The sequence below is a fragment of the Centroberyx gerrardi genome, chromosome 16 (assembly GCF_048128805.1).
Source record: "Centroberyx gerrardi isolate f3 chromosome 16, fCenGer3.hap1.cur.20231027, whole genome shotgun sequence".
Taxonomy (NCBI): Eukaryota; Metazoa; Chordata; class Actinopteri; order Beryciformes; family Berycidae; genus Centroberyx; species Centroberyx gerrardi.
This window is the reverse complement of record NC_136012.1, coordinates 3,418,087-3,480,120: the sequence shown is the minus strand read 5'-3', so window position 1 is coordinate 3,480,120 and position 62,034 is coordinate 3,418,087. Positions and strand designations below refer to the sequence as shown.

General features: G+C 40.8%; 1 protein-coding gene and 1 non-coding gene across 2 annotated transcripts; both read right to left on the bottom strand.

The window, feature by feature from the left end:
• Positions 1-11,364: 11,364 nt before the first annotated feature.
• Positions 11,365-23,385, bottom strand: hspa9 (heat shock protein 9). The gene is made up of 16 exons (XM_071913603.2): positions 23,068-23,385; positions 21,841-21,899; positions 21,093-21,180; positions 19,747-19,928; positions 19,450-19,574; positions 19,241-19,314; positions 18,678-18,784; positions 17,924-18,086; positions 17,731-17,823; positions 16,147-16,356; positions 15,367-15,594; positions 14,906-15,128; positions 14,006-14,100; positions 13,766-13,858; positions 13,271-13,411; positions 11,365-13,145 (listed from the first exon to the last, which is right to left on the bottom strand). Exons 1-16 carry the CDS (start codon positions 23,146-23,148, stop codon positions 13,065-13,067), a joined length of 2,043 nt encoding a protein of 680 aa, XP_071769704.1. The 5' UTR covers positions 23,149-23,385; the 3' UTR covers positions 11,365-13,064.
• On the bottom strand, positions 16,875-17,076 carry LOC139922959 (small nucleolar RNA SNORA74). The gene has a single exon (XR_011785169.1). It is a non-coding gene; the product is annotated as a small nucleolar RNA SNORA74 (small nucleolar RNA).
• Positions 23,386-62,034: the final 38,649 nt, after the last annotated feature.

Below are 62,034 nucleotides of genomic sequence, written 5' to 3'. Positions count from 1 at the left end.
GACCAAGCACAAGTTCATATTGATATTTGATATGATATTTTTCAAATAAAAGGAACAAAATTGACTATTTTCATCACATAGGTAATTTTGTGATGCCATGGCAAGACACAACTACTGATTTTTGGCTTGTGGTTGACATCGCAATGTTTGGTTTGCTGTGAAACATGAACTCACATGTATCACTAAGTCTGTGTGTGTTACCATAAAAAAACAAATAATAACTGGGTCCTTTATTTCCCTCACAAAAAATAGCAATTAGGCCTTTACTGTTGACAGGCTGTTATTCCATTTTCAGGTCCACAGTACGTCATTCTGTAAAGAATTGTGCTGCTCAAGTTCACACAATTGCCTTTTTATGACCTGAAAATATTACTGGTGTAGGCAACTGATATGAGATACATTTTGTCATGTGTATCACAAAAACATGTTGACTCTTCCATTCAATAGCATTGAAACGTGAAGTTCTTTTGCAATATTATGACGTTATTGGTCAGAACACCTGATAGGAGCAGCTCAAAGCAGTCACTAACCTCATTTAGTCTCAAGACATGGTGATGATCAGAAAAATAGAAGAGAAGAAGATCGAGCGAGAAACTTAAGGAGAAAATGCAAGAGGCTGAGGAGCAGAGTGAAGAGGTAGGACAGGACATGGTGGCTCAGGGGAAGTTTGACCTGCTGAACATCATACTGCAGCGGAGGATCGCAAGCTTTCGACGAGCGGCTTGTGGTGATTGAGGAGCTCCAGGGACAGTATGAGCAGGATAAAAGAGAGCCTCAGGAGGCAAGAGTCACCAACTGTAAGTATAAACTGGCAGTGGACAACATATGTGCCCAAGTCAAGGTTGAACAGGCAATAGTGGAGCAGAAAGAGAAGGAAGTCTTGAAATTGATGAAGGATAACAAGCTTAAGGCAGTTCAGCTGGGTGAGCATGCTGCTGTGTTAGAAAGGGCTGAGGAAAAGCTATCAAAGGCTCTTGACGAAGACAAGAGGGCAAAGCTTACATGGATTGAATAAGCTAAGAAAGATGATACAGCTTTAGCTGAGAGTGAAAGGAAGAGAAGCCATCTGCAGGACACCATTGATGAGCTCCAAGCTGGGAGAGCCAGAATGGAGCAGGAGAAGGAGGAGGCTGAACCATCTTCGGACAGCTGAGCTCCACATGGCCCTCGCTGCGAGTGAGGCGAAGAGAGTCCTTCTACATGAAGCCACTGAGGAACTCCAGGCTGGTAGAGTTAGGATGGAGAAGAACAGAGAGATGGAGACAGAGAGGAAGAGTGGAACCACCACTGCAAAGGTCTGGAGGTGGAGCTGGATACCCTCAAGATTCAGCTGGATGAAACTCAACATCAGCAGGTGCTCCATCAGCAAGCTGCTGAACTCTGCCAGATACAAGTCACAGACCTTCAGGCTGAGTTGATGTCCAGCCTCAAGGAGTGGCAGAGAGATACCGACTCCCTGCGTTCAAAGGCCATGGGGGCCATTGCCTGTCAGAGGAAGGCAGAGCAGCGCCTAGAGTTCATTATCACCTGAGTGACTCTGAGACGAAACAAGGTGCTCTCCTCTGTGAGAAACAAGAGACCCTGACTGCCTTGGAGAAGATGGAAAATGAGGGCAAGAATACCAAGAAGCAGCCAGAGATGGCCCTATCCAACCTGGAATCCTCCAAACAGGCTGCTGAGGTGAGTCAGGCCTCCATTCTGGACCTAGAGAGCCAACTGCAATCTGGCCCTCAATCTCTGAGCCACTGTCTCAGAGATTGAGGGCACTTGTCCAGAAAAATTCAATGGAGCCCATCTTCAACACCTTTAAAAGTGCAGTAAGTTCTCTCTATCTCAAGAGGAACAATGTTCTTGAGCCCCAAGCTCTGGTGAGCACAGAGTTGGCCAAAGTGCTAGCCACGCTTCAGGATCTTGAGAGGAGCAGAAAGGAGGCTAAAGATCAGCTGGCATCGCTCCATTTCCAGTGGGATGAAGAGCAAGCCAGTCTCCTCTCACACCTGCCTAAAAGAGGACAGAAAATGACCTGAGGAAAGCCCTGGAACTTGTAAAGGGCCTCCAGCACATCATCCTGGGGGCAGAGGTCTGAGAGGAAGAGCTCCGCAAGGAAAACCTGGCAGAATGGGACAGCTTGGAGAAAAATATAATCGAGACCATTCATCTCCGGTGGAACCATGCCAACCGGCTGAAGATGGATAAGATGGAGGCAGAGCGGAAGAAGCAGGAGGAAGAACTGAGCAAAAAGATCCTGCTGCTGGAGGAGGAGAAAAGAGCAGCAGCACCGCTTCAGGTACAGACAATCAGGATATCCTTTTAAAGATTATTGCACAAGACATTGACATCGTTTTCCTCAAGAAATATGCATAATTTTGTCATTTAGCCTTGGTGTTTTCATTGTTATACGTGCAAGTGAAACAAAATAACAAAGATAATGGCTGGGGCCTTTATTTACCTCAACAGAAGCAGGCACCAGTCTATTACATTGCCATTACTTCTTTTGGCAGGTTCAGAGTTTAACTTCTCCATAAGGAATCTGATATGAAATTGTATCACGGAGTATATTCAAATTAAAGTGATGATGGTTTCATTTCCATAAGCTGAAAACAATTTAATATTCTTTGTGAGCTGCTAAAGATGAATTTAAAAGATTCTGTTGCAGCAAATTGTATTTATGCAGGTTATTGTTTAGAAGTGGCAATTCTAAAATGACTGCTCTGGTGAGTTTAGGCAATTAATTATTCTTAAGAAAATATTTTGTATTTGACATAATCAACAGCGATTTTCTCTGGATTGAATGCAGCCAGCAGCGGTGCGAGTTGTACATTTCCCTCCCTATTAGACCTTGCCAATGCAAATTTAGTTGATTTAGATGACAATATACATCATGTTTCACTGGTTCTTTTAATATCCCCCATCCAGATTTTGTGGGTCCACCATCAGCCTTCTCATCACAAACTCACTCCTCTATGATTTTGACATTTACATGTGACATTTTGAGTTGCAGTGTGTTATTTTTCAGCCCCAGGCTCTTGTCACATTGTGATGGAAATATGTTTGCACTGGCCCTTCGGTTAACTGAAAGACAATTCAATGGGTCTCATTCATGAAAGGTACGAACAAATTTGTGCGTAAAATGTTAGTGGAGGGAAATATATGCACATTTGGGTATTCATCAAACTTTTAGTAACGAATATGTAAACTCCACAGTTCGTATTTTATGTCAAGTCTTTCACATTTGATGAATGTGGCGTAACCTTTTAGTTCATATTATTTTACATGGAAATGTACACACAAATTTACAAACATATTGATAAATGAGACCCCAGTAATAAAAAGCTGTTTTTATGCTGCCTTCATGTGCTCCTTCCAAAGTCATGGTTTCTAAATGCAACATTTGTTGGTGCATTCAAGTGCTTTTGGTTGGAAATAATAATACAATGGAATCTGTAAAAGCTCATCAAGAGCATGTATTTGTTTTTATTAACTTTCCATCCAAAAGTTGTCATATACATCACTTTTACCAACAGTTATTGACGGGGCTTCCATGCTCTCCGCCCCGTCTCATCTCTCATCTCGCAACTCAGGAATCGTAGAAAATTCCCACTTTCCCAGTCGTATTTACCCCCTTTTGGGTCGTCCACGTGCGCTCGGCTCATTACTATCACAATGCCCAACAACACTCGAAGGCAGCATCGTGATAGCTGTAAGAAAAATGTGAAATGTTTTCCATAATGGTGCTTGGCAAGAAAATACGACGGAGCAAAATTCAAAATGTCAAGGTCTGCCTTGAACTGGGTTCTCAGACTACATGAGCTCAATTAGCATAGAGCAGCAAACTTTATGAAGAATTCAGGTTACAAAGTGAGCAGTTTATTTTCATTTTATCCCACTTCCACTTTTAAATAATGCATGATGGGCGGGATCAATAATGCATTGTTTTAACCTGGCTGTCCTCAGGCTCTCGCTGTGTGTGTGTGTGTGTGTATATGTGTGTGTGTGTTTGCATGTGTGTGTGTCCACTGAAGCTGCTGACAAAAGCAAAACAACACTCACTGCATCTGAGGGAAAAGGTTGACAACGTTGCCCTTTGCGTGTCTATGCGTGAGAAAGACTGTGTGTGTGTGTGTGAGAGAGAGAGAGAGAGAGAGAGAGATGGAGAGAGAGACAGAGTTAGTGTGTGTGTGTTGTTTGTGAGTGTTTGTCAGTGTGTCTAGGTGTGAAAAAAAGTGCTAGCCTCTGTATCCATGTGTGTTTGCATGTGTGTGTGTGTGTGTGTGTGTGCTGGTCCTTGGGGACTGCAGTGACTTTGTTTGGGTGACAATACTTTGTTCCAACTCACAGCATAAATAAACACAATACGCTTTGGTTAATTAATGTAACAGTCAGATGTTTAATAAGGCAGGGAAACTTTTTATTCTGAGTGTGGGAGGTTAAGGGATTACATGTAATGGCATGACAGTAATCTATTACAGTTAAAAGAAATAGGTGATAACATGTTGAATAACTCAGGCACTTGGACTGTGAGAAAAACATGATGTCCTCCACCAGAAAACTGTCGGCCATTTAAAAAAAAAAAAAACATTTCTCCTGATTTTACAATAGATTTGCATAATTCTGAAGCAGCAAAAACAACTCACTGTCCTGCCGTTTCAGTGATAACAACAACCCAGTTATTATGTGAAAATTAGATGTGGGGAGCTACTGGGTACAGAGCGGTTTGAACCCTGTTTGCATTACAGAAAAACAATCAGATAATCCCCACAGCTTTCCACACAAACAATTACAGAGAGATGCTTTCTGCAATATTCTGTGACCTTTAGAAACAAGGTAAAATATATATTATCATGAAATACAAAGCAAACATTTTGAGTTATGTTAAATTACATCTTTCTTTTGATGGATCAATAAATCTATCAACAGAAATAAACTATCTTTACATATACTGGTTGCCTAAGAAGAAGAAGATCGAGAAGAAGAAGAATAAACAACCATAGGAAGGTAGCTTTTAAAAATGAAAGTATAGAATAGGCGTATAAGCTGTTATAAGTAAAAAAAAAAAAAGAATTTGTTTTTGTACCTTTAATGTACTCAGTTGATGAAGTTACATGTTTACATGTACAAGTACAATTTTGAGGTACTGGCACTTTACTTGAGTATTTCCATTCTGTGAGACTTTCTACTTTTCCTCCACTACATTTATCTGCCGGCTGGAGTTACTAGTTACTTTTGCAGAATAAGGTTTTACATGCAAAACATACGATAAGCTCATAAAATATGTTGTATTGTTACAGTTTAAACTCCCCAACAGTATATGAAGCAGTTAGACCGACAACATTAAAATACTTCTTACAGGTTAATGCAGCAATAATTTAACACTCTGAAAGAATGAGGATTTTTACTTTTGATACTTTTTACTGCTAATACTTCTATACTTATACTTAAGTAAACTTTTGAATGCAGGACTTTTACAATTAATGAAGTATCTTTCCATTATGCTATTGCTACTTTTACTTAAGTAAAGGATTTGAGTACTTTTTCTACCACTGACTATGTACATGTGTATGCAATGCAACTACCTGTTGCATTGTATCACGTTTAAGCTCAGTACATATAGGGTTAAATGTTCTCGCTCATAGGCACTTCAGCAGTATTGAGCACTGTCAGTACTTGAAACATGCCAACCTGTTGCCCTTTCCACTTGTATATTTTGTATTCATTACTACAGAGCAGGTCTGATCAGTTGGGTGGAAAAGATAATGGCTTTGCAGTTTACGAACCTGATTTCATCTTCCTGTTTCCATCTCAAACAATCATTTTGTCCTCGGTACTTTGCATGAAATACAGCTTTGAATACATCTCCATCAAATAAGCTATTTTATGTACCACAGTCAGATTCTCACAGTTGGCGTACTGCCTGCAAATGATGATGTTTGGCTATGCAAGTCAAGGAAGAGAGAGAGAGAGCGAGAAAGAGAATGAGGCAGGGAAAATTATACAGAGAGAATGAGACAGGAGGAATGAGAGCAGTTGAAGCCACACAAAAAAAAAATCTCATGACTGAAACTATTTGTTGGGTAAAGTTAAAGCTACAATATACAACTTTTCCCCTTTAGGCAGGAAGTGTATTGTAAGTACCGCCCCTCCTGCCCCGCAGTTGGTCAAGTTCCCACCCCAACATTTTAAGACTGAATTAATCTGGGAATATACCGTATTTCCTCTAATAGTGGCCGGTAGCCAATTAAAAGCCGGGTCTCCGATAATGGCCGGGGCCGTCGTCGATACGAACAAATAAAGGCCGGCCTCAAATACCGGCCAGGGAAAAAAACAAAGGAAACAAGACTAGGTCAAAACCTAGTATATGGCTGGACCGTGTCCGTCTCCTCTCTCCGCCGCTGCCTCTCCACCGCGCCCACGACCCGCATTGATCCTCCCGATCCAAGCCCCGGACCCCCGCCGAAATCTCGGCCGGATCACCGGGAACACATCGGCGCCCAGCTATCGGCACTGGCCAGAACTGTGCCCCCGGGAAACACCGGAAAGCATCGGCAGTAAGCCCTCGGCGCGCCGAAACCTCCATGCTTGTCTGTGTCTCTCTCTCCGCCGACAGAACAGAGGGCTGTCAGGTGGACTGAGCTCGCACATATGCATCGAAATAAACGGCGATATGATATAACTGTATAGATTCTACTCTTAGCTTCAGTTAGCTTCAGCTTACATGCAAGCAACGGTGGATACCGGTAAACTCCTGGTGCCTGTTTGTAACTGTAGTTTGTAGTAACGTACAAGTGCCACAAGATGGCTCGGCCGGCGGAAGTCTCTGGAGCATGCCGTCGTCGATTACCGTAATTATCATAATGCATTGCAGTAACAAAAAAACGGCTACCTAACGTACCCCAACAGAAGCAGATCAGAAAACAACTAGGCTTCGTACTAAAATATGAGCAAATATACTTATCAAACAGAGGGAATTAGAAATAAAGGCCTGTCTCTAATATAAGCCTGCTTCCAATAAAGGCCTGGTACCCTCTGCAGCTGAGGTAAATAAAGGCCCGGGCCAATATTAGAGGAATTACGGTACAGTATGTTGTGGAAGGCTAGACATGTCCATCATTAGGGTTGTTGGAGATAAATAAAAATCAGAAAAAAGCTTGTCCAATGAGTAAAAAGTGTGACAACATGCCCCGGTCTCCCCTACTAATAAAGATACTGAATGGATCTACATCCAAGGACATGTCCAGCCTGTTGTTGAAGGCTAGACATGTCCATCATTAGGTTTGTTGGAGATGATGAAAAATCAGAAAAGCTCATCCAATGAGTAAAAAGTGTGACAACATGCCCCGGTCTCCCCTACTAATACAGTTACTGAATGGATCTACAGCCACACTATAAATATATTTTTCAGCTACCTCTCTTTTTCTTGTCCAGTTGTTATATAGTATATTGTTATATATGTTGTATATGTTATAATAGATGTCATATATTATTTGTGCACAGACAATTCTCCACTGGAACACTGGTTGATACATTTGGGATACAATTGCAAAGCCTTTACTGAGTGTATCTAAATCCACTCAGTTCATGAAGGGCAGATGGAGATGAAAGGGATGATACAGGTCCAAGAGGGAATTTTAAGCCTTGAGGAAATTGAGAATTGTAAGACAAGTGGATTGTTGTAAAAAAGGTGGTGCAAGTCAGTATGAGGAAGATGATCCTAATGATTTGGATACTCTGGATGTCTGTCTGCTTATCATTCTCTTTCTCCGTTTGCCTTCCTGCACTTCTGTCTTCCCCTTTGCCAGCTATTACCACTGTCACTCCACCTGTTTGCTTTCTACCCTGCTACGTTCCCGCCTGTCAATCTCTCTATCGTCTCGCCTGACGGCGGAAAAAATAAAGGCAACAACGCGCTGGGGGGGTAAACGCTCATAGACTCCCGTCCACATATTTTTAGATTATCAGATCATCAAACCGAATCTAAACATCACTGTTGGCTGCCAGGATGTCAGCTATAGCAAGTTTGACACTTTTGCCCGTCTCCACTGTCAAATTGACTGGAAAATTATACAAATTTTAAGAGCTAATAACTTTGTGATTTCTTACTAAAATGATAACCTATCCCAATAACAAGCCCTGGGTGTCTAGGTGTTAGTGGGTGAAATGGATGCTGTACTTCAGGAAGGTGATATGGCTGCTAGGAGGCAAACTAGAAATGAGGTAAAGTCAGATTTTAAACAGTCAAAAAAAGGATTTAAAGGGAAGATAGAGGCTCAACTTTGCAGTAACAATGAGGTTCTGCATGGAGAGGGATGGGAGCTATTGGAGGAAAATAAAAGTGAGGGTAAACTATGATTTCCAGCGATCATCAAAAGACAAACAACCTCCAACAGAAACAAAAAAATCTGCCATGTTTTTCCGTAAAACGTAAAATTATGGGGGTTCTTCTGCCTTAAAAGACAGATTTGATATACTTACTATGATGTATACTGTAAATTTAAGTCATGAAGATTTAGGTAAAGTGAGTTCAGGTGGGTTTACATGACTAGAGAAACAGCAGGCTGATAAGCCTGGATTGTTTAAAACTCACACAACGGCTCAATGAGCTGAACAGTCACTTGTTCATTAATGAGATGCGTACTCAAAGGACAGCTGGTCCTGAAATAGACTTCATTGGGCAGGGAGTTACTGAGCAGACAAAAGTTCTGAAGAGTCCAGGTCCAGATAGAGTCTGAGGGGAAGACACTTCTGACCTTTGCTGCCTCTAACTTTCCTTGAAAACTTTGGAGAAACTGAGTCTGAACTGATTTTGTTCTTTACACACTCTTGTAAAAATTTTTACACTGACTAATGAGTTGTTTATCATGTTTGCGGATGATTCTCTCCTTCTCCAGACTGTTGTAGGAAGGGGAAAACAGTCATAGCCATGTTGTTTACTTTGCGCTACGGTGCAATGAATTCTCCCTCGACTTGAATATTGTCAGAACTAGGGACACGGCAGTAGATTTCAGAAGGATACAACCCGTTCCGAAACCCCGCTGTAATAAAAGGCGAGGAAATTGAATTGTTGGACAGCTGCAGATATCTGGGAGCTGCTGTGGACCGCAGACTCTGCTTTGAGATAAGTACAAATGCAACCGGTAAGAAGGTACAGTGGCGTCTGTTTTTTTTTTAGGATGGAAAATAAACTCTTGCGGAAAATCGTGATCTTGTTTTTATCAGAGATTTGTTGAATCCGTTTCAAGCCTGGTCTGGCAGCTTAAGCAATAAACAGACTGAGGAACTCGGTGAAGATAGCAGCAGTGGTGTGATCCAGGCACAACTACTGTATGTTTTTCATTATCTTAAAGCCATTTTGATCTAAAGGCTTATGCTTAATGTGTTCCTTAGACAAATATAAATAGTGAAGTTGATGCCTATGTATGAATTTCTTTCCAAAGCCTTTGCCTTTCCATCAAGGCAAAGGGCGGCTACTTTAAAGAATCTAAAATATAAGATAGATAGATAGTTGAACACTTTTTTGGTCACTGCATAATTCCATTTGTGTTATTTCATAGTTTTGATGTCTTTACTATTACTCTAAAATGCAGAAAATAGGAAAAATAAAGAAAAATATGGTGTGTCCAAACTTTTGACTGGTAGTGTACATGGAGCCGTTTACTCTGGCCGGTCTTATCAGCTGATTTTTGTCAATTGTTAACCTGTCTGCAAGCTGCATTTCCCTAACAGGATAATGAAGTTTGAAGAGAAGTGGAGTGAAGTGAGTTTGTTGCCTGTCTGTCTGTCTGTCTGTGTCTGTGTGTGTGTGTGTGTGTGTGTGTGTGTGTGTGTGTGTGACTGACTGCAGTGAAAGGTGACAGGTCATGCCAGTGGCTACACAGGCAGATTTCATGCTGCAATGCTTTTAAAATGTCATTTCACTCAACATTTGCATTTCCGTCATTGACAGATGTAGCATCCTGTATCTTTATCATTCCAAGCCAAATGAATGAAAGAGCTAAAAGAGCAGTGCACAGAGAGAAGAAGAAAAAAATAGTTTTGTGGAGATTTAGCAGTGGGTAATTGCAATCAATCCTTGAAAACAAATGAGGAATTCCCTTTAAGCCTGATGAATTGAACCGCTGTTTTCTTCTACCTCTCTGTCTTTCTTTCTCCATATATCAATTCAACTCAATTCCGTAAGCTTTATTGGTACGAAGCGCAACTCGCTATATATTGCCAAGGCAGTGCTGGTGATCACTTCTAGATAAATCTCTTTCTTTCTCTCTCCAACTCTCGCTCTCTTTTTCTCTGTCGCTTTCTATCGTTATTGAAGTAAAGACTGCAGAAAACAAAGAAAGAGAGACGGAGAGAGAAAGTTAGCAGAAAATACAATCCACGAAGAACTAATCAGTGCGCATAATGATGTTCAAAATGAGTAATGGTCAAAATTGACCCAATCACAGACAATGGGATGCTAGACATGTATCAGTATGGTGGACTTCAGTATGTAACATGATGCTCATCTACTGTAGTTTACTGTTCATGTGTGCTTACAGTGGGTAGAAACAGTTGGTATCATTAGTACCTACTGCTAGGATTGTATATGCACCGAACATCTCTGCAGTTTTAAAGAGGGACTGCATAGAAAATTTTAAATGTAGATCGCTGTTGCCCTCTGCTGGATGTTTGGCGAACTGCATCAGAGAGGAGACGAGGTGGCGAGGGACCAGATTCCCTTTGATAGCCGGGGCTTTGCAGTTTGGGGCCCCAATTATCCTCATTGAGCTTGAAACAAAGTGTCTTGTTGAAGCTCATTTGATTTGAGGAGATTAATGTAAAGTGGCAGTGAAGGCTATTGGATCGCCTCTTTTTATATTTCTACCGTTTTTCTAGACTCACATGAATCCAAAAACAGAAATGAAAGTCTTAGAGCTCTTAATTAGAACTTCACCTAGTCCTCAGTTTACTCTGTGGTTTAATTAAGGCACTGAATATCAATAAACTGGAAAACATCATGTTAGTATTCTTAGTGTATTTTGGTTGATGCCGTTCCGATTCGGCCCGCTGGTGTACACTCTCTCCTAAGTTGAAACACCGCCCCACTTAAATTTCAAGCAGTGGATTAGTTAAGACGGTATTTATCTCATTCACAGAGTGCTCAGGGTGTCTGTGTGTTTCATCATGTTAGATCAAAGACTTTATATGGCCCTTTTAATACCAGCAAGGAACAGTTTCGATCCTGAATTGAAGGAGAAAATGAGAGAAACTGTAGTCCAACTGAATGCTACAGTACCAACATGTTTTGTTTTTTTTGAGTATCTGAGGTACAAATGTAAAAACCTTTCCACCTCAGTCTGTTAAAATTAAGAGATCCAAAAAAATGTCAACAACTTTCGAATTTCATTTTTTATTAGAAAAGACAGCAACAGTAATTGAGACCCTCAAATTTCACTCCAGTAATATAATCATACCCCTCCTCCCAGAAAACAAACGTTACTTCCCTCCCTCTTTCAATTTGCCAATAAGCTGCTTTCTGCCCGCCTCTCTTCCCACTTCCAAAGCAGAGCGCACCGGCTCGCTATCTGGCAGGCGCACAGCAGCGCTCGCAGCATACAGAACAGTTTATGGCAGCGACGGAGCTTCCTCCTGGGGGGGAATGACACGGCCGGACTCACGTTTCTGAGTCCTTTATTGGTTCCTTGCATCCTAACTCGTCCTCTCATTGCCTCCTGTAAGATCGGGAGGTTTTCTAAGGCCTCGTCCTCTGTTGTGTGGATTTTTTGTGTTAACGTTCCACTGGCTCAATCCCAACGTCCAGACTCTAGATTTGCCTGACGCGTTTCTTCAGCCAAACCTACAGAGGTGGAGTGTACGGAGCTCGACTTCACAAGCAAGGGGAGGTCAAGGGGGATGTTATTTGGGAGGGATAACAGTACATTTTTAACCAATCTGAACCCTGTTTGTTTTTTGGAAGAGTGCCACGAGAGAGGATGCAACAAACTGAAAGGAGGGATTTCTCAAACATCAAAGCCTTACATTCTTATCCACCAAACTCAAAGAGAAAGTTGAACTAAAGCTCATTCTCGTCCTCTTACATACATCCAAACATTATATATAGTCCACCTTTCCAACTATAATATCAGATATACTTCAATCTGTGTATCTATGACATCCACTCTAGCCTGAACCCCCGCTGGACTGACACACCTGTATAAAAGGTTAGAAGTCGAGAGGGGGAAATCACGATTGGATCGCCAGGCAGTGAATGAAGCAGAAGCATTTTTCAAGATTTCAAAAGACTAGGAGATGATGAAACGAAAGCCGCCTGGTTGCTGCAGTGTCACGGTACTTTATGCGTGCTTTAGAGTGCATTCAGGGAGACTGGGAAAGTGGGAACTTTCTGATCCGAGAGTGGAAAGACATTTCAAACATCCCAGTTCAGACGATGGTCCTTTCCCGGCTTGGAGGAAAGCGACTTCCCACCTCCGCGCACTATTCAAAAACACCACAGCTATGGCTGACATGGAGCACTGTACAATATTACAATATGTAGACCATCTACAGTAAAAGCAGGTCCTCTGTACCCGAAGCTCAAACGGCGTTAAAAGGTTTTGTCTGACTGAACTGAACGCGGCCCAAGCGGTGCGGAAACTGAACAGAATTTGAGTGAAAGCTATAAACAAGCCGAGCTTCTTCGATCCATCGGTTATGTGACCAGACTGACAGAAACGGAGCCAAAAAAAGAATCCTAAATGTTTTACTACCTCAGAATGCAAATGAACAGCTTTGTAAAGCCAAAACAAAAAAAAACGAACAAGACAGGATATCGCTCATGGACAATTAAATTATAAACAGACAGGATATCGTAGGGCTTGGAGGAACATACATTGACATTATTTATCTTTTCACTATAGTATTTTACTGCCAAAACACAGTATAATATTATATATTATGGTGAGAATGACTAAGATGCAGCTCATCGCTCAGGACCGCCGCCCCCCGCCCCCCGCCCCCCCCCTCCCACTTCACCCCCGAGCCCACCAGTCCTCCGTTGCCATGGCAACCAAGTGCAAAGGTCAGAGGGTGTGTTTCTACTGCTGGCCTTCCTTCTTCTCTCCCTCCGAGGAGCTCGAGCTGCTGCCGCCGCTGCTGCCTTCCCGCTCCGACGCCATCTACAGGACGGGGGGAGGTGGTTGATTTGTTATACATATATGGCATGAATCGTATAATCTTAGGAGTGTAAGGCATCCTCTTGACAAACCTATGACATTGTAACAGTGTGGATCTATGCTCCTACCTTCTTGTAGGCCATCTCGAAGAGTTTGAGTGACGCCTGCTGCAGGTTGGTGGCGGCCTGCTTGATGTTCTCTCCCGTTTCTGAGTCCTTGTTGGCCAGGAGATCCCGGACCTTGGTGATCTCCTCCTTCAGCTTGGTGCACTGGGAGGGATGGGGGGGGAAGAGACTCAATGAATGGGTTATGTGTGACAGCGTTAATATAAACGGTACAAAGTGAGAGCATCTTCAGTATTACACACCTATAATTACAGAAAATAACATCCTCTTGGGTATTACGGCCTTTATACATTGCATTGGCACTGAAAGATTTTCTTCCAAGTAGTACAAATACATAACAGACTGTCCGAAAAGTCTAGAATCATAAGGAAACCGCCATAAAGCAAGGTACAACTAGAACACCCATTTAACCACTTTACTTGGCCAAAATTACAGTTTTTATGATTTACAAACTCCCAAATTTTATCTCAGGGAACTGAAAGGAGTTGGCAGCTCTACCTCATCTGCAGGAAGCTGGTCCTTGAACTCCTCCATCTTGGACTCTGTGTCGTGGACGATGCCCTCGGCCATGTTGACAGCCTCCACACGGTCCTACACACAAGAAAACATGGGTTAGAGAGAGGAAAAAGCATGGGATTGAACTAAACACAGACTTCATATGTTGGGCTAATCCAAAACCTAAAAACGTATTGACTGACTATTTCCAGGTCGATCCAGTTCACCGTTTCCAACACCCACCTTTCTCCGCCTGTCCTCCTCTGCATACTTCTCGGCGTTCTTGATCATGTTCTCGATGTCATCTTTGCTGAGACCGCCTGAAGACTGGATGACAACTGAGAAAAGAGTGGGAGAGACATCAGACAGATTTAGACACACGTTCCAACGAGCAGCGGTTAATTGTGCGAGGTTTTCAGACCATCGCCTCGGAGTGCGAACGTCATCCAATTCAAGACGCCGCATGTTTTGACATTGTAGGTTTTCATGTGCTAAATTATACAAAGCTCAATTTCCATGAAACAGACAAAAGGAGAAGGGAGAGAACAGACCGAGTTGAGACACGGCAGTGAAAAAAAGAATAACCTCAAACTGCACCCATTTCATCATTCAGCCTTCCAATTAAATTCAATGATTCCATTGTTATTTACTGGAACCAAAGCATGTTAACAAAATACATGTGGAGAAAAATTATTTAAACTTTAAACTGAAATTTGTGGATGTCTCTTCCCTTAAGTGGATGAACATGTACAGAAAGAATATTATGTATTCCAACCAAAGAAAGTAGAGTTAAACAATGACATGTATATTAGTCACTAATATTCTCCTACTGCACAGATGAACAAAGGTTTTCATACTGAACAAAAATTGCATTGGGAATGGGCAAGTCCATTCTGTTTGAAGTCATTACATGAGGCATTTTTATTCTGACTAAACTATTAGTCTGATTCTTAATGGAATATTAAGAGTGATTTCAGTGATTCAACTCTTTCTAGTTATGGCTACTTGGAGGCTAAATCACCATAGCTACAACAAGAAATGATCAAAGTGAAAGAAGTCAGTACTTCTGACTAAGACCATTTAAACATGTTCTAAAATTGTCCAGAGATACATAGCCTTTACGTACTGATGGCTGACACTTACTCTGCTGCTCACGGCCCGTGCCCTTGTCCTTGGCGGAGACGTGGACGATGCCATTGGCGTCGATGTCGAAGGTGACCTCGATCTGAGGCACGCCGCGGGGGGCGGGGGGGACTCCCACCAGGGTGAACTGACCCAGCACCTTGTTGTCAGCCGCCATCTCTCTCTCACCCTGGCAAACCTTGATCTCCACCTGGGTCTGTCCATCCGCTGCTGTGGAGAAGACCTGGAGAGAGAGACAGACATTTCTAAGTCATCACCAACTGAATACAGAGTGTGACATATTGATGGAAACCTGCTTGATGGACCTGCTTTTTCATATTATCAGCACAAAATGCAGTTGAATCAGTAATTCTTCCTACTAAAAAAGTGTAACAGTATGAGTATGAAGTGTAACAGTATGAATGTAACACCATCTTAAACCAACTAATTCTCAACCCTGGAGTGTTGGTTTAACCAGGTACCTGGCTCTTCTTGGTGGGAATCGTGGTGTTCCTGTTGATGAGTTTGGTGAAGACTCCGCCCAGAGTCTCGATGCCCAGCGACAGCGGCGTCACGTCCAGTAGCAGCACGTCAGTCACATCGCCGGCCAACACCCCACCCTGGATGGCTGCTCCTATGGCAACAGCCTCATCGGGGTTGACAGACTTGCTGGGAGCACGGCCAAACAGGTCCTGGACTGTTTGTTGAACCTTTAGAAAGATACACAGAAAGTGTTTTAACTGGGAGCACATTACAGCATGTGTGAATGTAGGACTGGTGGAGCAATGTGCATGAGTGCTTGTGGGCAGATGAAGGCAACCAGCAAATGTACAGAAAAGAGAAGTACAAAAGTCATGTTGCTGAAGGAAATTATTTGGGTGTTTATCTTACTTGCCAACAGAGCTAAATACCAACATTTAAATAAGGTGTGCTGATATTATGCTGTTTTAACGTTTTTGCAATTCTCCCATAAAAAGAATATACTCCTCATTGCTCGCAATGGCGCTTTTGGCCAGCAGATGTCGCAGTTGGACGCCATATTCAACATTGCTTTGGCCTCACTGAAAAACAACATATGACTAATGTTTTTTTAATCTTTTTTCCAGGATTTTCCAAGGTGGTGGTGGTCTGTTAAAGCAGCCTGCCTTGACTATAAAGCGCTGCTGGAAACCCTGTAACCCTGTCTCTACATTGGGACTATGGGAAAACACCAAACCACCTCCAGAGTCAGGGGTCATAGCGTGTGCGTACGCATCTCTTACCTTGGGCATGCGGGACATGCCTCCGACCAGCAGCACCTCTCCGATATCTCCCTTGGACACCTCGCCGTCCTGCATGGCCTTCTGACAGGGAGCGACGGTGCGGCGGATCAGGTCGGCCACGATGCTCTCGAACTGGGAGCGCGTCAGCTTCATGTTGAGATGTTTGGGGCCGGAGGCGTCCATGGTCAGGTAGGGGAGGTTGATATCCGTCTGGGAAAGAGCATTCATAGCGTTGTAATCATGTTCGGTCACAGCTTTTAATACACAACTAATCTTTTAATTTACCACTACGGATGAAATGTTTATTTGACTTTATCAACAGTGACAGCAATAAACAAATTATCGAGTATCATTTCTCGCGGTCGATTCCGTGAGATACTCAAGCCTACATCCCCTTTCACTTAAAATCTAAAATCTAAATAAATCTTTCTGGTGTGTAAGATGGCAGAGCCTCTCCACAATGACTGTAAATCTGTTACGTTAGCACAGTGTTAGCAGAGCTTAGAACATGAGACTGCAGAGGCAGCAGAAGAGTTTTAGTCCCATGGTCTAAATGCCGTTTCAGAGGATTCAGAGGACCCTGACAAGAATAAAATTCTGGGATAAACACTGGAAATTTTTGGTATGAAAATGGTCAAATTTTAGCTATCAGCAGCTTCAATCCAAAAATATCAGTATCTGCCTTGAAAAACCTAGTACAAACCACTGAAAAAGTTAAAAAGAGTATGTGTGTGCGGCCCTACACTAGGCCTGCCCTGCTGTTTGTATCAGGACAGGCCACTCTCGTTGGGCCGAGTCCTGCAGCAGCTCAGCAGCAGCCGACTCTAAAACAGAGCCTGCTGCAGTGACGCAAAACACAGGACCTTCCTCTACCAGCACTGTAACACTGAACCAGACACACACCGCCTGGACAGCTGACTGAGAGCTGGACAGCGTATATTGGAGTGTGTTTCGGGGAAAAGATGATCTTAAAATGGGTGACCGTAAAGGACCGTGAAGACTCTTTGCCAATACGCTCTCCACAGTAAAGCAGGACAGGCAACAATCTCTTTAAGAGGCTCCGTGTCTTTGTTAAGAGTGATGGTACTCTACCAGTCACTGCTTATACGGCCCTGGTAATAGAGCTGCCGAGTTCAAGTCGGTAATTGCATGAAACACTGCAGATGTTGATCCGGATGGAATTCAAATTACCCCAGGACGTCAGACTCAAAATCATTTCAGCGGGAGAGTCTGATGGGATAAGATGCCTGTGGTCCTGAGGTAATAATTACCATGACTAGACCTCCCCTGGTAATACTAATGCTGTCCAGAAAGGGCTGTGGAGTCTTAATTATCCAGCTGGGGTCAAGTTAGCAAATTTTCCACTGACTTCAAAGGGGAAAAAACTCACTCTAAAAACACACATTGCTGCTGTCAGAGGAAAACACAACTGCAATATTGCTTTTCATTTTTCTTTCTTATTTAAACTGAAAGTCTACGTGGTAATAAATGTGTTGTTGATGTGACCCTTGACACCTCTTCAATCCCCATTGTGTAACTGCACAAATACATGGACATCAGTGAGAAAAGAAGCGTTGTGTGTACCTGCAGTGAAGAGGACAGCTCACACTTGGCCTTCTCAGCAGCCTCTCTGACTCTCTGCAGAGCCATGTTGTCTTTGGTCAGATCCACACCAGACTGGAAAGACAAAGACATAACAGCAACACGTGAAAACCTCACAGCCCAACTAAGCTACAGATCAGAAGCTTAGCTACAGCTATAGACTTGTATCGTCTACCTCTCTCTTAAACTCCTTGACGATGTGTTGGAGGAGGTGCTGGTCGAAGTCCTCTCCTCCCAGGAAGGTGTCTCCGTTGGTCGACTTCACCTCGAAAACGCCCTTCTGGATCTCCAGGACGGAGATATCAAACGTACCTCCACCCAGATCATACACTGCGATACTGGAAACAGACACAGAGGGGTGTTTCATTTATGATGGACTGAATAAGATATCAAACATATCCAGTGTTTCCCTATATGAAAGTAACTATTATTTCTACCTGAAATAGAAATAAATGGGGCTGATGTTCAGAATCAGTCCAGTTTTTGCACTTTAACCACTTCCACCCGCCACTGTTAATGCGCTTACTGTTTCACAAACGCAATACACTATTGTTTTCATATTGCATTTTGTTCATTTGTTTTCTCCTCTGTTTCAGTAAGTACTGATACTGCTGCTGCTATTTTACACACAGTGCTGTAATCCACACTTTTTTTCTTCTACCCAACATATTCTACTACTGAAACCATTGGTTCCGTATGTTTACATAACCCCCATTTGCTCTATTCTGATATAATTAATTAGTAAATATTTGTATGTTAACATACTTGTCTTCACATAACATATGGGTGAAATTAATATGAACTCATTAAGGAAAGCATTAAGGTCAAACATTTGTTGGTGTTTGTTGGAAAGTCTGGCTGCATCAGTAGTGGTAGTGTTGTTGCTGAATGTAGAGGAAACCACTGCTGGCCTGTCTGTCTCTACTTACACCTTGTCCTGGGTCTTGTCCAGTCCGTAGGCGAGAGCAGCGGCTGTTGGCTCGTTGATAACACGCAGGACGTTCAGACCAGCGATCTGACCAGCGTCCTTAGTCGCCTGGGAAGTCACAGAAAAACATCATTACACTACAACCTGGACAAACTAACCTTGGCTTTGGTACAGTATCTAACTTTGTATGGTGGTGGGGGGTGGGGTGTTTCTGGGACGTCAGAACTTATTGTTGGTTTCATGGACATAACATCTATGATGATGGGAGGAGTCCATTTGATAACTCCTTGTTTTCCTCTAACATCCAAGCCAGGTTTCTACTGTGGTGCTCTCCCAAACTAGCACCAGGGATAGTTGCATTAGATCCTGTGTATTGGCAAAAGTATTACTGGCCTTAGGAGAGACTGAGAAATGTAGAAGCTAAAGAGTACCAACATATAATGTACACACACAGAGGTCTGGCTAAAGCCTTACATTGAAAATACAAGGCCATGGCAAAATAAGTCATGGTAGAATTCTACTAAGCTGAAGTCTGCTGTTGTGAGAGTGAGTGTGAGTGTGTACCTGTCTCTGTGAGTCATTGAAGTAGGCTGGTACGGTGACTACAGCGTTCTTCACATTGTGCCCCAGGTAGCTCTCTGCAAAACATAAACTACCATTAACAACACTACAACAGCTCTTGATGTGAATGCCCAAACTAATGTTAACATCAAGACGATGTAAGTGTGAAAGCAAACGCTAAAAATCTTTATGCAATGTAAACGCGTTCATACCTGCAGTCTCCTTCATCTTCATCAGGATGAAGGCTCCAGCCTGGCTGGGGGAGTAGAGTTTCCCATGAGCCTCTACCCAAGCATCGCCATTAGACGCACGCACAATCTTGTAGGGGACGTTCTTCCTGTTAACGACAAGACATACACCATGATCAGTCTCTGTTTGTTTGTTCGTCCAAAATCTCAGACACTTGCTTATTAGATTTTGACAAATCTTTGATCTTTGTTGTCCATCTCCCCCCATCCTTATGTAATAACACATAACCTTTTGAGTAACAAGCCCAGAACCACACTCACAGGTCTTTCTGGACCTCTGCGTCGTCGAAGCGGCGTCCTATGAGTCTCTTGGTGGCGTAGAGTGTGTTGTTGGGGTTGGTGACGGCCTGGCGCTTGGCGGGCATGCCCACCAGACGCTCCCCGTCGGCTGTGAAGGCAATGACTGAAGGAGTCGTCCTCGCTCCCTCTGCATTCTCCAACACCTAGGAGGTAGAACGGAAGTCATTAAGTTGCTTCATGAAACTTGATCAATAATCAAATCGATGGGAGTATCACCATTCATCTACTCTGGCTGATCTAGTAATTGCTTGCCTCCTTCACTCAATGTTGCCGGTCAGACTACTATTCTGTGTTTGCATGCAATGTTGCAATGGCCAAGTCCTGACAACGCTTTATTATAATTCTACCAAGGCATATGTACCGCAAGCCCATCATTATTGCAAATAAAACCTACCAAAGACATTAATCAATTGACACAAAACACTGATTTTAAATTTTATGACAAGCTAGCAGCAACAAGTTTACAATCTATCGCCAAAAGTTTAGCCTAGCAGGACTGTAGTAATAACTAAAAAGTAAAATATTTTTGGCACAAGCTGTTGCTAGTTAATTTGTTTAGAAATTAACAAAGTGGGCCAGACCTTTTGACTGTGGAGTGATATGATTAGATGTGGACTAGCTGTGTTATTATTCAGAAATACCAAACCTTCATTGGCCAATCAGAACTGAGTATTCAACAAAGCTGTGTAATAATGAATATGATCCAACCTGTGCCGTTTCCATTGAAGGTTCTCATGAATCACTAATGCTGTCTGTTTTACAAGTCTAAAATTGTTTTAACCATCTTTTGCAAGTTATATTTTTTCCCAGTGTCCACAAACGGATAATAGCACACAGTTTAACAATGTAAAAGGCTTGGTCAAATTCAGACACATCATTAAGTCAAGCCAGCCTCAATTACAACCATTCCTATAACTCCACAGTGTGACAAATAGCTGTAGGAGTTGATATTTTGCTTCTGAAATGTGTATGATTTCACACCACTTGCCTTTCAGCAGTAAAATAAAAAAATCTGCACTACAAGACGGCAAACTGCTTCAAAGACTGTGTGTTCCAATTCTGCACCACACCAGAACACCATGTTTACAAGTTCATTTCGAAAACTTTTCATTCCGATTCAGAAAAAAAAAACACAACCTTTTGGAAATTGTAATGGTAAATATTGAAATTTTGATTCTTAGATATTGTAAAGACCAAATGTCAGGGAGGAAAACCTCACTGGTTCACTAGCTGAGCCATAAAGGCCCTACATGAGCTACACCTGACCACAAACTGTTCAAGACGAACATGAAAAAGTTCATCATCACCTTGGCCTGTTTGCCCTCCATGACAGCGACACAGGAGTTGGTGGTTCCCAAGTCAATACCAATGACTGAGCCCTTGATGGCCTCTGACCTGCAACACACAACATAAACACACTTACAGCAGTGTTGATTTTAGGATGGGCGAGTTTACCATTTTATTCTTTTTACGATATTATTACGTTTTTACGACACAAATGAGGAATTCAATCTTTCACTCTGGGACTCAGTGTGACATAACTGAACACTAGAACCAGACCCATGACACATTTTAACTCAAAGATGGGGCTCAAATTGGATTTTTGAAGTCTGGTACAGCTCTTTTTGTACTGAAGCAGGCAATAGTTGAAATTTTGTATCTTTTAACTTCACATTTTCATACCAAAAAATTACAAATATTCAGAGTTTCCTCCAGAATTTTCTTCTCGTCAGGGTCGGAAAAACCTCTAAACAGCATTTGGACCATCATGGGACACTAAAACTCTCCATTAAAACCCAGACTAATGGAATTCTGCCAGGTGTCCTGGGATGACACAAGAGTCTGGTTAGTTGCTTTGATGAAGCCAATTGTAACTCCAAGTCAGTAATGTGGACTTAATCTCCCCACTTCTCATATAATTACACTGACTGTATTTCTTAATGAATTTATGGGATAATCTTATTCCTGTAAGCCAAGAACCATTTTCTAGCCTGCTACAAATGCGTTTTACATAACATTTTTAGACATTTTCTGTATTTCTGTGCAGGTACTCACGCATAGTCCCTCCTGGACAGGGCTCTGAGAGCATCAGGTTGGAAGCCATTCCAGCATGCCTAAGAACACATCAGAACACAATGAGATGGGAGTTAATGACAAAATATAGCTGCTCTTTAAGCAAAAACCATCCAGAAGAAGCAATTATAACATGAAGGGACATGGCAGAATATAGGTTAATGTCAGGGATATTGTGCCATGTTTCCATATATGCCACACCAAAGAATGAACAATTTTCTGTGCCTACTGTCAATGAACAGTAAGTAACCTGATAACAGCAGATTTGACTTCAGACAGATTTTGAAGTAACCAAAAACATAAGACAGCTAGGGACCGTGTAATTTAGACAACCATGTAAAATGTATCAAAACTTCTATCCTATACTGATGTTTAGAGTTGTCGGCCTTGAAGTGAACTAAAGGTGCAGGGAAAGAAAAACAGGGAAAACATGAATAGCCAAAAGTTAAAAACTGTAAAATGTGTAAGAAAAAACTAAAAATGACATTAAATATCCAAATCTGGTGACACAAAGGAACCTCATGTAGCAGAATGTAACATCATCGATTAGGCCTACTTTGGAGAATTTGCAGAAAAAACTATGTAGCCCGTTAAAACGTCATTATATCAAACAGAGATTGATATTCTCAAGTTGGAACATCATGTAAGAATGTGGCAACATGTTGGGGGTGGGGACACAACACTGAAGGTCACTGATACACTCGTGACAGCCTTGCTATGAATGAAATGGACCATCTCACTCACAACACACACATGCCAATTGGTTCATTAGATTAGATAGCTCATTGACATATCGACCAATACCCTACATATTTACAATAAAACACAGCTTAACCAGGTCGATGACAGCAGGTTAGCTAGACGACAGAATGTGCGTACACTGACAGTTAGCCTAGCCATTTCCACCTGAAGTTTCTTACTTACTATCGTACGTACCAACATTCACATGATAAACAACAACGAACCAAAGCCTTCTGATACTCTACATGTTAAAAACACTCGATATGCGGCTTTGTAAGGTCAGTGAATTAACATTGGCCGCTTAGCTAGCTAGCGATAAATGACATTTTGATAGTCACGATTAGGTAAGCCGGCCTGAAGCTAACGATGTTAGCATGCTAAGCTAGCCGCCTGGTTGTGCAGCTTGTATTATTACATTTTACATGTGTGTAGGTGTAGTAATGTTATACAAGCATGTTGTGAACTCACCTTCTTAATCAACGAGGACACATTTCGTGTGCAGTTCCGTGAGGGCAGAGTCCTTGAAACGCTTTTGGCGACACTCAACATTTTGACAACTCGGCTAACAGGCTAACTTAGCGTTTAAAATGTCCGCAGTGCTCAAAAACCAACTCAAAATCCCCACACTGTTGAACGGCGAAGAATACTTAAAAGACCGAACAACTCCGGGTTTCTGTAGTCTTTTAGGGAGTGTGTCCCAAGTGTGTCCAAGGCAAAGCTACAGCTCAGATACAGCGGTGCTGCTTGTCTTTCTACAGCCACATTAAAGAAACTGCGAAGCTTCTTCTGGAATTATCCAACACATGTTGCACCATGCAAGGCTAAAGGACCCCTGTTGCGTTGTCCAAATACTGCCTGAATATTTCTTTCGACTTGAAAAAATATTATATAAGTTTTTATGGACGGAACATACGTATCACATACATAGTATGGCATGTATATGAATTATCAAGGTTTTCGTATAGAAACGTCACAGATTTCTCCTAATTTTAGCCATATTTGTAACTAGGACTTGGAGAGGACAGATATACGTAGTGGGCATGTGAAGGTCATGATGTAACGGGGGACGGAGGTTTCACGTGCGTTACATCAGGGATGCTGAATTAACAGACTTATGATGAAATATTATTATTATTTTTAACATGATTATGAGACAGCATTAGTCCTTACAAGGAAAAACGAATTAGTAGCATTGATATTAGTATTAGTATTATTTTAATCACAAATAGAATAGATTCAACATTAAATATTTAAATTTCACGATTTTTTCAGGAACAAAATAGTGCATCAATGCCTGTAAGAATATTGTTCATTTGTCATATTTTAGAAAAATGGAATAAAAATCTCTGAAGATGTAGGTTTGTTAAACACTAGTGAGTCATCAAGCGTTTGTGTCATAAGCAAAATCATTCCCTGCCTTAGTTATTTTTAAAGATTATGAATGAATGAATGAATGAATGAATGAATGAATGAATGAAAAGATAGCTGTTAAGATGCTTCTGTGTTTTGGATAGCACAAAATAGAGAATGACAGGATAACTGCCTGAATCGCAAAAGAAGACCCCAAACTCTATTTCTTAAAGGAATAAGATACAAATAGTGCCATAGAAGAATGAAATTGTATGAAAAATTCATTGGGAGGGTAAAGCATGGTTTTCTATCTTTTCCCTGAAATAAAGGGCCAAGGAGAGAGACAAGTTTTACACCTGGACCAGTAGATGGCGCTGTATAGTCACACTGCAGCTGAATATCTCACATTTTGGACACATACATTATATAGCTAGTAGGTACACAGTAGGTACACTCATCTTCTATATATACTGTATATCTCAACTTCAATATATTCAATAAATTCAATCATTCCATACAAATTCAGAAAAAAGAATTTAAATTCAGTTGTCTGTTGGAACAAATCTCATCACTTTCAATCTAGGTCATTTACATAAACACAAGATCTCAAGTCAAGACTTTAGAAACCTTTTCAAGTCATCAAAGTACAAGTCAGAGTCAAGTCCCAAGTCACCAGAACCCAAGTCAAGTCAAGTCTCAAGTCTTCTCTTCATGCAGCAAGTCAAGTCTCAAGCTATTAAAGTTGTGACTCTATTCCCCACCTCTGGATGTAACAGCAAGGGCCCTCAACTATATTCTGGATATGTTTGCATGAGGAAGGGGAGGAAGGGGAGTTTACACACCATGGACCCCCCCACACTTCCAGATTCTGAATTACAAACTCATAACACCAATCCACTCTCCTCCTTCTTGTCAGAAATATCTGAATGACATCCTCTGATCCATCCTCAGATGAACTGTACTTTTGAACATTTCTCAATTTTGTCTCTTTTTAAAAATGTTGAGAACAGGACAAGTTTATTACAGCCATCGAATGCCAAGACACTGCAAATTTTCACACCAATGTTCACGCTTCTGACATTAAAAAGAAAAAAGAAAAATGATGTTGCCTTCTCTCTCTCTCTCTCTCTCTCTCTCTCTCTCTCCTACATTATTTTTCTGTTCATTTTGTATTGGTTGACAGAGGACTGTACTGCAGTCCACAGGAGAGGTAAGGAAATTCTTCATGGCTATATTCCTTCACTTTCTATGGTCCTTTCATCAGCTAGTTTGTTCAGTCTGGTGGATCTTTTCACCCAAAGTGCCTAGAGAAAACTACAATGTCGGTGTGGCTCGCTCCAGTGGGAAGCAAAGCCCTTATCCTGGTAGTGTTAGTCCAAGCTGTATTCACTCAGGACTAGAGAGCCATTCATTATTCATTATTCATCCCTCTATTCACCATAATCCTTGACCAGCAGCATCCTCACACACACAAAATATACCTCACACACCTTCTCTAATGCCACATCATTTGAAAAACAAAAATGCCCATATAAAAAAACACAGAATGAAGTGATTCACCTCAGTACATGACAGAATAAGCAACTGTGTTTGTCTTTATCAGCGGTGTCGACTTGAAGGAGCCCAGAGAGGAGAAGGGGCTCCCCGAACTTGAACTTGTGAGTTGTGAAGGAGAGCGGCGTACAAAAATGTATTTTACGGTTTATTAGTCTGTTGCTGCTGCCTCTGCTATCTCTACAAACCAGTAATCCCTTATAATAACCTTACATTTACATTAATTCACGCAAAGTTAGTTAAGGGAGTTATTGATGCAGGAGACCCCATCAAAACCACTTTAAACACTGCTTAATGTTTGACTGCTTACTTTCGAATTTAATGTAAAATTCAGGGAGACAGGAACTTAACATTGATAACTCATTAATAACCCTGTAAACCTGCACAAAAGGCATGAAAAATCCCTTAATTTCTAGTGTCTGCACAAACCAACACATGAATAAATCCCTTAACAACCCATGATACTAACCTTACTTTTTTAATTAAAGTTCATGTAATGAGAAATTAAGGACATTTCAGTTGATTTCTCTGTTTCTGTGTGTGTGTATTCAGGACGCTGCAGTTCCTCAGCTGCGTGTTGGAGCAGATGAGGTCTGCATCACCAATGCAGCAGGGAATGGTGGCAAAGAGGGGCGAGAGTTATACCTGCCCAGTGGAGGCTCACCTGGCCTTCAAGATGCAGAGCGCCAGGACCTGCAAGGGGTAAGACTACACACAGCAACACACATCACACACATGTTTCTACTGTTGCTGCTAACAATGAGTACAAAAGGGTCCTTTCTCTCCATCCTCTCCATCCCTTTCATGTCTTGTCTGTCGACAGTGTGCTGGTCCTGCACCTGAAGCGCTTCAGGTTCACTGCATCTTGGAGGCTGGAGAAGGTGCAGGAGCCTGTGGTTCTGTCCAGAGAGCTGCTGCTGAGCTCCAGACAGGCAGAGGCCGCTGCTGACCTCCTGACCCCTGCCGGCCCTTCTGACCCCTGCCAGCCCTCCTTCTGCCTCAGGTACTGTCGTGACATTTGAACTTGATGTGGTGCTTGAATGAAATGATTTGTCTTGAGATGACAGATATGCTTGTGTAGAAAGAGAAACAGTTCAGTGACAAACTGTCTCATCCGCGATATGTTAACTTGCTACTTGAAATGAAATATGAATTGACTTTAGAAATGTAGTGCATACAGTATTCTGTATATTTACAATAGTGCAATATGGATGGTGACATTTGCATTTGAAATACTGTATATAGACCCACAATCAAGTTTAGTGAAATATATTGTCCCAAATCCCATTCTTTTATGATCCAGACACAGGCAGCAGAGAGGAGAAAGACCCTATGGTGAGGACAGAGGTAGAGATAGATGGATAAGTACTGAGAGAGAGAGAGCGAGAGAGAGAGGGAGAGAGAGACAGAGAGAGAGACCAATCACCTAATTGATCAATCACCTAATCGATTAATCGACTAATCATTTCCGATAGATATATAGCTATGTCTCAACCAAGAGTGGAAGTACTTTTTTGAGTATGTTTTTCCACAATTTGGTGATGAGCGGTCGTTGTTTTGGTGTTTTGCACTTGATGTTTACACCAATAACTTTACCTTTACTTATGTAAAATATAAGCAAACACCAATACCTGCACTTGAGTAGGTATTTATGAGTAGTGGAGTCTCTTAAGATGTCCCATGTAACAGTTTGTCCTCTCCTCTCAGGCCATTACATCAGTGGCGGGGCCTATTCAGAGGGAGAGTCAGGCGACCGGACAGACCGGACAGACCGCACCGGCGCGTCTGTCAGCGCACAGCGTACATTCTCTTCTACCAAAAACAGGTAAGAGCGCAGCACCGTCATATCCTGCACAAAGTCAAACAGACGATGTATATGATGTGGAAGAGACAGATAGAGAAACACCACAAACACTGACGTTCTTTGGATTTCCCCAGATCGTAAGCACACACACATCTCACAGTCCACGTGATGTCTTGATCAGATTCAAGCTCAGAAGGACAGGGGTCTTGAAAAGGATTCTGGATGTCACCCATCTAATGTTGATGAAATCCACTAATGCTGTACTTGAGTGTGTTGTCTGTGTTCTCAGCAGTAGAAGAGGCGGAGGTCGGTGGGACAGTCCTGCAGTGTGCTGGATGGCTGTGTAGACCAGTGGCTCTCAACCATGTGCCATCAAGGCCCGACAGTCTGCAGGTTCTCATTCAAAACAAACACCAAACCAGCTGGTTTCACGTGATGACTTCCTCGTCTTTGGTTGAATGTGTGCTGATTGATCAGTGAAATCAGCTGCTGTAGTGTTTGGTTGGGATGAAAACCTGCAGACTGTCGGGCCTCGAAGGTACACGGCCGAGAACCGCCGATTGAGACGAACCGCCGGAACTTCCACAAAGAGGACGGACCTGAACCCACCATGACCCAAACACTGTGCTTCAGGCTCCCTAAGAGGACCCAGAAGAAGGACCGCAGGTAAGTATAGTGTCTCTCTCTCTTTCTCCCTCTGTCTTCTCTCTGCAGGTGGTGAAGGTGAAGGTAGAGAAGGTGGAGGAGGAGGACGGATGACCAGCGTGTCCAGGGCCCGCTGACAAGACGATGCCTCAGAAGAAAGAAAGTTCTTGCGCACAGAATGACAACCAACACAGGGACCGAAAAATTGAAAAGAAAATCCCTTTCAATCTTCCTCCTTCTCCTCAATCTTCCCTCCAAGTTCTTCTTCTCAGTTGTATTCCTACCTCACCCTCCTCCATCTTAAGTCTTCGTTTTCCTTCCGACTCCTCTTCAATCCTCCCTCTCCATCCTCCTCGCTCTTATTCCTCCCTCTCCTCCTTCCATCGCCCTGTTCCGTCTTCATTCTGCTTCTCCTCCTCCTCCTCAGTCTTCCCTCTCCATCCTCCTTCTCACTCATCCTTGTCCGTCCCGCTCCTCCGGAAGAGTGAGAAGGTTTGGTAATGTGGAAGCTGAATACAATGGAAGAAGACTTGATTTTCATTAAATAATGGATACAAATTTGTGTTTTTTCCACTCACAGAGCGATCGTATGGCGTCAGAAGACTTGGATTATGTTTCACGAGCTGTATGGAGTCATTTTATGGTTATTTTTTGTTATTTTCGGAACTCCAAAGATCGGTCCTCAAAGACTTCAGTTGTTTTGGAGAAGGCTGCTACGGAGTCGTGCTGGGAAGCTCTGGGAGTTACATGGACTAACAAACTTCACCAGAGTTTCAGCTGGCATGGGGGTGAGTAGCTAATGACTGAATTTTCATTTTTGGGTGAACTATTCCTTTAACCAGCAGGAATGTTGAAGGAGGAAAGTGCATACTTAGACGTTCTTCCCAAAACGCTCATCAAATCAAATCCAATGTGAGAGAGTACCAAAAATTCAATTATTTTACTCTCATGATTGACTGACTGAGGTCCTGATTATCAGTCCTGAGTATCAGTATGCAACAGTAAAACCTCAGGTGTAAATCTATTTTGAAGCAAGTTGTAAATGGTTTTCCTGTGCATTGTATATCAATATTAGAGTAAATTAGACCTGTATTTTGAGTTATGGTGAGATTTAAAGGAGGGGTATCATTTGCTTTTTCAGCAATTTTATATAATTACCTGGTGTCGATAAAATACATCTGTTAAGTTTTTTTCAGTAAAAATCGTTTAGTTTTAGCTTTAGCTATTCACTTCCCAGTGTTTGTTTCCCACCTACAAGAAAACAGGTCGTTTTACATAAGCAGCTTCTTATGCTAATAAGCTACTGCTCTGATTGGCTGGCCATTCTGGAAGGACCACCCTCCTCTTAGCGCTGATTGGTCGATTTCAGACAGTCCAGTGTCTACATAGACACTGGAGCAAAATCTGACTGTCTTGTACAAGGGGGCGTGTTTTATAGTTAGTGACTGTGGGGAAATGGCATAGCAACATGATTCAATTTTTTTACTGTGATTACTTCACACCTCCAAGTACCAAAATCACCAGAAATACTAAGAATTGCCAGATCCTAGGATACCCCCCCTTTAAGACTTTTATAGATTTCTATGAGCAAATGCTAACCTGCCTCCTTGAAAGATAGATTTTCAGGCAGTTTAAGGTGAATGAGTGTAACCATCCATATGATTTAGTCTGGATATTGCCCACTGGGTGGCAGCAGTGCAACAAACACATCTACATACTGTACATCACCGCCTTTTTTTTCAGTAATTTCAATTCTTTTAAAACCAAATAAATAGTATTGCATAGTAATACTATGTATATATATATAGTAATATATATATACTATATACTATATAGTAATATGCAATAGTAAATGCATATTACAATGTGTCATGCTTCACTTATAATGATGTGGTTGATGTCACTATATATACTAACAACAAGACATTTACAGCTCATAGTAAATGTAAGTGGGTGTGACTCTTCTATAATTGATAATTTGATGTCACTTTACTTTAGATAAGATGATGAGTTCATGGAGGATTTTGGCGTGTTGGGTTGGGATTTCTTATAAGACACTGTGATACACTAATAGGAATTCCACAGCTTATAATATATTTAATATATTATAAACAAATAATTATAGAGGTTCCAGTGGTAAATACATGGCTAACAGCCTCATAATATTGTTATATCAGATTCATAATCCATTATGTATTAAGACATTTTTTGATGCCACTATGATATAATTATAATGTGTGAATTCATTCTACATTATAGCGTATTTTGACATTTTCTAGTAAAGTTTTTACATTTTGGACCATTTTGGTATATTTTCTGTATATTGTGGTTCAGTAGGGTTAAGGTTGGTTCTGTAGCCCCCTTGAATCAAAAAGAAAAAGGCCAACAGCAAAATCCGTGCTGAAAACTAGAAAAAAGGGAAGATCTGTAAAACTTTCATTTTACTTGGAAATGAAGGAATTCATGACAGTACACAACAATGCTGTGAAGGATGCAAAAGTGAAAAACAATTGAGGAATGGCACTGTGATTGCTGTTTTGACCCAAATTAGTACAATTTGTGTGCACTGAGAAGGAAGGAGCCAATGGGCACATGCATGGATGTGTCTGTGTGTGTGTGTGTGTGTGTGTGTGTGTGTGTGTGTGTGTGTGTGTGTTAGGATGATAAGCAAATAGTCAATGATTACACAATATAGATTCCCAGCATTGTCAGTTTGGAATTCCCAGCTGCCTCACAGCCAATGCAAACTGCACTGGTGCAAATTTCACGGTTGCATAATATTGGTAAAAGCCAAAATTTTGTAATAGCCTGCCTATATAAATGTTCAATGTTTCAATTAATTTCAGTATCAATAAGCTCTTGAAGGGAAGTGTTACGCTGCTGCTGGTCTACCATGTTCGTCCTGCACTTGGCCTCGGTCCTCGTCTCTCTGCTGTCCCTGAGTGCAGCAGCACCAGCAGCGGACGACTGCAGTCAACCTTTAACACTGGAGGAGCATCACAAGGTATCACCCTATGGTGTCTCCCTGTTCCTCCCTGTCTTTCTCTCTGTCTCCCTCTCCACCTGCAGTAAATGTAAAAAGTTGAAAGAGAGTTGTGAGTAGAGGGGTTAGATCGATATATGCGGTCGAAGTTCTTGTTATTGGTCCTGATAATAGTTCTGGGAAACATACAAAGCTCTTAGACCTCTGGGATCCAATATCAAATCCTCCTCAAAAGACCTTGGTGCTATTTTTGATCCCCATTTGAATTTTGCTTTGCAAACAAGAAGCTTGCGCAATCCTGCTTTTTTTCAATTACAAAATATAGCTGAAATCAGACATGTCCTGTCTTTTCAGGACACTGAGAAAATTATCCATGCTTTTGAGTCATCACGGTTGGACTTTCTATTTTTTATTGTGAAGCACTTTGTAACCTCGGTTTTAAAAGGTGCTATATAAATAGTAAGTAAATAGTAAGTAAAATATTGGCCTTTTACTAAAAATCTGATCTGGTCCAGTTTGATTTATTACGTAGCCTATTTGTTGTAGAATTGAAAAAATACTACATTGGTTGTATTGGTTATATTGCATCGGTTTGGTGTTTACTCTTTAAAGGTACAATCTGTGATCCAAATGTAAACAACAGGGTAGCCCCACTACAGAAATCCACATGTGGAATTTAAGACGCTGCACACTCATTGTAAGACACTCACTACATGGCGCTGGCATAATTGTCTGCTGCGTCTCTCCGATCTCTCTGGCTGTTTTGTCTGGTTATCTGCTCGTTTTAAGCTATCTGCTACCTATAAACACTGTCCGCACCTCTGACCATCTTTTTATATTGATTTCCTGCATAACCTTGACTGGATTACTGAGTTTTAACCCTGGACTAACTGGACTAACCCTGGACTTTTCTTCCTGACGGATAGCCTTGCTCTACTCGCCAAATGCGACCTGGATTATGATACTAACTCTCCAAACTCTGCTGATTACCTGGATTTTATTCTTCCCACCTGGACTGTGGATTTTAATTCCCTCTCTCCCTCATCCGCCTTGGAAATCCGCAACTATGATCAGATATAGCGCTGCTACTTTATTACGCCTAAATCAAAACACTACACCTGCTCCACGGGTTTTGGATGCTATTCATACAGCCAGCATTAAACGCCGCTTTAACCATCGTGGCTCCAAGAGGTTTTTTAACTTTGATCCCCATAAGCCTGATCACATACCTTCTTACTGGTCTGTCTCCTGTCGCCATCGTACCAACATACGAGGTGTCAATCTGGCTAACCTCCGTTCATTCCCCAAAGCAGCACCCAATAACACGGCGTGAGCAGCCCTCTTCAACGTTCATTCTTTGAACAACAAGGCTTTAACTGTCAATGAATACATTTGTGACAATAATATTGATTTACTATGCCTGACAGAAACTTGGCAAAAGCTCGTATCTCTTGTATCTCTCCAGCCAGTTTTAATCCTATTGGTGTATCGTCCTCCTAAGCCCAACCCTGTGTTTCTAACTGAATTGACAGATGTTATAACCGCTCTTAGCCCTCTTTATCCTACCTCTGTACTGCTTGGAGATTTTAATATTTATGTGGACTCTGCCTCTGACAACCTGGCAAATGAATTCTGCTCATTGTTGAACTGCCTTGGCTTTACCCAGGTTATTGATTTTCCTACTCACAATCGTGGCCACATACTCGACTTGGTCTGTTTAAGTGGCCTCTCCATGACCAACCTGACCAGCAGTGACCTTCATATCTCGGATCACAAGATCATCTGTATGGACTTTAACATTTCTTTACCATCTGACAGTAAGCGTACCCTGACCTATCGCAACCTGAGGTCCCTTGATCCAGCTCTGTTGCATACGGCTCTTGATACATATCTAACTGTGTTACCTGATACCCTGGATGCTTCAATACAAATGTTAAACTCCTCTCTCTCTGACATCATCAACGAGCTTGCCCCACTCAAGACTAGGATGGTCTCCTTTAAACGCTCCGCCCCCTGGTACACTGATGAACTGCGGTCTCTTAAAAAGGCTGGCCGGAGACTGGAAAGACAATTCAGGAAAACAGGGCTGACTTGTACAAGCAGCATTTAACACAGTACAGAGAAGCACTAAAAGCTGTACGGACGGTCTTCCATTCTGGTGTTATTGAGTGCAATAGAAATAATCCAAGAGTTCTGTTGTCCACCATCTCCTCTCTCCTTAAACCTGCCGGAATCCTGATTAATTCCATTTCTCCTTATGACTTTATGTCCTTCTTCCTGCACAAAATTGACAGTATTACAGCTCAGATACAGGCGTCTCCTTGCCCAGGCCCTGCCATCTTTCTCCCACCAGTGCCTCCTGCCTGCCGAATGTCCAACTTCAACCCGGTTAGTGTGCCCGAGGTTAGCAAAGTCATCACTGGTATACGCTCTACTACTTGCCATCTTGACCCCATCCCTACTGCCTTGGTCAAATCCTGTTTACCCCAGATCTGCCCACTGATAACACAGATTGTCAACTCCTCACTGCTCTCTGGCCTTGTTCCCCAGGCTCTTAAAACAGGGTCTATCACCCCTGTCCTGAAAAAAACAGGCCTTGACACGGACTCTCCCTCCAACTATAGGCCCGTTACTAATCTCCCCTTCCTGAGCAAAGTATTGGAGTATGTTGTTTCTACTCAACTGCAAAATTATCTTGCATCCCATGAGCTCCTTGACCCTTTCCAGTCAGACTTCAGAAAGAAACACAGTATAGAAACAGCACTAGTCAGAGTTACTAACGACCTCCTCATTGCCGCAGACTCAGGTCACCTCAGTATCCTCATTCTGTTGGATCTAAGTGCTGCTTTTGATACTGTTCACCATCCCATACTGCTGGAACGATTGGAAAGCCTCATTGGTGTCTCTGGCTCTGCACTGACCTGGTTCAAATCTTACCTGAGCAACAGACTGCAGTTTGTTACAGTTAACAGCCAACAGTCAAAACCAACAGCAGTTAAATACAGGGTTCTGTAGGGCTCCATCCTTGGACCCCTCCTCTTTAGTATCTACATCCTCGGAAAAATTATCCGCAACCACGGCCTAAATTACCACCTGTATGCTGATGATACTCAAATATACATCCATACCACATCTGACATTTCAGCTACAATGGAGACATTGCAGAATATCAAATCCTGGATGCACAGCAGCTTTTTGAAACTTAACTCAGACAAAACTGAAATCATCCTCATCGGCTCCAAGTCCAACCTCTGCCTGTGTATTGATGACATGACAGTCACACCTTCCTTGCAAGTAAAGAACCTTGGAGTCATCCTGGATTCTGCACTTTCATTTGAACCCCACATAAACAAAACCAGACAGTTGGCCTTTTTTCACCTCTGGAACATAGCCCGGATCCGTCCATATCTCAAATTTGCTGATGCAGAACGTCTAATCCATGCCTTGATCACTTCAAGGTTGGGTTACTGTAATGCGCTTAATGCTCTTCTCAAAACTTACCTTTTTAGAGAAGCATATCACTTATGATTGCATTGTTAGTTTTAAGTATACTTAAAACATCTTTTTAAATGGTGTTTTAATGCTGTTTTGTTTTTAAGCTGTAAAGTGCTTTGAGTCATGAGAAAGCGCTATATAAATAGAATGTATTATTATTATTATTATTATTAAGACATTTTTTTGATTGATATACCTGATTGATATACCTCTTAATACAAAGACTAACAGACTAGAATAGCTTAACAACAGTTTTACATGCATGCATGCATTTGTTGTAACTTAACAGTCAAAGTCAAGCCAATCACATAATGCATGCAAGGGAGGCGGGAGCAAAGAAAACTGTGGAATCTTTTAAAAGCAGGCTTAAAACGTACCCGTTTTCGTTAACATATGATCAAGTCAGTTGATCATGTGACAATGACCCACTGATATGATGTTATTGATCATGAACTTTGGCTTTTGTATTCATTCTACTTTTTATTGCTTTAATTACATTTTATTGTTTTAATTACATTTTATTGTTTTAATTTTCTTGTTAATTGAATGTGCATTTTATTGTATTTGTTTGTACTCCTTTTGTTCTGTGAAGCCCTTTGAGGCATGCTGTGCGAAATTGGGCTATAAATAAAACAATAAAAATGTGGAATTAATTAACGCATGTGGAATTAATATCAAATTGGTGACAGGGACAATTTTAAGTCATCAGAAAAGTGGCAGGGAAACGTCGGCACCAAGTTTTAGTTTTAGACTAGCTTGATAAAACTTTACAAACCAGCTGATTGGACGAGGTGCCAATGGGTGCTAACTGACAACATCCAAAAACGCCCTGTAGTATATGACTGCAAACCAGAAATTAACCAAAAAATATGCATCATCATCAATATGTGAGTAAAATTCACAGGTATTAACTTAAATACAAAACAATATGTTTAAACAATGACTGAGTTCACAATTGCTCAAACTAAGTGTTAAAGTCAGTATGCTATGCTAACATCCACAGGCATTGTATGGATAATGGTCGTCATGCTAGCAAACGAATGATAAATTTTGACAACATTAAGATAAATACACATGAAAGTTAGCCTGAAAATTATTCTTTAACATTAAAGGACTGTGTGAACTTACAGTCAGTGCTTTCTGAAGCATAACAATGCAGGATGGCAGAGGATGGAATAAGAGCACATGTTGTCTGACTGCTGCTAACCCTTTGAGCGAGGGCAGAACAGGCAGTTTCAATAAAAAAATATTGGTATGAAAACCCATATTAGTGGAACCATAGTTTTGATTTCTGTACCATGCTCTACACAGATCTCGGGGAGGTGGATCTTCATTGAGGGGTTTGCCAATCATGAAATGTATGACTCCATACTGAAGCCTATAGAAAGCATGTTCATGCTGCTGAGCCTCTCAGCAGACAACCAGAGCCTGGTGGTGGAGCAGACCACTAGACTGTCATCCCAGTTTCATGTAACACAACAGTAAGTATTCTATTTGCCATTAGTTTCTGTGATTTGATAGTCTCTTCTGCCTAAGGGTTTTACTTAGTTTGACCTACAAGTGCTACATTGGAATCATGTAACTTAACCACATGGTGACCGGTGACCTTAAAGGAAAAAACACTTTAACGTAAACTGTTAAAGTGCTGTCAAAAACAGCTATTGTTTATGTACTTGCATTTCTGGGTCTATTTTGTTGTTTGATGCAGTAGTTTTCTTATTTCCGTGGATAACTGGCCAAACATAAACGATGTAACATCACGTCCACATATTTCCAGCAGCTTCAATGGAGTTTGATAGCAGAAAATGTTTCAGTGATCTAAAACATCAACGGTAAAAGTCAGGTTTTGGTGTCAGTCCCTCAGAATCAAAGAGCGAGGGCTTCTTTCTAGAGCCGCCATTTTGCACCAAGAGACGTTCAACAATCATACAGGGAGAAATCCATCGTAGAAGAGGAGAGAGACCAATTTCTCCACAGCCTGTACCCTCAATAGACCAGAATGCAAAGCAGCCACAAGACATGTTGTGTTTTGAGTAAGTGGTGTGGCCACGATGACAGACACGCCCCGATGTTCATGAACTAGTTGGCTAGCTAGCTAGATTAATATGCCCACCTTTGACTGAAAGCAACAACTTAACATTCCTTCTTTGTCGAAAGGCATTCTGGGAAATGTAGGCAATCATTGACTAAAGTAGAAGTAGAAGAGGCAGGTTGAGGGAAATGTAAAAGTAAATTACAACAGTTCATAACAAAATAACTCCTGAAATACATCGAACATCACAGATTGATGATATCTAACAGTGTAAGATCAGAGGATGAGTTTTCCTTTAATAAGTGACAAATGTATTTAGTTACTGGTTTGAGTTTTTGGGTTTGGGAGATGATTGCCAGGGTGAAACGTCTCCCGGGGCTGAAATGGACCTATATCTCATAGAGGAAATCTCTCACCCTCATTTATTTAAGTGTGTGAGTTTCCTGCCACCACTATACTTGTATGAAACATAACCAATCAGATCAAGTTTCAAGTAAAGAAATGGTTTGCAGAGGGCAGAGAGTGTAAAGAGTTGGAATGGGGTGTGTAAATTCTTCCATGTTATATTTTGCAGGTATCTGATCATGATTCATTATTTTCTTTTTTTTATATATCATTAATTTTCACACTGTATATATTGTATTTTTTCATATCATACATATTTTCCCTTTATTTATTTGTCTTTTATTCTTAGTATATTCTACTGTTACTTTACACAACCTGCACATGTGCTGTTATTCATATATTATATATTTCTGGTTATTCAAAATCTTATAGTTCTTCTTAATTGGCTCTAGTGTTTATGTTTAATTCTTATTTATGTTATTTTTTTCTTTGCTGTATCATTTGCTGCTGCAAGAACCCAATGCTTCATAGCTGCTGTAAACCTGACTTTCGTTGATGGTAAAACCTTTGAATTCCACCGTAAGTTGCTTCACAAATGACTTCAACACAATGACAGATGCACATTACACTGATAGCTGATGCCGATTCATCTGTTATTTTCAGCATAAATTGTATTTCACATAAAATTTTTTACTAACATCAGTATCCAAATGCAGATAGATCTTAAAATCCCTAATCACAATGAACTCAATTTGGAAACAAATCTACCTTAATAGATTGTTGTGACTTTTGCGTCACAACAATCTTTTTCAGGTATCTCTCTTTTTCCAGCCTGGTTGTTACATTTAGACATTATTTTAGACATACAACAGTTTTTGGACACGCCCTAATCTGCAAATAGTAAGTATGTGAAGAATTGTGTCCTCATCATCACCAGTACTTGTGTTGTCTCCTCCAGATTCGGCTTCAATCGTCAACTACAGGTTTCTCCAGACCTGTTCTGACTGTCTGCTCATGCACTCTTACATTAAAGACGACAGGGCGCCGTTCAATTACCAAACATTCTACATATTTGGTAGGCTTTCCTATTCATTGGTGTGTGTGTGTGTGTGTGTGTATGTGCTTGCACTAGGTGATGTCACCTTCTACAGAAGTACAACAGGTGGTGACATCACCTGGCACCAAATATCAGCCAATAGCAGATGGCAATTTCAGTAGCATGCTTTTCACTAGGGATGGGACGATATGCTTATCTCACCATACGATTTGATACGCGATAAGGGGTTCAACCACAACCCAATGTTCATTTCTGAGCCACAAATCTTTCTAGTGATGGCATTGGCTCGCTAGAATGTAAACAATTTAAAAATGTAATTACAAAGTGACAATAGTATAATTTGGATGGAGAGCTTGTGAAATTGTGATGGTGAAGTCATCTCATTTGTGATTACTACAGCAGAATAAAATGGAGCTAATATCACCATTCATTTTTCTGCCCCACAATACGTATTTTTAAGTCACAAAAAATGTTGTATCGCGATATATTGAATTTCGTCCTATCCCCACTTTTCACCATTAGATGTCAGGCTTTACACAGATTTGGGTTTGGGGTTTAGTTCCTCTTAATTAGTTACCGTTAGTACACAAAAAACAACTCCACCACAGTAATGAGAATAAATGTAATTTATTTGTCACTTCTACCCTTTCTTTTCACTGCTGTTGATCTCCTCAGGGAGGAACGCGACTCTAGCGCCATCTGAGTTGGAAACCTTCAGGAAACAAGCGGCGTGCCTCCAGTATCCCCAGCCTGCAAAGTTTCAGTACAACAGTACCAGAGGTCAGAAGCCTTTGATGCATGTTAGTAGGTTTGGGAAGCACATGTACCAGGACTAACATACTCCCTTTATCTTTCCTTCTGTTTGAAACCAATCTGGCTGTGAAACTGTCCAGAGAATCTCCAGCTCAAATCAACAACACTCTCTTGTCTTTACAGAGTTGTGTCCCACTGAAGAGAAGAAGTCTGACTTTCTGTCAGCGGACAACATCCAGTAATAAAGCTCTGAGTTTAATTTACATGTTAAAGATGTTTTTATGTATATAGATATAATAGTTTTGTATTTTTTGGAATATGCAAAAGACACAATACAGTGCAATACAGTACATTACAACCCTCCCCTGGATTTGCAAAGTGTTCTCTCCGACAGAGGTGGGGCCGAGTCGCTGTGAGGACAGCGCCCTCCCCCAGACCCAATGCTAGGGGTGCAGCTACAGATAAAAATAATTACAAAAGTAAATTAATATTAATAAGTTTGAAAACAGAAATAAAAAAATTAAATAACATAAAATAAAATAGAACCATAAGCAAAGTTAGTGAATAATAATAATAGTAAAAAAAAATTTTAATTAATTAAATTAAATAAAAATGATAATATGAAAGAGTGAATGTCAGTAAATGAATATAAAACCACAAAGGTAATCACAAAAAGGCACAGTTTTGATCCATTTCAAGCTTCGAGAATGACCCAACACCCGACAACAATCCGCAGTCCCTCTCCCCACCCACTGGATTGCACTGATCGGGTCCATGATGCGAGCCAGAACCCCCCGCCCACCCCCAGGCCAATTAGATCCCAGGAGCGGGCGGAGGGGCCCAGCCCGCACCACCAACCCAATACCCCCAACCCATAGATGGGAGAAGAGACTCGGATCTCCACAAGCAATATACGGTGTGAGGTCACTTCACAAGCAAGTCTACCACCAAACACCAAAAATTCACTATATACAGCACCTCAGTATTGGCAGATAACCTCATCAACAGTTATTTAAAAGTTATCGATAAAGGTTACATAAGGTGTCCATATTTTGTCATGTATGTCCAGCTTTTCCTTTCATTTTGTAATACAAGTAATCAAGTGGGATATAGCTTGACATCTCCGCCTTCCACTGAGACAGTGTTGGGGGGTAAGGGGCCTTCCAGCTGACAGCAATACATTTTTTTGCAGCAATAAATGCAAGATTACAGAATTTCCTTTGGTGGCAATCACCAACATTAAAGTTACCAAGTAGACAGAGACGAGGAGTGGGTATTAGATTAAGTTCCAAGCTTGATGAAATAACAGAATATATTTCCTCCCAAAAGGGGGTAAGTTTAAGACCATAGCATATGCAAAAAGGACCCTATATGTTAAAGATGTTTGTTGAATAAAACCTCCTGTTATACGACTCTGCCAAAATTCAAGCCAAAATGATTCAGATTCAGCTACACGGAGATGTGGTGTGTGTGTGTGTGTGTGTGTGTGTGTGTGTGTGTTTTAGTGGCATGCAGTTTCTATCCATTGATTATCAGCTACTCTACTGTATATACCATCAATACTTGCAATCTGTTATTAGTAACTCTTCAAAAATAGAATATCATCACTTTTATTTTTCTTTCATATTGTTTCATGTTTTGTCAGCACAAATAAAAAACAAAGTAGAAAAAAAGTGAAAATCCAGCAGCATCTTGTGCAGACAACATAAAAAACACAATCTACATCTGTTTGATATAAATGAGATTGTCTTACTGTTTAAAAAAAAAAAAGAGCAACAGTCTTGCATTGCATTTTAAAACAATGATGACATCACACTTGGCAGTACAAGCCAATTGGCTACAACATATTTTTGAAGTGGGGAAGCAAAAGTACTCTTATTATTAGTTATTTCTAATAAAAATTAACACTGTAATGTAACTAGTTACATTTTAGGGTCATAAAATAAATTAACTAATTACATTTAAAAGTAAGTTTCCCCAACACTGCATCCCACTGACCCTGCAGTAAGGCCAATGACCAGAGCTACAGCACAGCTACCAGGTAATGGTTAATGAATGCAGTAGTGAACTGGCTTCTCACCTGTCTGGGACAGCGGCTGTTGACTTTAATAGAGTCAGACAAGTCCACTGAACCTGGGATTTATTGATCACTAACCATGTCCACTATTATAACATTCAAAACATGTTTATATTAGAGTTTTTGTCTCTGAGAAATCAGCATCAGCCTCCTGTTAGCATTTGTTAGCAATGCTAGTGCAAGTCAATAGAGTATGAAACCACTGCTTTCAAAATCCCATTCAAGTGCTTTGAGCAAGTGCTATTATGTATTCCTACTATCACTTCAGCTATGGAAGTATATGGAATGGCTTGCAAGTGATTTTAAGAGGTTTAGGTTCATACCCCATTGACTTGTGCTAGCATTGCTAGCACATGATAATAGGAGGTGGTTGCAGATTTCACAGAAACGCAAGCTCTAATGTAAAAACATTTGGCACATTCTAAGGGGGGGCTTGATTAGTGATTATTAGGGTAGGCTTAGAAAATATCAGCAGGCTTCTGAACATTCATTAGAATAATAACTTTGCTAGTTGACTGAAAATAAAAGCACCTTCATGACTTGAGTCATGAGTTGTAAAATCCTCCTGAGTTGACTGAAGCAGAAGTGAATGGGCATCAGAATGAGGACAGCTTACAGATGACAACCATGGATCCTACCAAACTGAAACGTCAGTGCAAATATTGGCTCAGACCAAGGCTATACTGGACACATACACACACACACACACACACACACACCTACACACACACACACACACACCAGGGTTCAGCCAGTATGGGGTTTTGAAGGCCAATACCAATATTTTCAGATTTAAGCTGCTGATAGCCGATACTTTGTGAAGAAATTCAGTATCTTTAAATTTGACTATTTTTATGCCAAAAAGTATTCAGTGTTTCCCCATGAATTGTATTCTTGTCAGGGTGGAAAAGCCTCTGAAACAGCATTCAGACTATCATGGGACACTAAAACTCTCCATTGAAACCCAAGACAATAGTAATAATGAAAATAAAAATAAAACATATTCTTCTATACATGTGTGGAATGTGATCAAAACATTTCATTAGAATCAGTTCAGGTTATCAACACTCGCAAACTATTCAACTTAATGCAGCTTTCAAATCACCAAAAATCTAACACCTTGATTTTATCACTTGATGCAGAAAAAGCATTTGACAAAGTTAATTGGAAATTCTTATTTGCAACCTTACAAAAATTCGGGTTCGGAGAATCATTTATTAATTGGATAAGGGCACTATACACATCACCAACGGCCACAGTCACTACCAACGGGTTGATTTCACAAAATTTCACTCTACACAACGGGACCAGGCAAGGATGTCCTCTCTCTCCATCCCTCTTTGCTATATTCATTGAACCTCTAGCAGCTGCAATATGGCAAAATGGTAACATCAAAGGTATTCAGACATCCACTACAGAGCACAAAATTATTCTTTACGCAGATGATGTGTTATTACTCCTTCAGAACCCTCACTCATCCCTGCAAGAATCCTTTATGGTTATAAAATCTTTCTCAGAACTCTCCAGCTACTCAGTGAATTGGTCAAAATCCACCATCTTACCACTCGGTATGGATGAGAGGGATGTGGCAGCCCTGGCATCACCTTATCACCTCCCCACAGGCAATATTAAATATTTAGGCATCAATATATCTACCAAGCTGTCAGAGTTGTTCAACTTAAATTTCACACCACTACTCAAATCAATACAAGATGACTTAAATCGCTGGACCAACCTACCTATTTCCCTTTCTGGAAGAATAGCAACAATTAAAATGTCAATCCTACCAAAAATCAACTATCTATTTTCAATGATCCCCGTTTTCCCCAACACTTCCTGGTTTAAATCCCTCAACTCGACTATCTCAAAATTTTACTGGAAAAACAAAACTCCGCGGATAAAACTCTCAACTTTACAAAAACCAAAATCCCAGGGGGGATTAGAAGCCCCAAACTTTGAATTATATCACCTGGCCAATCAGCTCAAATATCTTATAAAATGGCTCAACCCCCCCAAACTTGATTCTTTCTGGTTAGAAACTGAACAGGCATTATGCAACGGCATACATTTATCAGACCTCCCATTTATCAGCCAAACCATCAAGCAACATTACTGTTTTCAAAACATAACCATAGCTTCAACTCTGTCAGCTTGGTGGAAAGCACTTCAAATCACCAACTCCACAGTTGTACCATCCCTCCGCACACCAATCTGGAACAACCCAGACTTCTCTATCAATAAAAAAACATTAAATTTCACTGCCTGGAAGGATAAAGGAATTACACATCTTCACCATGTCATTCAAGATAGTACCTTCGTTAATTTTCAACATCTAATCCAGAAGTTCGGCATTGGGAATTCTTTGGGAGTTTCTGGAGTACCTGCAATTAAAATCAACCATCCTATCAAAACTCAATAGAACTCTCAGCAGTCTAATTCATCCAATTCCAATAGAGAAAATATTAAACCTCTCAGGCCCAAAGAAAATCCTATCAAGAATTTACATAATTCTCAGCAGCTCAGACACCTCAATATCTCTCCCAGTCTCCAAGTGGGAACGAGACCTCTCCATTAGTACCAATGCCGACTTCTGGACCCAAATCTGCAAAAATAACTTCAACAAGAGCAATAACACAAACTTACAACTCATACAGTATAAGGTTATTCATACCCGCACCACCTGTCTCCCGCTGGGGCTTCCGGTTGTGTTGCTGGAGGGCTGGGTGGGGGGCCTCTCGCTCGCCTTTCCGGTGCCCCGGTCTGGCCTCTCTCCTCATTGCCGTATAAATGTAAGGTTAATTATTAATGGTCATTATTATATTATATTATATTGTATTGTATATAATGATGATAGTGATAGTAATATTATATTATTATCATAGTATTTTATTATTGTTATTATAATGATATTGCTGTTACATCATATATTTATTTTCACTATAACATCAACATTACCTCTTTTTCTCTCTCTCCGCCACACATGCCACACTCCTTGCTTCACATGCCAACCTGTAATCTCCGCCCCCGGACTCTTATCATATCATCACATACATCATAACTGCTTTATGTTATTGTCTGTATGTCTGTCCATTATGTCTGTCTTGTTTATCTTCTATGTCACTCTTTTTGTTTGTAATGCTATTTCACCAATAAAAAAAAATAAAAATAAAAATAAAAAAAAAAGAATCAGTTCAGGTTAAGGGCTTCCCATAGACCAGTGATTCTCAAAGTGGGGTCCGGGGACCCCCAGGTGTCCTTGAGGGGGTTCCAGGGGGTCCCCAGCAAAAAGGGGAATAATTTATTTTCACTATAATTCCATCCATAAGTAACACAATGACAGAATGTATGACTATTTTGGTCATGGGTTTCATACACTTTCTGTAATAAAACATCTAAAAGCAAAAATCTTATCAGATGGGGGACCCTGGGACAAAATCTTATCAAATGGGGGTCCGTGGTCTAATTTGTGTCAGTTTAGGGGTACTGTTGTATTAAATGTATATAGAGGTCCATTATGAAACATTTCCATAAGCACTTCATTCCTTTCTTAAGAAGATTTTATCAAATTGCCTTTGATATTACTGGGGTCTTTCTTTCGGTGCACTGAAAAATGATCGGATGTCTGTTTTTCTTTTTTCTGCCATTTTAACTGACCTGGCTGGCTGGCAGTAGTAGGAGAGAAGCAACACCCATTAACTTAACTAAAGCTAATATATGCCTAATTAGATTTAGTTTTCCCGAAAAAGCAGATCTCTAATGTTTTGCTGTCAATGTGTAAAAGTCCAGAACGCTATGAAGCCTGCCAGAAACTTACTTATATTTTAACATAGTGTTTTGTAATTATGTCTTTTTTATGAATTAAGTCTTCTTTTATTTCCAAAATTATAAACAAAATAACATAGTGGCAGCCATTTTACATGCAGTAAGAAAAAAAGAATATACTTAGAACCTAATTACGTAGGGTAAGTTAATCTTAAATATTATATTATAGAAATATTACTGTTACCATCTACAAAAGATAATTTTGGTATGAAAACCCGCGTTTTAATTTAACCAAGTATCCTGTATCATAAATACATGTCTGGCATTTGTAACAAACCAAACCGCTTGAAAATCGGTCGAAAATTCAGTGAGTTATGATGATTTTAATTGTGGATAGACCTCCTGCCTCCATACACATACATGCATTAGGAGACGCGGCTCCGTACCAACACGCTAACGCACAAGATTCAACCGCGAGGTAACGGAACAAAATGTAGTCTGATTACAATTGTGAATGTGTTTTATTCTATTGAGTGGTAGAAGTAAAGAAAAATGTCTGACACATCCTTTGTTTTAAGTTAACCTTTGCGAAGCAGCTACTTACTGGAGGTCTGCCACCACTGACACACTTCCAGAGATCCTCCACACACACTCGTACCGAGGGCTAATGTGTGTGTGTGGGGGTTCGGGGAGGCAGGTAGGCAGTGGACCAAACCACTGTGAGGCATGGAGGAAGGCAATCTTTCGAAACTTAAAAACGCATTGTTTTGTGTCTATAATTAGCACAAGTGCTTTCAATGCATATTATTATATTATTTAAAATTATATAGTTATGTTTACAATGATATATTGAGGGGGACAACTCTCTGTTTTTCCCGGGAAGGGGGGGTCCGGACCCCCCTGTCCCCCCCGTAATTTCCGCCCATGCCTAACACACACACACATACACACACACACACACACACATATACTGTATATACATCAGAGAGTGATCCTTCCAGTTGCTCACAGGACGGTTTGTCTTCTTCCACCATGTGTTTTCTGTCCAAGGCTCTTCTGCTGCTGGTGTCGCTGAGCTGGAGCGCAGCTGCTCCGACTCCTGAGGAGTGTGTGGATCTGGAGAAAACCCTCTCAGCCGAGGAGCTTCACACGGTACGCTGCTTTATACACTGAAACACACACACACACACACACACACACACACACACACACACACACACACACACACACACACACACACCATTCAGCCCTGTCAAGTGTTTTTTTGTTGCCTTGACTGGCCCATTTATGTATATACACTACCAGTCAAAAGTTTGGACACACCTGATTGAATGTTCTATGTTTTTCATTCTCTTAAAGCCATTTTGATCTAAAGGCTTTTGCTTAAATGCATGAAATTTGTTTCTTAGACAAATATAAACAGTGAAGTTGATCCTATGTATGAATTTCTTTCCAAAGCCTTTGCCTTTCCATCAAGGCAAAGGGCTGCAACTTTAAAGAATCTAAAATATAAGATAGTTTTGATTTGTTTAACACTTTTTTGGTCACTGCATCATTCCATTTGTGTTATTTCATAGTTTTGATGTCTTTACTGTTATTCTAAAATATGGAAAATAGTAAAAATAAAGAAAAATGTGGTGTGTTCAAATTTTTGACTGGCAGTATAGCCTATATATTATACGGCATATATATGGCATATATGTATTGATTGATGTGACTCAGGACAAACATGGTATGAATCCTCTATGGAAAACAACACTAAATTTAACATCTGTTGTATTCATATTCACAAAACATATTTGTTTTACTCATATTCTCATATCCTTTTCATTTGTAATACATTGCCTAGATGTTATCGTTATATTTTTTTCCAGTCGTTTTTTTTCCACTGATTTCATACTGTGGGCATTTCATATCTTACATATTTTTCATTCATTTTTTCTTCGTCTCACTATGTTTTATTGCTGTTATTTTGTGCACCCTCATCATGCTTTAATGCATATTTTTCCCATACTTTCCATTCAGTCTACTTAATACAGTTTAGTACTGATATTCTTAGACTGAAATCACCGATAGCCCAATAGTACCAATATTCCATAGCTTTAAATTTTACCATTTTCATGCCAGACACTAATAAGTATTGAGTGCCCCCCCCCCCAACAAGTGTTTCTTGACAGGGTGGAAAAGCCTCAGAAACAGCATTTTGACCATCATGGGACACTAAAACTCTCCTTTGAAATTGTTATTTCTGTCTCACCTTAGTTTAAAACAAAACAGGCATAATTAAAGTTTCATTTTTATCTTAGTTCCAGGATAATTCTGATAGCCTAAGATACTGATATGATGATGTTTCCCCATCTTAGATCTTTGGCAAGTGGATCATGATAGAGACCTATTCCAACCATGAGTTCTTCAGAGCGACACTGGAGAACGCCAGCAGCTCCCAGGCTGAATTTGTCCCTTCAGACAACAACCAGACACTGACAGTCACTCTCAAACAGGCAAACATGATGTAAGTGCTGGAGGCTTTAATAATAGGCTAGTAATAATCTGCAAGATTTCAGATAAATAAATATATGTTTCGCTACACTCTATGGCTGATTGCTATAAGACAACAATGACTCCTGAACTGAACCTACAGTCAGTTCATGAAAGTTTTTCCATTTGCTGTTCTAAACCTGGAGTCTCTTTCCTGGGAAAAATCCTCTGCCGGAAGTGATGCGTTTTACATTTCTGGTTTGTTTGGAATAAACAGAAATGTACTTTGTGTCCAATCTAACATATGCCTAGACTTTTATTTTGGCCTGTTTGAGCCCAATATTACCACAAGTACTTAGCTTGTGACATTTTACTTGTTTCCCAGGGATGACAGGTGTGTCCGCTACTCAATGAATTTCACAGTGTCTGAAAATAAAATCCAAGTCACTGGTGAGTCAATCCCAGCTCTCCTCCAAAAGGGGGAGATTATTATTTAGTATGTTCAAGAATTCTGTTTTTAAAAATGAGCAAAGATTATGAGCACTATGAGAAATGTCCATAGCAGAAAGCAACCGACAGGAGAATACAAGAATGTATTAAGAAAAATGTCATTAGTCTGGGTTTCAGTGGAGAGTTTTAGTGTCACATGATGGTCCAAATGCTGCTTCAGAGGCTTTTCCATCCTGACAAGAGTAAAATCCTAGGGGAACACCAAATGAATGGTCAAATTTAAAGATATTGAATATCAGCACAATATTATCCAGGACACTGAGGTTACACCTTATCCAATTTACAGCTGGGTTACACAGACACATAAGGTCAGTTTCTGTGGTAATATTCAGTATGGGTATATGTAATTGGGATATGAAAATGCATATAAATAAGTTATTCTGAATTAGACCTTAGAGGGATAGTCACTATTATCTAGAATACTGACAATGAGCAAATACAGCCAAAAGATGACTCCATTAGCTGTTTCTGTCCTTAAATAGATACGTTGCTTGGATGTTTGGGATTGTTGTTGTTGTTGTCTATTATATCTCTATTTTATTTTTTTTATCATGCTTGCATTCATGGAAATGTTTCCTCCTTCAAGCTGGGAATTACTCAGCCACTGCTGACTTCCTGAAGACCTGTGCTGACTGTCTGGTGATGCGCTACCACACCACCTCTGTCACTGGAAGGAAAGGGACGTTTCTAATTGTCTATGGTAGGCAGCACTGTCTCCCTCTCTTTTTCTCTGTCAGTACAATGCTGGACACGAACTGGCCATTGTTCCTGCCTATACATGCACTACTTAATAATAATAAATAGAGCATCAGAATAAGCAACAAGTCAAAAGAGAAAAAGACTGTATAAAAACAAGAGATTACATAAAATTATTCAATATTAAATTAGTCTATAATGAATAACAAGTACAGATCCTGTACAGGCCCACGGCGCGTGTGTTAAATTCAGAATTATTGACGGATAGATCTCTGTCCATTGGGCTGTTTTGGAACGTCAACATGGTGGAGAGGCAGAAATACAGCAGCCTAGCTTGGCTCATAACGGTGCTACTTCATAGAAAAAAGAAGAAACAGACTATACAGTATAAATTAAATAAGAAACTGACCTGGAAAACCTACAGTCATCCCAACGTTATACCAGGCGTTTTGGTCGTACCGTTGTGTCTGTGATTGCCACTATTTTTTCCAAAACAAACGTAGGAATGCCTCTGATATTGGCCGACAGAAATCCGTCCGTCCAGAAAAAGTTGAACCCATTTGAACATTCTGTCCGTCAAAACGGATGGAAATCTGACAGAGACGGACGCATCATCAGTCCTGTCCGGACAACAGACAGCTTTTAAATGAATTGAAATGAAGGGAGAGGGACAGACACAACGGATCAGTGTCACCACAGCTAACGTGACTTACATACCACAGGTAATAACGTTACCTGCCATTAAAGTTTGTAGGGCAGCAGAAGACATGGATATCTGTAACTTAACGGCGGAGAGTGTGGCTTAGTGTGTGTGGGAGCAATGCTCAGATAGCACGACACAGCTATCAGTTAAATTACCGATTCCACGTTTATCGGTTAAATTACCTATTCCATACCAGGCAACACAGGTAATACCGTGACCTACCGTTAAGGTTTGCAGGACAGCAGAAGATGTGGATGTCTGTAAATTGACAGCGGAGACTGTGGCTCAATGTGTGAGATCCAATATGGCATTATCAGTGTATGGGAATGAATGTGGCATTTAGCCCCGAGGCGAGAGGCCATCTCTTAGTCAAAGATACCCTCTAGAGGCCATCTCACGAAGCGACATCTCACTAAGTGTTACCTGACTGACTGACTGAGTGACTGACCTGAATTTGCTGCGTGGGAAGAACAAAGAAGAAAGAATTGTTACAGAAAGCATGTTTATAGAACTGGGTTTTAAAAAAGTTATTTAGCTAGCCTTAGCTCCTCAGGCAGGTTATTCCACACTATAGGAGCTCTAATGGAGAATGCTCGGTCTCCTTCAGTCTTCAGCCTAGACTGTGGAAGAGACAGGAGGACTCTGCCCGAGGACCTCAGGGTGCCGTCTGGCTTGTAGGGAGTAAAAATGTTGGGAAAGTAGCTAGGGGTTTTAAAAGTAATCAGAAAAGTCTTCAAATATTAAAAATAAAAGGTAACCAGGAAAGAGAAGCTAAAATTGGGTGGATATGATCTCCACATTACGGCAGCATTCTGGAAAATCTGCAGCTGTGAAAGGAGGAGTAAAGGAAATTACAATAATCTAATCGAGAGGAAATAAATGTCTGACCTTCTCCAAATCAGCTGAGGATAGGAGTGGTTTCATTTTCAAAATAAGTCTCAGCTGCAAAAAACATGACTGCATAACCCTTTTAACCTGCTCTTCAAAAGTTAAATAGCTATCAAAGAACACCCCTAGGTACTTAATGACAGGTGTACCATTTGAAGTTGAACTGAAGTTCTCCAGTTTACTGTGGATCACATTCAAAGAGTCAGGGGGAAGGGCAACGACAATTACTTTTTCATATTTGTTGTCACTGAGTTGAAGGAAATATTTTGACATCAAGCTCATAATATATAAAAGGTAGTCATGCAAAAAATATATAGCTGGGTGTCATCCGCATAACAATGGAACAATACTACTACTACTATTATATTTGTGGATAATATGACCAAGGGAGGAGCATGTAAAGGGAGAATAAGATGGGGCCTAGAATATAACCCACAGGTTATATCTTGGGAGGAGGAATTATCTATTGAGATAGTGAATGTTCTAGTGGAGAGATAAGAGCTGAACCAGTTTCATGCTATAATATAAATGACAACAATGTTAAAGGCGGTGGTGTATTTTTTTTATTTCCGTGGATAACTGGCCAAATGTGACGTCATGTTGAGATATTTCCAGTGCAGCTACAATGGAGTTTGATAGCAGAAAATGTTTCAGCGATCAACTAAAAACATCAACGGTAGGGTTTTGGTGTCAGTCTCTCAAAATCAAAGAGCGAGGGCTTCTTTCTAGATTCACCATTTAGCACCGACGTTCAGCAATAATACTCTGCTACGAAATCCATCGTAGCAGAGTCAGAGAGACCAATTTCTCCACCAACAGTAGCCCTGCAATGCAGCCACAAGAAAATGTGTTTTAAGTAAGAAGTGTGGCCACAATCATAGACATGCCGCAGTGTTCACAAACTAGTTGGCTAGTTAGCGAAATTTATATGTCCATACACCCGCCTTTGATTGAAAAAAGAAGTTCACGCCCCTCTGGGGGTTGTCAAAAGGCACTCTGGGAAATGTAGGAAATCACTAACTGAATTAGAAGTAGACGAGGCAGGTTGGTAAAGTGGATACACCAATAAAAGTTAATTGCAACAGTTCATGACAAAATAACTCCTGGAATGCATTGAACATCACAGACTGATGATATGTAACAGCGTCAGTGTCAGCGGGAAGATTTTTCCTTTAACAATGTCTGTTTCCCAGGAAAGACAAACAAGCTGCCAGAGACAGAGCTGGAGAAAATCAGGAAACAGGCCAAGTGTCTCGGCTTCCAGAAGCCTCCACAGTTCGTCTACGACGTAAAATCAGGTTGCTATACAACACCACATATCAATGAAAACATTGTGATGATAATAATAGAAATCAATGATGAACAGAACAATGGCATGCATTACTGGAAATCACATTCATTCATGGATTCATTTGTTTGTCCATTACATACTCATCCCTCTTCGTTTCCTCTGCAGAGTTTTGTCCTGAGAAGACTGAAACCACCGAGGTCAAAGAAGCAGAACAATAAAAAACTGTGTTTTTCAGATACATGTTCATTAAAAATCACAGAAAAATGTGGATGCCTCATTATTTATATACGGAGGAATTCTAGGGTTATTCTCCTCTCTTGTACCAATCAATATTTAGGCATGATTTATAATCGAATAAAAACAGTACCAGTAAGAATACAAATACTTTAACAGTACAGATCCTGTACAGGCCCACGGCACGTGTGTTGAATTCCACTAGCTGCAGCCACGCGGATCCGTCAGAAAACGGACAAAATTATTGACTGATAGATTTCTGTCCATTGGGCTGTTTTGGAACATCAACATGGTGGAGAGGCAGAAATACAGTAGCCTAGCTTTGCTCATAACGGTGCTACTTCATAAAAACAAGTTAAATTCACTTGAACACATTGTTTTATCATGGGTTTAGCAACAATGTGGTTGCTCATGCTAAAAAAAATAATCTCATGATCTATGAGAAAGTATACAGGTCTGTATCATTTTCGATACTAGATTGATCTGGGCTACTGTTCGATTCACATTCAGTCTCAGTAAACCAGGGTGAGTTTTCAGGGTTGCACGATTGAACTACTACTACCGTATTTCCTCTAATAGTGGCCGGTAGTCAATTAAAAGCTGGGTCTCCGATAATGGCCGGGGCCGTGGTCGACACGAACAAATAAAGGCCGGCCTCAAATACAGGCCGGGGAAAAAAACAAAGGAAACATGGTCAAAACCTAGTATATGGCTGGACCGTGTCCGTCTCCTCTCTCCGCCGCTGTCCTCTCCACCGCGCCCACAGCCCGTACCTATCGGGGACACCCAGTGACGCATCGGCGTCGGGACCCCGCCGAAATCTCGGCCGGATCACTGGGAACAAATCGGCGCCCAGCTATCGGCACTGGCCTGAACCGTGCCCCCGGGAAACTCGAAGCGTCGGCAGTAAGCCCTTGGCGCACCGAAACCTCCATGCCGCCGACAGAACAGAGGGCTGTCAGGTGGACTGAGCTTGCGCATCGAAATAAACGGCGATATGATATAATTGTATAGATTCTACTTTAGCTTCAGTTAGCTTCAGCTTACATGCAAGTGGTGGATACCGGTAAACTCCTGGCGCCTGTTATACATGTAACTGTAGTTTGTAGTAACGTACAAGTGCCACAAGAGAGAGCCTAAGTCCCTCCCCTTCCGGTGGACCACCATGGGACCTTATTTCGGAAAAAATATGTACGGTAGTCAACGGCGAGAGACAAATAATTGTTTGATCCCGTTTGAATTGTGCCATGAATTACACATATGATGTTTTGTCAATTTAAATGATAATTTTGCAAGTCAAGAAAGTCGCAGTTTGTGGTAAAACTGTTGAACTATAAGACTGTGAAAATACGTAATTAGAAAGACTACACACCCAAAAGTCGCGCAAGTGACGTAACTTCCTCTCTCCACAAGCTACCCAGAGCCGCTGAAGCTAAGTCCCTCTCAGATAGCAGGAGTATTATACACAACCTGGAAGGTAGACAGTAAGAATGGATTTAAACTGGTTTAGGATAGTTTTAGTACAGTGGGGGCTAACGTTAACGCGATGCCTGTGTGTGTTTCCTATGTTTCGTTCCATGTTGGTGTTGGTGACGTATATTGTGCGAGACGAGAGATGTAGTTCACTGAGCGGTTTCACACAAAACTAAACGTTACTGTACTGTTTTACAACAAACTACGACTTTCTTGACTTGCAAAATTATCTTTTAAATTGACAAAACATCATATGTGTAATTCATGGCACAATTCAAACGGGATCAAACAATTATTTGTCTCTCGCCGTTGACTACCGTACATATTTTTTCCGAAATAAGGTCCCATGGGGGACAGCGGAAGGGGAGGGACTTAGGTTCTCTAGATGGCTCGGCCGGCGGAAGTCTCTGGAGCATGTCGTCGTCGATTACCGTAATTATCGTAATGCATTGCAGTAACAAAAAAACAGCTACCTAACGTACCCCAACAGAAGCAGATCAGAAGACAAGGAGGCTTCGTACTAAAATATGAGCAAATATACTTATCAAACAGAGGGAATTAGAAATAAAGGCCTGTCTCTAATATAAGCCTGCTTCCAATAAAGGCCTGGTACCCTCTGCAGCTGAAGGCCGGGCCAATATTAGAGGAAATACGGTATGTGTTGTATGCTATTGAAGTCATTTAATAGTGATAGGCTTCAACTTAATTTGATGTTGAATTGTCTGCTGCACCACAGGCTCACTCCATCCTACCTATCACATGAGGCTAATAGATAAGCCTAGACTATACATCAGTTCTTTGAAAATTGTGAAAAGCATATGCTTTCCTCATATGTTATGACTAAATTTGAGCCTTGTTCCCCATGTTTAATGTATACACATTATTGTTCTTGCAATTTTATTAGCATTGTGGTGAAATCATTCTTCTCCCATATAGAAATGTAATCTTCCCTCCTCCCCCCTATGTCTTGTCAACAGAATCACATGATCGAGAGGATGTGGCCTGACGTTAATAGCCGGATAAATTATCTAATTAAGGAAGTACTAATCAGGCTCACTGACCAGGAACTTATTGACATGGATGACGACACAGTGACATACTGTGTCTTAAATTTGGCATGTCAGATCAGTCACATTGGTATGTGCAGATTTGTGAAATCTTGGAATGTCCACAGGATTCCTGCAGCCAGTTGCACCAGCTGAACTTAAATTCAAACATAGGCTAGTTTGAACGTAAAGTCTCACTAAGTCTGAGTTTACGCATTACTAAAATTTTAACAGTTGCACCAACTGAAATAGTTACAACGTAGACTTAAGTTACAACTTAAAACTTAAACCTACCTCCTACTAGGTGTAAAGTCCTCCGTAAAATAACCGTTGGCACGGCGCATCAATTTGACAGACATTTTTAACTTGCTAGAGGAGCAGGAGGGACAAATCCAGGGCGGTTTATGTCGGCAACGCGTCCTCCATGACGGATTACATCCTTTTGAACAGTATGATGATTTTGATTTATAGGCTACTCGTGCTTTCGTTTTCCCCAAGCAGAGATACGCACACAGCATCAGAGCCTATAGGCTACATTTTATAGGCTTCCCCAGTGGTGCGTTCAGACTTGGGTGTTAGCCAGTATTATAGAGTATTATAGACACTTGGGGTGATTATTTGTATTCATCTATGCAGAATACGTACTTTATACAGCGATTTCATAAAGTTTCCACGTGTCTGTCATGCATATTTCAATAATCCGAACATTTCAGTCTCCCAGATGATGTAACAAGCTACATTCCCGATGTGTATATTGCTCCACTTCAATTCAGTTCACTTGCTAATAATGTGTGTGATGTGTGTTGCTGTGTGTAGTCTTAGGTCCAGGTCCTGGCGCTCTGCATCTTAAAGGCCAGATGAGCATCCACTGGGCAGGCTCATCTGCTCCAACACGCAGCTGAGGAACTCGTGAACGTCCTGAATACACACACACACACACACACACACACACACACACAGAAACAAACAGAGAAATCAACACATGGAGGAGAAAGTATCAGCAGCTGCACTCTCTGTTGAAGATACAAAGCTTGCTCACTTTTTGCCCTTTGTCTCTGAACTCCGTGACGTGGCCAGACACCGTCCTCTTGAAGGACCGGAGGACTTTCTGTCTGTGGCTCACGCTGTCGGAGTAAGGGGACACTCCGACGTCCACAAACCCTCTGGAGAGAGCAGAGGAACAGAGGAGGGGAGAGAATGGAAGAGAAGAGAGACTTTTGCTTTAGTATTCTGCAGAGGTGTGACCAAGTCAATTCTTCTGAAGTCCCAAGTCAGTCTCATGTCTTGAAGGGCAAGTTTCAAGTCAAGTCTCAAGTCTAAAGGTAGATTACCAAGTCAAGTCCATGTCATTAATGTCAAGTCTCAAGTCTAAATGTAGAACAGCAAGTCAAGTCAGAACAAATCAAGAGTCCAGTATCAATTTAATATCTTAAAGAAAACTAAATATCTAGGTCTTTTCAATGCAATATGGTTTTAATAGGATAAAAACTTGGTAAGAGCATCATGAGTTTGATTTCTATAATCAGTTTCAACTTCAATAAATTCAATCATTCCATACAAATTCAGAAAACAGAATTTAAATTCAGTCGTCTGCTGGAACAAATCTCATCACTTTCAATATAAGTAATTTAGACAAAAACACAAGATCTTTTGTCAAAGTCCCAAGTCACCAGAACCCAAGTCAAGTCAAGTCTCAAGTCTTCTCTTCCTGCATCAAGTCAAGTCTCAAGTAATGTGCCTCGAGTCTGACTCGAGTCCAGGTCATGTGACTCGAGTTCCCACCTCTGGTATTCTGTTATTTCATTTTTGAGCTGCAAGTCTGTGGAGGAACTTGAGAGTGATCGCGTGTGTCACTGGAGAGTAGGGAAGCTATATGTGTGTGTGTGTGTGTGTGTGTGTGTGTGTGGATGGGTGGGCAGCATGTACCTGATCACTTCAGCAGCAGGGAGCGAACTCCAAACCCTGCGCTGGTGGCTGAACTCCTGAAAGAACGCTTTCAGGGTCAGGAGGCTCTGCAGGCTGGAGTTCATATAATAACACGTTTGCACCAGGTTGGGGTTCAAACCTTAGACACAAACATAACAAATCAGACCACACAATAATATCACATCTTCTTCAATGACAAATCACAAACTGGAGCTCATTTTCTTCCCTCTATGTTTTACTGGTATTGCATGGATTAATGTCGTTACAGCTTTGTATCTCATGTGTACACGTGTATGCAGATTATCCCTAAAATGTCCTTAATTTCTCATTCTCAAACATTAATTATCCATTAAAAATAACAGTTTTAAAAAAGTAAGGTTAGTATCATGGGTTGTTAAGGGATTTATTCATTTGTTGGTTTGTGGAGACACTAGAAATTAAGGGATTTTTCATGCCTTTTGTGCAGGTTTACAGGGTTATTAATGAGTTATTAATGTTAAGTTCCTGTCTCCCTGAATTTTACATTAAATTAGAAAGTAAGCAGTCAAACATTAAGAGGTGTTTAAAGTGGTTTTGATGGGGTCTCCTGCATTAATAACTCCCTTAACTCTTTTGAGGGGATTTTGCATGAATTAATGTAAATGTAAGGTTATTATAAGGGATTACTGGTTCGTAGAGATAGCAGAGGCATCAGCAACAGACTAATAAAACCATAAAATACATTGTTGTACGGCGCTCTCCTTCACAACTCACAAGTTCAAATGTAAAATCTACAAACTACTAAAAATCTGGTTCATGTCTAGCACCGGCACTTTGTGTGAAACGTACCTTGCAGCGACGGGAAAGCACCTCCACCACCAAGGAGGCCTCTTGGCCTTCTGCTGCTCAGGTGCTGAGACTGGGGGATATTCAGCTGCAGTGTGACTATACAGCGCCATCTACTGGTGCAGGTGTAGAACTGAATCTCCTCTGTCTTTGTATACACAGGGGTTGACTGGGGGACATGGAAATCAACAGTAGGCTCTCTCCTTGTCTCCCTTTATTTCAGGGAAAAGATTGAGAGAAAATCATGCTTTACCCCCCCCCCCCCCCCCCAAACCAATTTATACAAACTGACCATTGTATACGTACAACACTATCAAAGACATGTTGATACAATTTCATTCTTGTGTTTGAGGTCTTCTCTTGCGATCCAGGCAGTTATAAAAAAAAAAATAATAAAAAAAAAAAGTTGATCAGCTATTATTTATTACTGAATTAAGCAGCATTCCGCTCTCCAGGCCTCCACTGTGCTGAAAGTGCACACAGCAGCGGCTACTTCTCAGTCCCACACATAATGATCTCATTCCCACGCCTCACTAAGTCGTTCCCACAACATGAGGATCTTGTTCCCACACGTTGGTAAAAACACACCATTTCACCTCTGGCGCTCCGTAGATATCCAACCTCTGTGAGTCTGTGGGAAACAGAGCTGCCTGTCCTGTTCTGTGAGACATCGCTCTTGGGGAAAATGTCAGGAAACCTCCAGCGCCTTTTGATACAGACTAAGAAAGTGAGCACTTGAGTACATAAGAGCTTACAGTCCACATAATGTCAGGGCCATCAATGATCTTCTGGAGAACAACTCCACGAAAGTCCAACAGTAGCTAGGACAGTCAAGCAAGCATTCATAATTATTTATTACACAAATTAAGGTTCAAAATGTTGTGTTTTTATTATTATTATTATTGTTTTTGTCCCTCTAAAATGACTCATTAGGGTAGTATGTCAGATACACCACCCCAAATTTGTTGTTTAAGGCAGTGATTCTCAACCTTTTTCATATCAAGGACCCTAATTTAATCCACATTAGGGCCACGGACCCCCATTTGATGAGATTTTGTCTCTCGGACCCAAATCTGAGAATATTTAATTGTTAGATATGATTTTGTCCAGAATTCCATGACTGTCTGTATTGTAGGTAGAGAGATAACAGTGAAACTATGACCAAAACAGTCATTCTTCTACATTCTCTAATTGTGTTAACTTCTTGTAAATTAAATAGTGCTGAAGTTTAACAATTCATCATTTTTCTGGGGACCCCCTGGAACCCCCTCAAGGACCTCTTGTGGTCCCCGGACCCCACGTTGAGAACCACTGGTTTAAGGTACAGAAAATGTTGATATAGCAAGTAGCATCCTTACAGTCATGTACACCTACTGTATTGCTCATACTTTGCCTGTCCTGTGCAGTATAGTGCCTGCTGTTCCCATACCTGCCAGCAGGGGGAGCTGGAGTCCCGTCCCTCAACTTCACCACTTCCACAGCCCACATTAGGCAGTTAATCTACTTCTCAAACCAATCCTTCTTTTTAGGCATGTGTTGACAACCAACATTGTGCAATGTTGATGAGAGAGCAAGTACAATATGGGGGTTGTCTTTATTATATGCAAAACATAATCAACATGTTTCTCTATCAAAATGAAAACTGCTCTTTGGTTACTTAAGCCATCATTGGTTGAATGGGTTTCTTCTAAACAAATTATATTTATCTTTTTTTTTTTTTTTTTAATCGTTTATCCATGTGACTTTCGTTTTTTCTTATTGCCAATCTTTGGAGATTTCTACATATTTTAAAATACAGTTATTTGGCGTTAATTTCTCTATTTCTATTTCTCTATTTGTACATATTGTATAGTTTCAATGTATTATTAAATTCCATCTTTGTACCTAATTAGGAAAAGTGTCATTTCCTGTATATTTATCCTTTTAAAAAAAATTAAGTTTCAATTTATTACCATCTTTGTACCTGATGAATGTATAGCTACATTTGAAAAGTGTCCATATTGTAAAGTTCTCTGTTGGTACATATTGTAAAGTTTCAATTTATTATTAAATAGCCTACTATCTTTGTACCCAATTAATAGTCCTATACATGTGAAAAGTGTAATTTCCTGTATATTTATCCTTTTAATAAAGTCTATCTTAACATATCTGTTGTTGTCAAATTAAGACTATATTTCCAAAGTCCCTGTACATGTAAATAGCCTATAGCTAATTCCTATAAAATGTGTTAAAGGGAAAATCCACCCAAAAACACTTAAACACTGTTAAGAAACAGAGATTTGTTTGTTTGGTGAGGTAGCCTATTTTTCTTATTCCTGTGGATAAATGGCCAAAGTTTGATAGTAAAAAAGAGTTTGATAGTCAAAACAAAACAAAAAATAAACAGCTATACAAAACATCTTTAATCATTAACACATTGTAGGCTATATAGATTTGTCTGTCAATTTAAACGATGACTAGTTATCAGCTTCACAATAACCATGAGTTCATGAGTTGTGACTAAAATTTGAAAGAACGTCTTGCCAAATATTCACAAAAATGATCATATTGAACAATATCACATGAGAAGGAGTGCCGTTATACTGCATCAGCACAGCTGTGATTCGGTCATGCAGCCTTGTGCCGAAGATAATCACAGCCGTGTGGATATACAGTACAACAGCATGACCTCGAGTGTGATATTGCTTTTATACAACAGCTCTATAGACAAAGCTATTTATCAAGTAATGGTAATTTCAGATAGCAGATTATGATTTTTGTCTTATTCAGGAAAAAAGAAACTAAAAACCTTCTCACTTGTGAAGAATACATAACTCTGGAATACAGTTATACAATACATCAATTAGTGGATTCAACCACTAAATACTTGTCAGAATGACTGGACTTACTGTCTTAAATTCACTCAGTGAATTTTACAACATCAGAGCAACTAATGACCTTTGACCCAACCATTCAGTACTATTTAACTAATTTGCAATTTCAAGGCAGCAAGGAAACTTCTGTTTTTAATTCGAAGCGCCTTAATGTTTTTGTAGTGTATGTAAAATTGAAATCATCATGTCAATATATTTCCAATGTCACTACAATGGAGTTTAATAGCAGAGAAAAAATCTGAATGCAATGCAGCCACATGACATGTTGTGGCATGAATGTGTGTGCGAAAGGCCTTCTGGGAAATGTAGGAAAAAACTATATGAAGTAAAATAGTAATAAAGGCAGTTTGAGGGAAAGTGGGTACACCAAAAAAGTAAATTGCAACATTTAATCACAAAATAACTCAGAGAATGCACTGAACATCGCAGACTGATGATATCTAACAGTGGATCTGTATCTGGGGGTGGATTTTCCTTTAAGAAAATGGAGTAGAGTTTGTTGTGAATGGTCCCTGGTCTTCCTGTCAGGAGAGTGAGGCCCTGCCACACTGAGGAACAGCAGCATGGGGAGCTGGTGTGCCCCGCCTCCTCAGCTGCCCGGCCAATGGCCTGTGAGGTCAAAGGTCAGCGGAAGAAGCCAGCTCGACCCCGCCGTCACCTGCGGGGAGAACAGAGCTCCCTCGTTGGCAACTCCTCCCACAGGGCTAAGGTACAGTCACGTCCACCTAACCTGTCTAGACCGCAGCTGGCCTCTTGCTGTACTAGTTTTGACCTCTCTCTTCCTTCTCCTTCCATCCACCCAGGAAAAGAGGAGAAGGGAGGCGGAGCTGGAGGAGAGCCTGAGGGCCCTCCAGGAGCCTTTGGACGAAAGGTTCATCGAGAACAGCAGTCCTTGGTGCCAGTCCTCTTGTTATATATTGGTTAAGGTCACCAATGGGCCAAACTCCTGTAATTGGATTGAAGACTTTTTGAAGGGACGATCTATTCAGGTAAGTGTAGGGGGAAGCTTCTCTCAGTCAGTGGCAGTGGAAAATGGCACACCTCAGCAGAGTGTAATTACTCCAGTCATATTTGATTGACATATTTTGTGAAACAGCTGCAGTGTTTGGCTTGTCTCTCTTTTGCAGTCGATAGGGTGTTATATGATAGAATCTTGGGCAACTAAGTAGGGCTTGAGGATCTCAAAAATCAATCTCAAAACTTGTAATATATTGTTCTTTCCATAACAGTATGTCATTCGAATCAGTGAATCTGTACTGCTTTGTGCTGTCCTTTGTGATATTCTTGATCTATTAGATGGTCAGTTTGTTTCTAATAGCATGAAGCAGTAAGGTGGAGTGTGTGTGTGAGTGTGTGTCTTTTGGTTTCTTGTTGAGTACATGCTTAAATATCAATGCTGTGCAGATAAAGTGCCTTGCTCTGTTTCCCATTCAGTTCAATTAGTTCACGACTCCTGTGTCCCTTACATCACTAGGTTAAAGTGAAAGGCTTGTGTATTCACTATTGTCTCAAACTATTAGTTGTTTCTCCATCAGTGTGGGATGAAATGTTGTTCCACATATCTCTCTCCCTCAGATCACCAAAGTGAAATATGTGGATAAGATCCAGATGAGAAACTTTGAGACTGATGCCTGGTACTTCTCGCTGTTACTGCCTGGTACTTCTCGCCCCAGGACTACGGCAAGCGGCCCAAGCTGTGGATCTGCGAGTCCTGCCTCAAGTACATGAAGTACGAGAAGACCTTCAGATATCACCTAGTCAGTTCGGCTTTTAGCCTGTAGGGCTGTCACTCTGCACTTTGACCCCTTCAAAAACCTGAACACAGGTTGCAACTAGGGATGTAGGATGTAGGGATGCTATTGCGTACCAAGCAAAAATATGGTATTCACATTACATTTTCCCTCATGATAACATACAAAACATCACACTGCAGTTTAAAGTGTCCCAATCCTGATTTTTCCTCCTAATGCTCTATTATTCCGTAGAAGTAAAGGATATCATCGGAACAGCAAATGTAAAAACTTTCATGACCTGGCTATAGGTTCAACCACTGTTGTGTTATTTCAATCAGTGATAGAGAGTAGCAAAAGGGACATTTATTTATATTAAGATGTCAGGGATTTTTACTATAACCCTTACCCTAACCTAAACCTAATTCTAATCTTAATCCTAATTCCAAAACCAGTCCTCTTCTCCTCAACATCTCCCACTTCTTAAATTGTTACTGCAACACAGACTGTGTACTTTCTTTCTCAGTGGTTTTCCCCGTTTCTGCTTTTGCTGTGCCGTGTGTGTGCGTGTGTGTTGACCAGTAAGGCTCATGTTCCAGCAACAAGCATGATAGAATTTCCCAAGGGGCTTTCTGATAGAGATGCCTTCGATTTTCCTCTGAATGATGATCTCGTGATGCCGCGGCGACTTCCTTGTTTACATTGTTGATTGCTTTTTGATTGGACGCAGCTGCGGATGTTTCCTACAGGGGCGGAAATTACGGGGGGGACAGGGGGGTCCGGACCCCCCCTTCCTGGGACTAACAGAGAGTTGTCCCCCTCAATATATCATTGTAAACATAACTATATAATTTTAAATAATATAATAATATGCATTGAAAGCACTTGTGCTAATTATAGACGCA

Bases quoted from the DNA above. Each gene is read 5' to 3' on its own strand.
- hspa9 (XM_071913603.2), bottom strand. From the start codon at position 23,148: ATGTTGAGTGTCGCCAAAAGCGTTTCAAGGACTCTGCCCTCACGGAAC. The intron at 15,595-16,146 runs GTAAGAGATGCG...ATCTTTCTAAAG, and splicing joins GCATGTCCCGCATGCCCAAG to GTTCAACAAACAGTCCAGGA. The intron at 13,859-14,005 runs GTGGGTGTTGGA...TCTTGTGTGTAG, and splicing joins AGGAGGACAGGCGGAGAAAG to GACCGTGTGGAGGCTGTCAA.